The sequence below is a fragment of the Bombina bombina genome, chromosome 2 (assembly GCF_027579735.1).
Source record: "Bombina bombina isolate aBomBom1 chromosome 2, aBomBom1.pri, whole genome shotgun sequence".
Classification (NCBI taxonomy): domain Eukaryota; kingdom Metazoa; phylum Chordata; class Amphibia; order Anura; family Bombinatoridae; genus Bombina; species Bombina bombina.
Genome location: NC_069500.1, coordinates 798,999,600 through 799,071,688, shown reverse-complemented (window position 1 = coordinate 799,071,688; position 72,089 = coordinate 798,999,600). Strand labels below are relative to the sequence as shown.

The 72,089-nt window shown below is 38.7% G+C and overlaps 1 protein-coding gene across 2 annotated transcripts; it reads left to right on the top strand.

The window, feature by feature from the left end:
• The first annotated feature begins 12,304 nt into the window (after nt 1-12,304).
• ELAVL1 (ELAV like RNA binding protein 1) lies at nt 12,305-59,923 on the top strand. 2 transcript variants are annotated; one of them, XM_053702985.1, is made up of 6 exons: nt 12,305-12,422; nt 38,508-38,689; nt 39,316-39,419; nt 50,079-50,232; nt 57,168-57,393; nt 57,901-59,923. In XM_053702985.1, the coding sequence occupies exons 2-6, from the start codon at nt 38,518-38,520 to the stop codon at nt 58,223-58,225; spliced, it is 981 nt and encodes a 326-aa protein (XP_053558960.1). In that variant the 5' UTR covers nt 12,305-12,422; nt 38,508-38,517; the 3' UTR covers nt 58,226-59,923. The 2 variants fall into 2 exon arrangements, with proteins under 2 accessions (XP_053558960.1, XP_053558959.1); XM_053702984.1 differs by having other exon boundaries at nt 38,508-38,695.
• The last annotated feature ends 12,166 nt before the right edge of the window (nt 59,924-72,089 follow it).

The following is a 72,089-nucleotide window of genomic DNA, read 5'->3' as shown; positions in this document are numbered from 1 at the left end:
GTTTGTTTGTTATTAGCAAATAAACCTCGAGCTTGTATTTCTCTGAAGTGCTCATATATGTTATTGTGCAATGGCGTCTTTAGTTTTAAATAGACATTACAAACAAACAATTGTATCAAATGATCTGTAGAGATAGAAGATTGTTTAGACTTTAAAATGTAAATCAATTTCTCTTAGTATTTATATATCCTCAACAGAAGAAATTTCAATGCACATGGTTGAGCCAATCACATAAGGCATCTCTGTGCATCCACCAATCTTCATCTACTGAGCCGATCTCGATATGCTTTTCAAGCAAAGTATGTCAAGATAGGAAGATAAGTAAATACACTATTTAAAGCTCTTAAAGGGACACTGTCCAAACAAATTTAGCATTGGTGATTCAGATTGAGCATGAAATGTTAATCAACTTTATAATTTAATCCGATTATCAAATGTTAACAATTATCTTGTTATCTTTCTTTGCAAATCAATAATGATATTTTATATTACGGACAATTGTTTCCAAAAAACCTGGGTTGTCCTTGACGATTGTTGGATCAATTATTCCAAACAAAACAAGCAAGTTCTGTCCAGAGTACTGAAGCAAATAAATTATCTTTTTAATGCCTTTATTTTAAAGTAATGATAGCAACATCACAAGGAGCATTCATAATACAAGACAATTTTTAAAGTTGCTTAAAATAGAATACTCATTCAGAATGTATAAATCATTAATTTTTTAACTGTCTACCTTTAAGTATATTTTTAGTTCATGTCCCTTTAAAGAAACATTTCACAATAATGCTTAAAATATCATAAACCTAGGCACCTTCCTTTTGCTAAATTAGTCTAACATATGAGTAAAGCAAATTTAGATTAACTTCTAGATTGTTTTACACACTGACTGAAATATATTTATTAAAGGAGGTATTTTTGAGCCTTCAGCTTAGAGGGACATTAAGCTATATGTTATGTATGCATTTTGTATAATATTTGAATATTTGACCAACTTAATATGTTTGTTATTCAATCATTATATTGTAATTATATATATTCTTGGATTAAATACATATCTACATAGGCTATTTTGATGCTGATTGTTGGTTGCATATAGATGCCTTATGTAATTGACTAAGATATGTGCATTGATGTATTTTTTTAAAAGTATATTTAAAGACTGAATGTAATTCTATATTACTTTATAAATATGTTTAAATTCTTTTATGATATTTTTAAAAATCTATACACAATATACTTTGTGAATGTCCCTTTAAGGACCCAAACATTTGGAATGTTGATTTAACATTGACAAAATAAACTAAAGGGGACTTAAAATTATATATAGATATTTGATGTCTAACCCAAGAGGTAAGATTTTTAAAAATACATAATATTACTAACTATAGTTAAATGACTCCACTAGAAAATTACATAGATTAACCTGGCATCCAATAACTAGCTTGTGAAAAATATCAAGTTAAATGACCTACCATTTATACAAGTAAAGTTTTAAATAATTTATCAAAAAAATGTTTAGAGATACCTAAGGAAGATACAAGATCTTAGAAAATTAATTTTACATTCAACAACACTGTCACTTTAATGTAATTGAACCACTTCCCCTTCTTAAAAGTTAAAAAAAAAATTTTTTGACTACATATCCAAAATTAATTTAATATCTACGATTTTCAAAAGAAAAGCATCGAAGGATCTCACTCCCCAATTAATGTTATAAAAGATAGTTTAATGTAATATTCTCGGAATCAGTTGATTTTCTAATATTAATGCATTATTTGATCTTATGCATGTGCTTGTCAAATAGCCAACTACCAGTCATGGGAGTCAAACTTTTTTTTATTGACAGATTATATTGATATTTATTATAATCTGTTCAAAAGAATGTATTTAATAATAAAATGTTTATTATTAACATGTAAAAAAAAAAAAAAAAAAAAAGTTTATTGAAAAAATAAAAATATTCCTGGAAGTCATCAGATGCCAATCTGAAATGACAAATAAAAAAATGGAACAAAGTTAATACACACGTTGTCAAATATTCATAAAATACATTTACAATCATCTTGTGTCTATGCTCTAACTTTGTTCAACATTTTTTTAAAGATATTTATTAAATTGATTTAAAAAAAATACAAAACATACACCATTATATTGTTGAATCAAAATTCTATTTAAATATCCAAATTTCTAATTATACATAATAATGTATATCACATTTCAACAATATATGTATGCTGAACATAAATGTAATATTGCATGTCCATTCAAATACCTCTATATCAACTATAATATGTATTCCTTTTTCTGATTGTGATCCCTAAATATCTAATGATGAAATAAGTATGACTAATGTATGTAAGCTAACAATAATCAACATTCTTCCTGTGATTCTTAACTAGCATGCACCAACCTGGATAATGCATGGTCTTTGAAAGTCAATTCAGGGGTAAACAGTTGATCTTCAATAGGTGTCTTATTCATCAGTTCATTAAATAGAGGACTGGGAAATACCATCTAAAAAAGTTAAATCATCTAAGTGTCTGATTGTGATCCCTAAATATCTACTAAAGAACTAAATATGACTAATGTATGTAAGCTACTAATATTCAACAGTCTTCACTAGCATGCATTGGTACACCAACCTGGACAATGCATGGTCTTTAAAAGTCAATTTAGGGGTAAACAGTTGATCTTCAATAGGTGTCTTATTCATCAGTTCATTAAATAGAGGACTGGGAAATACCATCTAAAAATTAGAAAATCATCTAAGTGTCTCCAATAGGATGTCTCCACAGCCTTATTCTATCAAATAGTTTGCACTTACCATGTGAACATGTCTTTGTATGGTTTTCAAGGTCAGCAGAATTGAAAGATAATGCCAGACATGATCCCATTGGTATACTTCAATTTCAATCTTGGCTTTTTCCCACTGTCAGTCTGGGCAATCTTCACTGTCAGGCTTCTAATTGTTCCCTTTCAGTCTTTAGATTAAGTCATCTCCCTAATGGAAGAAATATTTTAAATAAAATTCATACAAGTGTGTGAATCAGTTCTGTAGCCCTCTCCCACCCCCCATTTCATAATAAATTTCTGTCACTAGCTTACTAAGCGTGTGTATCAACTTGTGTTATTTTCTATCAAGTGTGAAGATGAGTCATATTGAGCAGAACAAACCTCTAATGTGTGACATTGAACCATAGTCATTCTAGAGGATCCCTTTCTGAGTATGTACATTTTAAGTAATGTGTAAACTAAATACTATTTTTGAAAATGTATGCCATATGATGTATTTGTGTACAATTCATGCCAGCAACAGTCCATACATTTCTACTTACCATCTGATGTCCTCTTTAAAAACCATGTGGCAAAGACTCGCTACAGGACCCAATGCCCAGAGCATCACCTATATTAATAAATGAAATTTTTTTTTAACATTTGATGAACAATCCTAACATGTTTGCACAATTCTCTACTTGTCATTTCCCTAGAGTTCACATCTATTGAAAATACTACAGTCTAACTTATATTCTTTACCGTCTAAAGTGGCGGTTGATGACGTCTGCTCTGACATCGAGTCCCTCGTCCTGGAATTCCCCCTCTAGAACAGGATCATCCTCCTCATCTCTGAGGAGGTCTCTGTCCACCGGGACGGCCTGCAGCATCCCAGCCCGCTGTGCAATATTATGCAGGACGCTACAGGCTACAACAATCTTAGCCACCTTCTTTGGGTTGTACTGGAGTGCTCCTCCAGAACGGTCCAGGCACCTGAATCTCATCTTCAGGAGCCCGAACATCCTTTCAACCACCGCCCTGGTTCTCTTATGAGCCCTATTGTAGCGCTCCTCAGACACATCAGTCGGGCTACGCAAGGGGGTAATGAGCCAAGGCCGGCTCATGTACCCAGAATCACCTATAAATTATGAACAGAACATAATTCAAACAGAATCCTTAAAATAGTATATTGTTTTAAAAATAAATTTGGGTACACGATAATCCATATAAAAAATTTTTTCGGAAAAATCCAAAAATCAAGTTCTATATTATTCTGTATCTTCCCATTTCAGCTAAGACATGCTACATATGCGTATTTCTCCTAAACCAAACCTTGTGTAAAATGCTAAATACATGGTTACATTGCATTCTCTATCTGAGCATTTAAGGTAAGACATGCTACATATCTGCATTGAACTAAAAGTACACATTAGCGGAAAGAGACAATGACATGGTTAAATTGCATGAGCTAATATCTTCCCATTTCAGCTAAGACATGCTACATATGCGTATTTCTCCTAAAACAAACCTTGTGTAAAATGCTAAATACATGGTTACATTGCATTCTCTATCTGAGCATTTAAGGTAAGACATGCTACATATCTGCATTGAACTAAAAGTACACTGTCATGAGCGCTTCCGTTCATCGCCGTGTCGCCGCGGCTCCCGGAACTCCTCTGTGTCTCTGACGTCATGTTGCTTAGCAACATGACGCTTTCTCTCACACCCCTCTGATGACGGTTACGCTCTGCCCCTTAAATCTCGGCGGGAGATCTGAATCTGGGCCCGTTTGTTGTTTCCCTGGCTTGTGAGTACCTTATCAGTTTTGTTCTTCTGTGTACCGACTTCTGCCTGCCTGACCAAGCCTCTTGCCTAATCCCTACTTGCTGATATTTGGACATTGACTTCTGCCTGCCTGACCTTGCCTGTAGCTATTACCCTTTTGCTGATACTTTGATGCCGACTTCTGCTTGCCTGACCCTGTCTTTTGCCAATACCTTTTGCTGATATTTGGATGCCGACTTCTGCCTGCCTGACCTTGCTTTGGCCTTTACCTTTAAACCTATTCTTTGTTAAACAACACCTGCTTAAAAGGGACATTTACTTTTACAAGCTGCAAAAGAGAACTTTGCCTTTCTGTTTGTTATACACCTGCTTAAAAGGGACATTTACTTTTACAAGCTGCAAAAGAGAACTTTGCCTTTCTGTTTGTTATACACCTGCTTAAAAGGGACATTTACTTTTACAAGCTGCAAAAGAGAACTTTGCCTTTCTGTTTGTTATACACCTGCTTAAAAGGGACATTTACTTTTACAAGCTGCAAAAGAGAACTTTGCCTTTCTGTTTGTTATACACCTGCTTAAAAGGGACATTTACTTTTACAAGCTGCAAAAGAGAACTTTGCCTTTCTGTTTGTTATACACCTGCTTAAAAGGGACATTTACTTTTACAAGCTGCAAAAGAGAATTTTGCCTTTCTGTTTGTTATATACCTGCTTAAAAGGGACATTTACTTTTACAAGCTGCAAAAGAGAACTTTACCTTTCTGTTTGTTATAAACCTGCTTAAAGGGACATTATACTTTTACAAGCTGCAAAAGAGAACTTTTCCTTTGTTTTACAAGCCTGCTAAAGAGGACCTTTTTCAGAAGCTTCAAGTAAGAGCATTTCCTTTTTGTTCTTTGAACTATTTAAAGGGACGTTTTATCCTTTGTGGCTTTCCTGCATTCTGGAACATTATTCATTTTTGTTATCTTCTAATCTGCTTCCTGAGTGGGTCACGTCCTGGATATTTCTCAGTGTGCTAGCGTGTGCTTTCAATTCACGCTAGCAGTTGGGTTACATCCCGGATTGATTCCTGAGCGGCTGACATACACATTAGCGGAAAGAGACAATGACATGGTTAAATTGCATGAGCTAATATCTTCCCATTTCAGCTAAGACATGCTACATATGCGTATTTCTCCTAAACCAAACCTTGTGTAAAATGCTAAATACATGGTTACATTGCATTCTCTATCTGAGCATTTAAGGTAAGACATGCTACATATCTGCATTGAACTAAAAGTTGACATTAGCGGAAAGAGACAATGACATGGTTAAATTGCATGAGCTAATATCTTCCCATTTCAGCTAAGACATGATACATATGCGTATTTCTCCTAAAACAAACCTTGTGTAAAATGCTAAATACATGGTTACATTGCATTCTCTGAGCATTTAAGGTATGACATGCTACATATCTGCATTTAACTAAAAGTAGACATTAGCGTCGGAAAATAAGAAATGGTTAAATAGCATCCTATAGCTGAACATGACGCTAACATTTTAAAACTACAGTGGCAATTGTCAAACTAATTAACCATGTTGTGCACAAATACTCACCAACGAGATAACCAGGGGGCATTTGTCTTTCCTCAAACTGTCTCCACAGGGACGACAGAGAGGATGCGGGCATCATGACAAGCACCTGCAAAATTTGCACACACATGCATAATCCTCATCCGTGCGTCACAAACATACTGCACGTTGAGGCTATGAAAAAGTTTGCGATTTCTGAAGGGCAAGTCATCAATTGGAGCACGCAGCGCAATGTGGGTACAATCTATGGCTCCCAAGACATTGGGCAATTGAGCAATATCAAAGAATTCCCGCTTCAGGCGCCTCCAATCACCATCATTCTGTGGGAATCCTATGTATTGCTTACTGATACGTACCATGGCGTCCAGAAAGTTATCAAACACCACAGAGAATGTACCTTGAGCCAGGCCATGCATGTACAGTTCTCCGGATTGAAAACTCCCGGAGGCCAGGACGTATAGACAGCTTAGCATCTTACTCATGGCGGGAACAGCAGTCCTTATTCTTATACGTGGCTCCAAATGAGGTTTAAGAAGCTCGTAAAGGCCAATGAGCTGTTCGCGATCGAGCCGATACTTATCAAAAACCTCAAAGTCACTCATGTTTTCCAAGGTGGGTCTCACCCTGTAGACACGAGGACCTCGAACCAGACGACCCCTTCGTCTCGGTCTGAGCCGCCGAGGCTGCCTGATTCGACCAACAGCTAGTTCGCCAATAGCAGCACCAGCAGCGTCTACCATGTCATCGTCATCCATCTTTCAAAACAGCGTAACAAGGTAAGCACTTTATCTGATGTGGATCACAAGTGATGCATTGGCCATGTTGTTTGTGGGATTTATAGTACTATTAGTCCAATGGTAGTGAGTTTGTAATGATTGCTAATTGTATTCACCTGTTTGTATGTGAGCGGCGCGAATGCTTTCACAGTGGGCTTTTTTTTTTTTTTTGGATGAAATGTTGTTTTCACCCAATGAATCTCAATGTGAAAGTGTCAAATATCACACATACAGTGCATGTTTGATTATATGCGTAATCAATATTTCTTAAACGCGATCTTATAGTAACAAGCACACGTCCAGGCTAACATGAATGAAAGTGCATAGTTGTGTATAATGTGCATCGAATGTGATCGATCAATGTTGCTGCAACATTGTTTGTAAACGATAAAGTAACATCTGCCATCTGTAGTATTGTATATATAAGTTATTGTCGAGATGTCAATATTGTACGCGTCCCTTTAAAATCGCAATAATAATTCAGAACTTCCCGGCTGTCATCTGTAGTATTGTATATATAAGTGATTTCCGAGCTGTCAATATTGTATGCGTCCCTTTCAAATCGCAATAAGAATTCCGAACTTCCCGTCTGCCATATGTAGTATTGTATATATAAGTGATTGCTGAGCTGTCAATATTGTATGCGTCCCATAAAAATCGCACTAATGCTGAATAACTTCCGGCTGTCATCTGTAGTATTGTATATATAAGTGATTGCCGAGATGTCAATAGTGTATGCGTCCCTTTCAAATCGCACTAATGCTGAATAACTTCTGGCTGTCATCTGTAGTATTGTGTATATATAAGTGATTGCCGAGCTGTCAATATTGTATGCGTCCCATAAAAATGGCACTAATACTGAATAACTTCCGGCTGTCATCTGTAGTATTGTATATATAAGTGATTGCCGAGCTGTCAATATTGTATGCGTCCCATAAAAATGGCACTAATACTGAAGCACTTCCGGCTGCCATCTGTAGTATTGTATATATATAAGTGATTGCCGAGCTGTAAATATTGTATGCGTCCCATTCAAATGGCACTAATACTGAATAACTTCCGGCTGTCATCTGTAGTATTATATATATAAGTGATTTGCGATCTGACAATATTTCTTAATTGTCCCATTGAAATTTCCATAATAATGCTGTTCCAAACTGTTGTTTACGTATATGTTGTATTGTAGTATTGAGTGTTAAAGTTCCTAAAGGGGCGGTACAGTGGTGAATCTGTGATGTGTATGGTTGAATCTTCTAATGACGTCATGATATTATTAACCTGCCTATGTAGTTCATAAATCCTCATTGTGTTGTTGTATTTGACTACATTGTTATTGTGTGCTGAATAAAATCTAAATGTGTGCTTTGTGGTTGCGTGATGGGTGATGCGTGTTATGTACATATACGTATATATTGTGATTGTGTCCCACATATGCTGACTTCTATATAGCGGTCTGGCATTGTTGTTCCTTCCCATAAAGTGACATCTGTAATCTGGTGTAATGATGTTCTTGTTGTACGTAATTCCTAATGGTTTCTGGTGATGGAATCATGATGTTAAAAGTACAGTAAAATCCATATGTTGTGTTTTGTGATTCCTCTAGAGAATGTAATGTGTTTTTCCCCCATCATTTGAATGCACATGTATGAGTGAATGTTAAAAGTAATATATGTGCATCCATGAGTGATCATGTGTTAAGCCTATGTAGATATGCAGTTGCTGAAAGCATATGAGTTGAATAACTGAAATGCAATAATAAAGGTAAATGAGAGGTGTTTCCCATTGTGTACTGTTTGTGAATCCAGAAATGTTTAATGAATTTTTTTTAAAGTTTAAATGTAATTTTATTTAAATAATAATGTGTTACTAGTGATGTTGATTTGTAGTTGATGTAATCTAAAAGTGTGAAACAATTTAATGGTGTTGTGAATATTCAATAATTAAAATCCATAAATCCACCATAGGGAAATAGTCATTTCTTGATCTATTTATCATAGCTGGGTCTAACGCATAAAATCATGTTTTTTCTAGCGCTGGTATTTGGAGTTTTTCTGTCTACGCTATTTGCGTGCGTTAGGGAAATGAGGGTTTCGCGTGCACGAGCACGTCTTCCCAATAGAAGTCAATGGAGGCTCTAAAAAATTTTTTTTTTTTTTTCTAAGACTGGTTTTCCTCGTAAAGTGAGTGACGTCATGAGCTTGTGTGAAAAAGTAACTAAATCGTGTTCTTTTTGTAATAAATAAATATTTTTTGTATGTCATGTGGTGTATATTGTTTGTATGCATCGATGAGTGTATTTTGTGATGTTATTAGTTAGATGTAGGTATATGAGGGTCTTTTCCCGTGTGTCAATGTAAGTCAATGGGAAAATGGATTTGTGTTGTTTTTTTTCAAACACCCGAGATCTCGCAACTTTAATCCTTTGTATTTTGATGAAAAATTATTAAATATGAAAAATAAACATAGTGTAGTGTTTGTATGACTGTAAGTGTAGTTTGTGTAATATTTTTTATTTGATTCGTGGATGTTTTTTTTGTCGGTATATGTTTACTACTGGGTCTGAGGTGTCGGTAGAAATTTCAGCGTTAGGTGATTTTGGAGTGTCGGTAAATAAACTCTAAATACCGGAGTCCGTAAGAAACCCGCGTTAGGGGCCTCTAACGCTGGTTTTCACGGCTAACGCCGAACTCTAAATCTAGGCCTTATTCTTTATAGTAGTATCTATAACATGCAGTTATATGAAAATTAGTGTATACTGTCCCTTTAATATAAAATCCGAGGACAAATAATGCTCATCAGCACACAAAAAAAACTAACAGCTAAAAAGGAATTTTGCGCACCAAAACTTGACACGTGCATAACCAAGAAAGAACTTGCTCTACATAAGAGTAAACTGGTCAATGTGCGAGTAAACTATAGAAAGACTAAAGGGACGCATGCTAACCCAACAAGCATTAACCTGACATGCTCAACCCTGACGCGTGTAAACCTAGAGGCTGATGCGGAAAATACAAACTGAGTGCACCAAAACAACCAAAGGGCGCAAAACAGCAAGTGATTAGGGAAAAGGATCTGTCCCAGGGCCATATATATAAGCAAACATATATATATATATATATATATATATATATATATATATATATATATATATATATATATATATATATATATATATAAAACTTAAAAAGTGCCCATAACAAAGCTATATGAGTGTCTAGATGTTAATAAAAGATACTTACCAACAGACACTCGTCAACTAGCAAACAAGCAGCAGACAGCCAAACCAATACTTACTTATATATATATATATTTATACCTTTACCTGTATATCTATTCCTATAGATATATAGGTATAGATATGTATTTTACATGAACATTATCAGATATATATGGAAATATATTTAATAATAAAAAGTACATTTTTTTCTATTGGGGTTTGCAATTTAGGACTAATGCAGTCGGGTTAGTGCACATGAAGAATTGCTAACTTCAATGTGTGTTATTGAAATATTTAAAAAATATTAATAAAAATTATTAAACATACTGTAAAAACAGATATTTTCTATGGATTATTTAGAATATTTTAATTTGTTTCATTTTTAATATTTCTTATTAATATTTTACATGTAATATTTCAATAACGCTCATTGAAGTTAGCAATTCATGTGTGTTAACCCGACCGCATTAGTCCTAAATTGCGAACCTGATGCGCGTTACACATAGTTTCAATTCCCATGTTCTTCACATACAAAATAATCTACTTTTTATTATTAAATATATATTTATATATATATATATATATATATATATATATATATATATATATATCTATATCTGATACTGTCTATATAAAATACATATTTATCTATAGGAATAGATATACAGGTATAGGTATTTGTATGGAAACATTAATTAACTATTAACCCTTTCGTGTCAGGGCTAAAGTGCCTACATCGGAACAACTGTTCTGATGTAGACAAATTGAAACCATGCGATCGTGCACACGATCGCGAGATTTCAATTATTGGATCGCGTCTGGGGGGCGTCCCTACAACCCTGGGAACGCCCTCCAGACCACGATCAAATCCTGAAAGCACAGAAGGCTTAAAGGGACAGTATACATTCATTTTCATATAACTCCATGTAATAGACATTACTATAAAGAATAAGATGCACAGATACCGATATAAAAATCCAGTATAAAACTGTTTAAAAACTTACTTAGAAGCTCTCAGTTTAGCTTTTTTGAAAAGGTAGCTGGAAAGCCCACTGCAAGTGGGAAATAAGACACTCCCACCTCCCCCTTCTTTTGCATATGAAAAGACCATTTACACAAACAGGAGCAAGCTAGAGAAGGTAGCTGACGGTATTCAAATAAAACTTTGGGGCTTGGTTAGGAGTCTGAAAATCAGAGCAATGTTATTTAAAAATAAGAAAAACTAAACATTTTTTTTAAAAAACAACTTCATGGGCTATATAAATAGATCATCAACAAAACATTTATGCAAAGAAAAAATGAGTGTATAATGTCCCTTTAAGGACAGCCGTTAGCTATAACATTATATTCCGTCATAACGGCTTTAAAGCCCAGTGTAATTATGACGGAATAGAACGGCATAATGGATCGCGTCTGGGGGGCGTCCCTACAACCCTAGTAACGCCCTCCAGACCGCGATCAAATCCTGAAAGCACAGAAGGCTTAAGGACAGCGGTTAGCTATGACGTTCTATTCCGTCATAACGGCTTTAAAGCCCAGTGTAATTATGACGGAATAGAACGGCATAATGACTTTAAAAGGTTAATAAATCCTGTTCGGTTAGTGTTAGTTAGACTTCTATGGGAAGACGCTAACTCGGTCGCGATATTTGGTTTCAACTCGTAATACGCAAGCACGCATAAAAAGCCTCCATCTAGCAAAGTTTACACTACAGTGGGAGCCCTAAATTGCACTCCACTAATAATCTAGCAACCCATAATATTATTTTCCATAGATAATGGGTACATTACTTATTTATATATATATATATTTATATATATATCAGCTTTCTATCATCTAAACATCTATTTCATTTTCTGACTGTCCTTTTGTCTACAATTTTGTGGTGTTAATATTATACCTGCAAATTTGCCAAATATAAACTAATATTGTGTGTTTAAATGCATAGCGTTTAAATGGCACTTCTATACAAGGACACAGCCATTCTAGTGGCTCACTAGTTCAACTCCTATAGTATTGGCAGCCAGAAATGGCGCTTCTCATCAATACGGTGATAAACATATAGATAGACCAACTACAATCACTTTTTTGACATCAATAACCAATCAAAGCTCGAGAGAGGCGGGGTTTGCTATTCTGGGTCCGCGCCGGCGCCGGAAGATTCGGCCATGTTGGTTTTCATTTTTTTTTTTTTTTTTCCTCGTGTGACGACAGAAGCCGTTTGCTGCGCTGGGAACGTACGGACCGGGCCACGAACCGAGCCGCTCATCCAACTGACCAGTGCAGGGTACTATCAAGGGTAAGCGTCTATCGCTATTGCTAAAGGGATTAGATCGAAATACCGCGTGGCGCTGTAGCCGGTTCAGGCCTCGGGTGTATCCAGTGGCTTTAGTGAAAACTCCTACCGCTTGCGTATACGCTAGAGAGGCCCAGCCGTACAGGAAAGGCCGTTGCTCAACCTGGCCTACATAAAAATAGGTAAAGAGTTTCACAGCGCTTCTTATTTTTCGCGACTATGACTTAAAATGTGTAGTTACCTTGGTTCAATCATTCTGTAGGTTGGGCACTTTATATTCCGACCTCGTGCGCTTTCTTTGTTGCTGTAACGCGTTTCCCGGGTTTTTGTTTATTATTACCGTATCATATGATTGATTCATTATATATTTTTGAACACAGGGCTTTGCATTTTTTACATACAGGTTGTTTTAGGTTAATACAAACATTTACAAGAATGGAGTATCTTGGGTATTGATCGTCCTGATTTGTATGGGAAACTCAGAGCGTCCGTTGTGTGCAAACATTGAAGTCTGTGTTCTCTGTTGGAACAATTAATTCATTATAGTTGGATATTTTATAAGCCGACAGTAGCTAAATGTATGCAAGTAATACAGAATGAAACACAAACTTTTTATTTTGCATTGGGCTATAGACATGTTCTAAAAAACGTTTCTTATATATAGTTAGGATTACTGTAATTTTTTGGGTACTGCAGCTAAAGTTCAAAATTACTCAGCTTTTGTCCCCCCCCCCTGCATTACTAAATTGGAGGGTTTATTAAAGGGACATTCTAGCCCAAAACTTTCTTTCATGCTTTAGAAAGAGCATGCTATTTTAAAGTTTTCTAATTTACTTCTGTTATCTAATTTGCTTCATTCTCATGATATACTTGGTTGAAAAGCATATCTAGATATGTTCAGTATCTGCTGATTGGTGACTGCACATAGATGCCTCTTGTTATTGGCTCGCCCATGTGCATTGCTATTTCTTCAACAAGGGATACCTAAAGAATGAAGCAAATTAGATAATAGAAGTAAATTGAAATGTTGTTTAAAATTGCATTCTCTATCTGAATCATGAAATAAATATTTTGGGTTTCATGACCCTTTAAGGTTTTGAAAGGGACAGTAAAGTAAAAATTAAATTTTCCTTTTTCTGACAGAGCATGCATTTTTTAAACAAGTTTCCGGTTTAATTTGTTTAATTCTTTTTTCTTTGAAGCGCAAGGGCATCAATGCACTACTTAGAGTTAGCTGAGCACATCTGGTGAGCCAATGACAAGAGGGAAATATGTGCAGCCACCACCTGGCTCCCAGCAGTGCACTTTTGCTTCTAAGCCTACCTAGGTATAGTCTTCAGGAAAGTATATGAGGACAACGCAAATGAGTAAAAATGAAACGTGCAGCAAAGTAGAATTTGGACTGTCTATTGTCAATCTTGAGCTTGGTGTTTGACACTAATCTATACTATAATCGTGTTTGTAATGTCGCCAGTTACGCACGCATCCTAAAAAGGAATAGAGACAGCCAACAGAATGTTGGCTGCGCGCGCAGCCAAAATAATTCACCTGGCAGGGTGGTGAAAGAATCCACCGCAAATGGATTCTTTAACCACCCTGCCATTTTCGGAATCCACCGGGATGCAGCATAAGCAAAGTGAAAATCTTAGCTTAGGCCAATAAGATTTCTTACACTCATTCTATTGGCTGTTCACCAGCCAATAAGATTTCACTTGCTCTCATCCTATTGGCTGATGTGAAAATGTCAGCCAATAGGAATGCAAGGTACCCCAATAAATATGGGGTACCTTGCATTTAATCTTCAGTGTGCGATGGACGATCGCATGAAGAACCCCTACGCCGCTGAGGACCACCGCCAGAGGATCGATACATCTGAAAACAGATTGGTAGTTAGTATTAGATTAGGGTGTGTTTTTTATTTTTATAGGGGTATTAGTTTAGGTTTAAACTTTTATTTTGGATACTTTTTTTTTTTTTTTGTAACTTTAGCTTGGGGGGTTGTAGTTTTTAAACATAGACTGCCCTCTGGGCAGGCTTACCTCCTAGTGTATAATACATTTAGTAAATATGTGTTGTGTTTATATATATTTTCCCCCTCTCTCTATTATCTGTTCTGCCAATTAAGTTGAGGTTTTTCAATGTATTTTAAGCTAAACATTGGTTATAGGAGCAGTATATATATATATATATATATATATATATATATATATATATATATATATATATATTGTGTGTGTAATAGAAGACGGCACTCGCTGGACTTAAAGGGACACTGAACCCAATTTTTTTTTCTTTCATGATTCAGATAGAGCATGAAATTTTAAGCAACTTTCTAATTTACTCCTATTATCAATTTTTCTTCGTTCTCTTGCTATCTTATTTTAAAATTATATTATATTAGCGCTGCGGAATCTGTTGGCGCTCTACAAATAACCGATAATAATAATAATAAAAAAGCAGGAATGTAAATCTTAGCACCCAGCCCATTTTTTGGTTCAGCACCATGGATAGCACTTGCTTATTTACCCACCAATAAGCAAGCAAGAAAAATTAATAGGAGTAAATTAAAAAGTTGCTTAAAATTGCATGCTCTATCTGAATCATGAAAGAAAAAAATTGGGTTTAGTGTCCCTTTAAGGCAGTGCTTTCCAAACTGTGTGTCGTGACACATTAGTGTGTCGGCAGCAGTGTGTTGGTGTGTCCCTGCTTCAGCAAATTTTATTTTTAATTTAGAAAAAAAAGTAAAAAAATTTTTTGGGTTTCCGACTTTCCGCCTGCATGCTACGCATATCACATGGTTGACTCGTGATTGATATCTAGTGGGTCACAGATCATCTTAACCTATTGGCGCAGCTCAGTGGGAACTGAAACTATTCGCTTTGGTGGCACATTGGCTCCTGACTGCACGTGTAGTCTCCTCAATCGGCTCGTAACTGCATGTGTAGTAAGTGAGTGGGACAGCAGTGTGTTTGCAGCATGGGCAGTAGCCAGTGCAACTTTCAGAGCTCTGAGGGTGGCAGCTTAAACGCTGAGCTGAAGTCAGAAGTCAGTGGTTTTTTTTGCAGCTAGCTCCCACTAGTGCATTGCTGCTCTTGATATATGGATAGGAAGTGGAAGCTTAAAAATGCTTGATGATAAAATATGAGTGTCTTTATCTAATATTCCACCAAATATTCAGAAACTGTGTTCATCCCATCAACCTCCTACAGCTCATTAAAATAATAAGTAGCTATTGGTGATATAAAACTTTTTTTAATTCTTGCACATACTTACTGTTACTTGTAAATACATTTCGCTATTACAGGTATACCCCGCTCATACAGCGGGTTAGGGACCGGAGCCCCGCTGTAAAGTGAAAACCGCCTAAAAGTGAAACAAGACAGTTTTAGCTTTCTTTCCACTTGCCAGTGTGTTTAAAAACTTGAAAACATGTTTGAACTAGCATATATTAGGGGTGCAATAGGGCTAAGTTTCGTTTAACACTAGCACAGCACAGTATTCAATAAATACTGTACTTGTAAAATAGTGACAATTACTGTAGTAAAATTTGCCAAACTATAGCACTGAGACACAGATTGCACTGTAAAGCTGTAAACAGAGTGAACTACGCATAACAAAATAGTGCCAGTCACTTTTCTCGCAAACTCACAATGATTACAGCACTATTTCATAATGCTTGGAGGATGAACTTCAGCTCCACAAAGCGCTGTATTAGCGAATTGCTGTAAAGTGAAGCGCTGTAAAGTGAGGTATACCTGTATATAATTTATGTATGTGTCCGTATCTCTTAAAACAAGGTAGTTTAACCTCCTTTTTGCTAGTACAGCTGAATTACTGTGTCGCAAAATTATGTAGGTTTAAAAAGTGTGTCACCAACATGAAAAGTTTGGAAAGCTCTGCTTTAAAGATAAGCAATAGAAGCTTTTGTTTACGTGTCGTTTTCGGGGACAGCTCCCCTTCATCAAACCAACAATAAAATGTGACGAGCAAACATTTATACCCTCTAAGACCTCCCCCCAGTGAACAGAAATTGCGCCAAAAACGGTTGTCAAGGCAACCATACACTGTTTACACCAAAATACATACACACACAGATACAAGTTAATTAGTATCAGATACAATGTACCCAATCTATCCCAGAACATCCACATCAATCTAAGTGAACATATAACATTAAAAAGTACAAATTACAAGACAATGGGCTCCATGTACGAAGCAGCGAAAGCTGCTCCGGAGCCTTTGCGGGGCAGGTTCGCATATGCGAGCCTGCTTCCCGCAATGTAAGAAGCAGCGGTCATTAGACCGCTGCTTCCTACACCCTACGCCACCTCTTAGGTGGCGAAGCAAAATCACAGAGAGCTTGCTCGCTCTCGGTGATTGACAGCCCCTTCAGTCGCGCGACTGAAGGGGCGGGCATTACACACTCCACTGAGTGTGTAATGATACATACGGGCAAGCAGATCATTAGATCCGCTGCCCGTGTGTAGCGGAGGCGGGCGGAGAGCTTCGCGAGTTAAGAAGCTGTCCGCCCGCCTCTTAGTACATGGAGCCCAAAGTCAGGGACATAACTTGCTGCAAGCACAAAGAAGAAAGAAATGACATAGCAATGATAAAAGCATAGCAGTAATCTAAATATACATCATGATATAAATATATATACATGGCAATTTGTAATGTGTCCAGAGGAATAGCAGTGCAGCAAATAGGAAATACCACCTGTATTTTATTTGGGCTTTTGTGAGGTCCGTTATGGGTTTGAGTTCCCTATGCTTTCTTAGCGTGGTTGGGGCAATGTCTGCAAAAATTTGTATTGAGTGACCCACAAAATCAATAGTTTGCTGTTGTCTAGCCACTTTAAGGATGAGCTCTTTAATATGAAAATAATGGAGTTTGAGGACAATGTCTCTTGTGGAAGATTGTTGGGGTTTGGTTAAGGCTCTGTGTATTCTATCTATCAGGAACTTGTCCGGTTCTGTGTCAGGAACGAGCTGGTGAAAAAGAGTTAGCATTGTCTCTTGCAAATTTCTAATTCGGAGGTTGGATCTGAGAGATCTATTTTCGAGATCTTCAATTTGTTCCTCAAGTTTCTAAATATATTCTTCGTGTTCTGACAGATTTCTGTATGCGAGGAATTTCTTCAGCAATATCATCTGTTCTTTCTTCAAGTTCTGCTGTGCGACTGCCAATGTCTTTGATATCCTGTCTTAGGTCAGACAGCGCAGATTTCAGTTCCTCTTGGAATAATGTTTTAATCTGGGTAAAAGTTCTTTATTTTGGATGTCTGTAATGGACGGTGTGTGTGTTTCTGATATGCTAGTATCCATACTACTTCACGAAATTGTCGAGCCTTTGTCTAGGTGTTTTTGCTTAAGTTGAGATTTAGAAAGACACTCCTTGACTGTTTGTGTTTTGTTCTTCATCTTTACTCTGTTGACCTAAGTATTTTAAATTGTATAGTGAAACAAAAATTAGCTGTAGTCATGTAGAGAGCTCAGGGGCAGGAATGTAGAGGCGGTGTATCTAGTTATATGACCTTATTCAGCATTATAGCATCACTCCTCATTAGCTGCCGGGAAGTAGCTGTCAGCTCGCCGCCTCCCACGACTCCCTTTTTATTGTTCACCCATTATGAAAGCCATGGAGGGCACTCGTGGTCTAGGAGAAATTTCAAATTCTTCCTGGAGATGATGGGCAGTAACCTTGTCTTGAGACTGTAGCCCCTTTAATAAAACTCCTGAGATGATTCCCAAATCGCAGCCAATCAAGCTGCCTCTTTAGGCCAAGGAGAAATGGTGGTTTCTTATTTGGGTTGAATAAAAAAGGGAACTGTGTGTCTTTTATATTACAACTACATAAACTGCTTGTCTGCTAGGCTGTAACCTTTGTTGCAGTGTGTGTTGCCATACAGATGGCTCAGTTATTTATGTTGTAGCTGAATTGCGCCTAAGGGTGCGGGCCTTATATGTGAATATAAGGCTTCTTTTCCCACCAAGCTCTTAGGCCTTAAAAAACCCCTCCCCTTACTGCTCTGCTGTTGTAGTTCTCCTGCAGTCTTAGGTAAAGATGGTCTTGTAATTGTACGTTGTAGGGCTCCAATATAATTGCTCTTAATCTCTGAAGTGTTAATACCAGTAAGGTATGGTGAGACTAATGTCAGTCAACTCCTCTGCAGTGTTTTGTTTTATTTAAAGGGACACTGGACCCAATTTTTTTCTTTTGTAATTCAGAAAGAGCATGCAATTTTAAGCAACTTTCTAATTTACTCCTATTTTCAATTTTTCTTCGTTCTCTTGCTATCATTATTTGAAAAAGAAGGAATCTAAGCTTTTTTTTTGTTTCAGTACTCTGGACAGCACTTTTTTATTGGTGGATGAATTTATCCACCAATCAGCAAGGACAACCCAGGTTGTTCACCAAAAATGGGCCGGCATCTAAACTTACATTTTTGCATTTCAAATAAAGATACCAAGAGAATGAAGAAAATTTGATAATAGGAGTAAATTAGAAAGTTGCTTAAAATTTCATGCTCAATCTGAATCACGAAAGAAATTTTTTGGTTACAGTGTCCCTTTAAGGCAGGAAGGAGGGAAAGGATTTGCACAATTATACAGTAAAGTCCTCAGGGCAATATAGATGAGAATAAAAATGGGCTCAAGAACAGTTCGTATTTATATGCCCTCACTTAGTGCTCTTCTGATATGTGGGGTTAACAATGACCACTAGGTTTTTATGTTGATGCGTCACAGGGGCCCAATATTGCAGCTTCAATGTGGTCTTTGCTAGGCCAGGCCTATGACAACCCACTCTAGTCTCCACCGCTGTGGCCATGCACCACCTGTCAGCCTCTGATAACTGCAGGCCCCAACTTCCGAACGCTCCTCCGGATGTGCTTATCTAACCAACCGGGGGAAGTTGGCTGTCCGGATCCTATCTGGTTAGGTGCGTGTGTCTCCCGTGCTAGGCCGCAGCCGCGGTCTTTCCTACCGCCTCTCTGGAAGTGTACAGGAGTTGAGTTCCGTAAAGCGCCTTACAAAGTTGTCGGTGCTTTCTCAGGCGTCCTATAGGTCTCCTGACCTTTTATCAAAAACATTTAGCTTTTTTTTTTGAGCCCAGATAATTAGATTTTTGGCTCGTTTATAGAACTTTTAAGAGGAGCTCTGGATTAGTATGACCGCTCTGTTCAGCAGTTAGCTCCGCCCCCCCCAGCATGCAATTTTAAACTACTTTCCAATTTACTTCCATTGACAAAATGCCCATGGTCTTTTTTTTTTTTTTTTTTACACATTGAGTCACCAGCTCCTATTGAGCATGTGCAAGAGTTGATAGAATATAGTTATATGCATTTGTGATTGGCTGATAGCTGTCACATGATACAGGAGGAGTGGATATATGCATAACTTTGAATGAAATTTGTCAGCATAAAATCTACTCATTTGCAGTTTAGACTAAGTGCTATTGCATTTTTTATGCATTTGTTGATCATGCAAATCTGTTTTTACTGGTCTGGGATCCCCTTTGTTCAGAAATGGCAGACATGGCTTTTCCATTGCTTTTTGATAATTAGAAGGCCGCTAATTGCAGCCGTGCACCACACTTTTATTATTCCCAGCAGTGAAGGGGGTTAATCTGGTAGCTTTTAAGGTTAATTTTAGCTTTAGTGTATAGATTACCCTTGGCACTTCCCCCTGATCCCTCTCAAACAGCTCTTTCCTCCCTCACGTCCCACTGCTCACCCCTGTTTTAGACATTTTTTAATCACTTTCTTCAGTGTATGGTTACCCCCTTACCTTCCCTGATCCCTCCCAAAAAGCTCTCTAACTCACCCCCCTCTAAGTAATGAAGCTGTCTGTAAGTACCCAGTTTCTATATATTTTTTTTTTTAGTTTTTATTTAATAAAATTTCTGAAGTGTAGCTTCCTCCCTTACCCCTCTCCACTCAAGGCCTCCCCTACCTCTCTTTCCCCCTTCCTACCGCTCTTAGCATTAATTCAAATTGTATTCTTTATCTGGCTCATGAAAATAAACTTTGGGGTATCCAGGTCCCATTTATTTGGGGCTTGGAAAAAAAAAAAAACCCAGACAGAACTCTCACTTTCTGGTTTTTAATTTAAGCAATTACACTCAATTGCAAAGTGTTTATTAATTGTAAAATAAAGCATTTTTTGTTTTATAATTTATTTCAGCAGTTAAAAACTGCATTGCGAATTCGCTGCAGAGATCAAATGAAACTTTATTTTTCTTTTAAAAAAATATCTCAAATAGATTTTTCTTTGCTCTTGGTCTAACATCACATAATTAAAAGGTCAAAATGTAATAAAAAGGTTCATTGCGCACAAGAACGTCCTACATTCAGAAGTCACAACTTTACAGCACGGGAAAGGCTAGGGGGCGCGGTTGGAAGAATCCCTTAGAGAGTCGTCAAACAATGCACTGCTGCTTTGCCACATTAACACTGTTTATATTTGACTGTTAATAAACTTTGATGAATGAAAGCCCGTTTTTTTTAAAAATACTATTAAAAACAGGGGCACTCAATATCAACCAATACTGGAGGGAAATACAGCTGGTAATTAAGCAAGTAATTAATATTGACCTCCCCCTAGAACCTACCATATTTTTATTTAATGACTTACCCAAAATTAAATGTAAACTCAGACAAAGGCTACTTACTGATTATTTTATTAAATTGTGCTAGGCGACTCATCCCAAGGAAGTGGAAGTCCCTTCGGTTAGAGAATGGCGGACCCTAGTCACTAGTACATTAGCAATGGAAAAATACCAATACACTAACACAAAGAGATTGAATGATTTCCTTGGGATCAATTTTATTTGGGAAGAATATTGTAATCTGATACGGCAGAGCGGACACATTAGCTCATAGGCTGTGAGATACTCAGAATGTATACTTTTATGCAAATTTTTACTTAAACAGTGTTCAGAAGGAGTAAATGGTGTTTAGTTAAGACCTGCATACTATTAAGCAATATGTGGAATAGGAACATTTTTGTTCCTTTCCTTTTTATTAAATAAATATAGATAACTGTAGGGATAATTACTGACACAATTTTGTCCATCTCAATGTTAACTATTCCCTTACTGTGAGACAATAGTATTATTGTAACCTGTTTTGTTTGTTTGATTGTTTAATTTTGTATGCAATTTTACTTTCAATAAAAGAAAATTTTTAAAAACAAAACAAAAAAAAAACAGGGGCACTTTCATTCATCAAAGTTTACAAAGCAGCCGTTTTGATTAAAAACTTTTTTTCTTTTCACAGCCAGAGCAGCTTCCCCCACCTGGATTTCCTCTCTTCACACGTCAGCAATGACTAATCCGGCTTCCTACAATCACGGCTTTCCCCCCAGGGTAGTCATTGCTTGAGGCCATGCCGTGATTGGAGGAAGCCGGATTAGTCATTGATGACGTGTGAAGAGAGAACTTCCAGCAGGGGGAAGCTGCTCTGGCTGTGCAAAGAAGAGAGGTAAGTTTTTAATCAAAACGGCTGCTTTGTAAACTTTGATGAATGAAAGTGCCCCTGTTTTTAATAGTATTTAAAAAAAAAATGGGCTTTCATTCATGAAAGTTTACCTTCATTTTAAAGGGCCATTATAGTAAAAGAAATGAAAAAACAAAACCTACAATGCTCTAAGCTGAACATGCTGTTTTAATACTATTGACCCAGGACTATTGTGTGTTTAATCCTGTAGAAATACTGCTCTGGGCTTGCTGTGCACTGCTGGTCCAGAGTGGAAAAGCAGTCTAATTTATCAGCAATGCTAGTTCTACATATGAGTCACGCTGAGTGGTATTTTTACAGGGTTAAACGCACAGTAGTGCAGGATCGATAGTCTTAAAATTGCATGCTCTTTGGCGAATAACCAAAAAAAGTTATGAGTCTGGGGTAAAATTCTGGTTCTGAGCAGTATTCATGTAAAAATTATTTTTACTATAATGGCTTTTTAACAGAAAGTGGGCTCCTTATATAATCTATCAATACATCAGTGTTGATAGATTATATTTTTATACCTTATAACATGCAAGCCAAGTTTAACTACCCCCACTTTAATATTTAATCTACATGGTAAACCTTTTTGGTTCAGACAAAATCCTAACAAAATATAGTATTACATTTTCATATAACCATCATATATCAATTTGAGCTATATTTATATTGAGATACCTTATGACCACTGTTATTTATCTCCATCTACCTATATGCAATATCATTGACATGTTCTATGCCCACACATATATACACACACCACATCCATTTTTAAGGACTGTGTGAAGATAAGGATCCTCATAATAAATGAGCTACTACAACTATAGGTATAAAATAGATCAACCTTTGGGGGCAATTGAACTCATAATTTATTGTATGTCTTTTATATACTGTTACACAATATAGGTTTTAAATATCTTTATAATTTATCCCTTGGCATAATTTAATTAGAAAAGTTTAGTGATACACTCAATAGGGTGACTAATGGGTTAAATGCTTCATAAAGCCACACTAATACACACCTCCGAATTAGGTTAGCGGATTGGTCCATTGGTGACCAATAATAAGTGGGCACTGCTCTTAAATTATTTCACAGCAGGAGCATTGATCAGCTACGATTACGGCCTCTTGGCCGAAACATGTCAGCATTCAATGCTCACTGCTGAGTGTGTTTTAAACCCATATCTGCTGTAGACCCTCCTGGTCTTTTTTACCATATTATTGGAATTAATAAAGGAATTGTTTTTATCTCATCAGCCAGCGAGAACTTGTTGCAGGACCCTCAAGCGTACGTGCACCTGAGCTAAAATCTGATTGCAAGATATATACAGTGTGTGTGTATATATATATATGTGTGTGTGTGTATATATATATATATATATATATATATATTCAAAAAGTTGATAACCCAGTCACTGTTAAAGGGGCTTATCAGTATTCAAATGTGCGCATGCCTTTAATTTTAAACATAGGCATGATTGTAATGCACCTTTATTAGCAAATGCTTACAGTAAGTTATCACTGTTCCAATGATAGCACTTACTCTGCATGGATGAATGTGGAGCATTGAAATGCTGCAGCTGCTTAGTGAGATAGTGATAGTGTGTATGTCTGTCATCCGTTACCACTAAACATAGTAGAATAGCATAATCCCATAAATACATTAAAAAAATGCAAAAACACTGAATTTTAAATTAGATCTTTCTGACAAATGTTAAGGCTAGTTCTATTTTCCCTCTCACTGCATGATTTGACACCCATAAGCAAATCAAAAAATGCATATATGTATATTCTGTGAATCTTGCACATGCTCAGTAGAAGATGGTTCCTTAGAAAATGTGTATATAAAAAGGTTATGCATGTTTAGATAATGTAAGTTAACTGGAAAGTTTTTTTAAAATTGTGTGCTCTATCTGATTAATGAAATTTTAATTTTGACTTGAGTGTAATGTAAAACACCTGGGCTTGCAGAATGAGTTATCAAAGGTCCCTCTTCCTAGACCCCCCCCCCCTTATGCCTTTTGATGTGTGATGCCACCACCAGGAAATGCTGTTGAAAATGTACTTGTTATCAATGCAAATGGGGGCCATCTGGAGCCTGTACTTTCTTTCCTCGGATCTTGAGTGGCAAGAGACCCTTGTTTGAAAGAGGGGTTTGCCCATTTAAATAGGCTGCTTGTCTCTGAAATACATGTGATTGCCATGCAATTAGCCATCAACTGCAGTAGCAGTTAAAGCAACACCCTCTCAGTAAAAACATTAATAGTTCCTTTTCCTGTAATTTGACCTATAGGGCCACATTCCCCTCATTTGGAAGAGCCGTACTTTCCATGACAAACTGTGATAAACTGTCCCACTTGCCATAAAGAAACATTTATAATAGGACTGATTGCAGCCCCTATGTTCCCTGGCTTTGACATTACCCCCTGGACCAAAGCATCTTTCAATTCGATCTAAGTTGTATTACATTTATAAAAGCTTGAGGAACCTATATGCCTTAATAATTGGACAGAGGTGTGCATGGCCACATCATTGGTTAACATTACTGCTGGTGGACCCGCTTAGTTTAGTGTTACAGCTGCTTTGCCATGTCTCACCGTATGACTTGGGCTCTGTGCTGTTATAAGGTATGGTTACTTGGGATTGCTGTTTGATCATGATAGCAGTGTCATCCTGTGGTGGTGTTTGTGTTACAAGTCTTGTTCTGGTGGAATTTTCCCCCACACCTCTGTAGAGGACTCATCCTGCTGTCCACAGTCCCAGGTTACTGTTGCCAAGAAAATCTGCTCATGCAGTACCTGAGATAACCGGTGATTACCATGAAACCTAAGTAACAGCACATAGTGAGTTGTAATTCCATCTGGAGTGTAGCTTCTTATGGTGTACATGTATTAGAAAAGGTTGTTTTTTTATATTTTATTAGACAATACTCTACTAAACAAATCATAAGTCTAGTGCACAAGCTTGTGAGTTGGTCACTGCTAAAATCATGTTGTAGTCCATAGTGGGATATCTCCTCCTGGTCAGCAGGAGGAGGCAAAGAGCTCCACAGCAGAGCTGCATAAATAGCTCCTCCCTCCCCCCCCAGCCCAGTCATTCTCTTTGCCTGTGTTAGTGATAGGGGTGAGGTGTTAGTTTTGATTCTGCAATCAAGTTTTTTTTTTATTTTTAAATGGTGCCAGAGTGTACTTTTTTTTTTCTACCGGGCAGCTTCTGGATCCTTTTAGTGAACTTTTCCTAAGACCTTTCTTTCTTCACAGGACCTCAGGGGGAGTGGTGGACCTCTTGACACTGAGTATTTTCATGCTGTTCCTCAGCATGGAGGTAAGTGCAGTCTTTTTTTATTTCTGGGGCTTTGAGGCATATTCTCAGAAATGGCTGTACTATACTATTGCACTTTGGGATTATAGGCTCTGATAGGGATCTTCCTAGGCTAGCATGTTGGATGTCATTAGAAAGAGTCAGATGACAACCCACACACTGTAAAAAAAAATTTCCAGGCAGCCCGGCATCATTTTACATTAGCCAGAAGCGCTGGGAGGTGAATTATAGTGCTTATCTTAGAGTACGATAACGGGCATAATTTTATTTGTGGTTGGCTGACGCTGGGGAGATTTACTGTGTAAATGTGAATTACATGGCGTTTGATTGACATTTCCTTTTTCTCGGGTTTGTTGCTTGTTTACGCCCACGATGGGCGGTACTTGATTTTGTGCGCTTAGCTCTCGCAGTTACGCTTCAGTTAAGTTCAGGTGATACGAGTACTTGGAAGCAGTGTACTAGTGCAGCCCCTAGGTCCGCGTGTAACAATCTCCAAGCGGTCCTAGGCTCGCTGTTGGAGGGTAACGGTGGTCACGGAGACAGGTAGGAGCCGCAGCAGAGCTGCTGAGAGGTGACTGTGTTTTTTCAGGGACTGGTGTGTAAGCAGGGCCCATGTAGGGAGTGCGGGGTATATATCTGTCCGCTCCTAATTGATATTTGTTTTTGGCCATTTGTGGGGACTAATGTTTAAACGTTTTAAAGACACAGTACACTATTTTTCGTTACACCGATTTTTTGATTTTTTTTTATTTATCAGTGACTTGACCATGCTTGCCTTTGAAATCTGTCAATACGGAGGACATTGAACACAGTACTTGTCGTTCAACCTAGCCTATGTGTTTCCACCGTTTGCTCTCCTACCATGGGTGATTGCTCGGATCAAACAGGAGAGGGCTTCAGTGATTCTCATCGGTCCTGCGTGACCTCGCAGGACTTGGTATGCCGACCTGGTGAACATGTCATCTCTGCCACCGTGGAAGATTCCATTGAGGCTGAACCTTCTCATTCAGGGACCCTTCCATCATCCGAATCTAATTTCTCTACAGTTGACTGCTTGAGAGATTGAACGCTTGATTTTATCTAAGCGAGGGTTCTCTGACTCGGTCATTGATACCTTGATTCAGGCACGTAAACCTGTTACTAGAAGAATTTACCATAAGATATGGCGTAAATATCTTTATTGGTGCGAATCCAAGGGTTACTCATGGAGTAAAATTAGGATTCCTAGGATTTTGTCCTTTCTCCAAGAAGGATTGGAGAAGGGGTTATCAGCAAGTTCCTTAAAGGGACAGATTTCTGCTTTATCTATTTTGTTACACAAACTGATAAGGTGGTGGTGCGTACCAAACCTGGTTTTCTTCCTAAGGTTGTTTCTAACAAGAATATTAATCAGGAAATTGTTGTTCCTTCCTTGTGTCCTAACCCTTCTTCTAAGAAGGAGCGTCTGTTACATAATTTGGACGAAGTCCGTGCCTTGAAGTTCTACTTGCAGGCAACTAAGGATTTTGATCAAACATCTTCATTATTTGTGGTTTTTGCTGGGAAACGTAGGGGTCAGATAGCTACGGCTACCTCTTTGTTTTTGGTTGAAGAGTATCATTCGTGTTACATATGAGACTGCTGGACAGCAGCCTCCAGAACGAATCACGGCTCATTCTAAGAGGGCTGTGGCTTCCTCATGGGCATTTAAAAATGATGCTTCTGTTGAACAAATTTGCAAGGCTGCAACTTGGTCGTCTCGTCACACTTTTTCCAAATTTTCCAAATTCGATACTTTTGCCTCATTTGAGGCTGTTTTTGGGAGGTTCTACAAGCAGTGGTGCCTTCCATTTAGGTTCCTGTCTTGTCCCTCCCTTTCATCCGTGTCCTATAGCTTTGGTATTGTATCCCATAAGTAAGGATGAAATCCGTGGACTTGTCATGTCTTGTAAAAGAAAAGGAAATTTATGCTTACCTGATAAATTTTTTTTTCTTCTACGATATGACGAGTCTACGGCCCACCCTGTTTTCTAAGACGGGTTTTTCTTTTGTTAAACTTCAGTCACCTGCTCCTTGGCTTTTCCTTTCTCTCCCTAACTTCGGTCAAATGACTGGGTTGGGGGGGGAGGGAGGAGCTATTTATGCAGCTCTGCTGTGGAGCTCATAGCTGCCTCCTGCTTACCAGGAGGCGATATCCCATAAGTAAGGATGAAATCCATGGACTCGTCATATCGTAAAATAAATAAATTTATCAGGTAAGCATACATTTCCTTTTTTGTTCATGTACTCTACCGGTGTGAGTGCAGTGTGTTCGGTGTTACATCTTTTAACTAGAGATGGAGCTTTACTCACTTCAGTGAGGTCTAGACTTTGCTCCCGGCGCCTTTACTGAGAAAACAATGTCGACTGGGAGATTACTTGGGTGACACGAGGGGCGGAGTTGGTAAAAAAAAAAACAGCGCCAATGTTTTCTTTCCTCCCTCGTGTCAGTTATGAGTATAAGCTAGGAGTGGAGGATGGCGCTGTATAGTAATCTCTTCCTTTCTGTCACTTCCGGTTATCGTAAGACACACAGGTATTTCTGTCTAAATGATTGCGCATCAGTCAGCGCTATTATGTGCTCAGTTTTTTTGGTATAGGCAGGCTGCCTGACGCCTCAGTACCATCCTTCAGAACAAGCTGAGATATTGATAGGGTTCTGTAATTCCCTCATACATCTTCAATGTTCGACCTAGGAGAATAAAGATGTTTATTTCTTCTGTTAAGTGTGATCAGTCCACGGGTCATCATTACTTCTGGGATATTACTCCTCCCCAACAGGAAGTGCAAGAGGATTCACCCAGCAGAGCTGCATATAGCTCCTCCCCTCTACGTCACTCCCAGTCATTCTCTTGCACCCAACGACTAGATAGGATGTGTGAGAGGACTATGGTGATTATACTTAGTTTTATATCTTCAATCAAAAGTTTGTTATTTTAAAATAGCACCGGAGTGTGTTATTACCTCTCTGGCAGAGTTTGAAGAAGAATCTACCAGAGTTTTGCTATGATTTTAGCCGGAGTAGTTAAGGTCATATTGCTGTTCTCGGCCATCTGAGGAGTGAGGTAAACTTCAGATCAGAGGACAGCGGGCAGATGAATCTGCATAGAGGTATGTAGCAGTTTTTATTTTCTGACAATGGAATTGATGAGAAAATCCTGCCATACCGATATAATGTCATGTATGTATACTTTACACTTCAGTATTCTGGGGAATGGTACTTCACTAGAATTACACTGTGAGAAATACATAAAGCTGTTTAATAACTAGAGATTATGTTTAACGTTTTTGCTGGATTGTAAAATCGTTTTCATTTGCTGAGGTACTGTGTGAATAAATGTTTGGGCACTATGCATCAAATATTTCAGTCAGCAACTCATTGTATTCCCTGCATGATCCGGTTCATCTCTACAGAGCTCAGGGGTCTTCAAAACTTATTTTGAGGGAGGTAATTTCTCTCAGCAGAGCTGTGAGAATTATAGTTTGACTGAGATAAAAAAGCGTTTATTCTGTAATTTGTTTCCTGCTTTCAGAATTTGTTATCTTTGCTAATGGGATTACACCTTTGCTAAAGTTGTGTTGTTTACAAGGATTGAGGCTATAACTGTTTCAATTTATTAATTTTCCACTTGGCAGTTGCTTAATCTGTTTTTCTGACAGTTTCTGTTCTCCCTCACTGCTGTGTGTGAGGGGGAGGGGCCGTTTTTTGGCGCTTTTACTATGTAGGTTGGATAAATATTTTGCGGTACCGACGAGTACTGAGGTTTTTCCTATACCTAAGAGACTTACTGAAATTGTTACTAAGGAGTGGGATAGACCCGGTGTGCCGTTCTCACCCCCTCCGATATTTAGAAAAATGTTTCCAATAGACGCCACCACAAGGGACTTATGGCAAACGGTCCCTAAGGTGGAGGGAGCAGTTTCTACCTTAGCTAAGCGTACCACTATCCCGGTGGAGGATAGCTGTGCTTTTTCAGATCCAATGGATAAAAAGTTAGAGGGTTACCTTAAGAAAATGTTTGTTCAACAAGGTTTTATATTGCAACCCCTTGCATGCATTGCGCCGATCACGGCTGCAGCGGCATTCTGGATTGAGTCTCTGGAAGAGAACATTGGTTCAGCTACTCTGGACGACATTACGGACAGGCTTAGAGTCCTTAAACTAGCTAATTCATTCATTTCGGAGGCCGTAGTACATCTTACTAAACTTACGGCGAAGAATTCAGGATTCGCCATTCAGGCACGCAGGGCGCTGTGGCTAAAATCCTGGTCAGCTGATGTTACTTCTAAGTCTAAATTGCTTAATATACCTTTCAAAGGGCAGACCTTATTCGGGCCCGGGTTGAAAGAGATTATCGCTGACATTACAGGAGGTAAAGGCCATGCCCTGCCTCAGGACAAAGCCAAAGCCAAGACTAGACAGTCTAATTTTCGTTCCTTTCGTAATTTCAAAGCAGGAGCAGCATCAACTTCCTCTGCACCAAAACAGGAAGGAGCTGTTGCTCACTACAGACAAGGCTGGAAACCTAACCAGTCCTGGAACAAGGGCAAGCAGACTAGGAAACCTGCTGCTGCCCCTAAAACAGCATGAATTGAGGGCCCCCGATCCGGGATCGGATCTAGTGGGGGGCAGACTTTCTCTCTTTGCCCAGGCTTGGGCAAGAGATGTTCAGGATCCCTGGGCGCTAGAGATAATATCTCAGGGATACCTTCTGGACTTCAAATACTCTCCTCCGAGAGAGATTTCATCTGTCAAGATTGTCAACAATCCAGACAAAGAAAGAGGCGTTTCTACGCTGCGTACAAGAGCTCTTGTTAATGGGAGTAATCCATCCAGTTCCACGATCGGAACAGGGGTTTTACTCAAATCTGTTTGTGGTTCCCAAAAAAGAGGGAACTTTCAGACCAATCCTGGACTTAAAGATCCTAAACAAATTCCTAAGAGTTCCATCGTTCAAGATGGAGACTATTCGGACAATTTTACCTATGATCCAAGAGGGTCAATACATGACCACTGTAGATTTAAAAGATGCTTACCTTCACATACCGATTCACAAAGATCATTATCGGTACCTAAGGTTTGCCTTCCTAGACAGGCATTACCAGTTTGTGGCTCTTCCATTCGGATTGGCTACAGCTCCAAGAATCTTCACAAAGGTTCTGGGTGCTCTTCTGGCGGTACTAAGACCGCGGGGAATCTCGGTAGCTCCATACCTAGACGACATTCTGATACAAGCTTCAAGCTTTCAAACTGCCAAGTCTCATACAGAGTTAGTGCTGGCATTTCTAAGGTCACATGGATGGAAGGTGAACGAAAAGAAAAGTTCACTCGTTCCACTCACAAGAGTTCCCTTCCTGGGGACTCTTATAGATTCTGTAGAAATGAAGATTTACCTGACAGAGGACAGGCTAACAAGACTTCAAAGTGCTTGCCGCACCCTTCATTCCATTCAACACCCGTCAGTGGCTCAATGCATGGAGGTAATCGGCTTAATGGTAGCGGCAATGGACATAGTACCCTTTGCACGCTTACACCTCAGACCACTGCAACTGTGCATGCTAAGTCAGTGGAATGGGGATTACTCAGACTTATCCCCTTCTCTGAATCTGGATCAAGAGACAAGAAATTCTCTTCTATGGTGGCTTTCTCGGCCACATCTGTCCAGGGGGATGCCATTCAGCAGACCAGACTGGACAATTGTAACAACAGACGCCAGCCTTCTAGGTTGGGGTGCCGTCTGGAATTCTCTGAAGGCTCAGGGACAATGGAGTCAGGAGGAGAGTCTCCTGCCAATAAACATTCTGGAATTGAGAGCAGTTCTCAATGCCCTCCTGGCTTGGCCCCAGTTGACAACTCGGGGGTTCATCAGGTTTCAGTCGGACAACATCACGACTGTAGCTTACATCAACCATCAGGGAGGAACAAGAAGCTCCCTAGCTATGATGGAAGTATCAAAGATAATTTGCTGGGCAGAGTCTCACTCTTGCCACCTGTCAGCAATCCACATCCCGGGAGTGGAGAACTGGGAGGCGGATTTCTTAAGTCGTCAGACTTTTCATCCGGGGGAGTGGGAACTTCATCCGGAGGTCTTTGCCCAAATACTTCGACGTTGGGGCAAACCAGAGATAGATCTCATGGCGTCTCGACAGAACGCCAAGCTTCCTCGTTACGGGTCCAGATCCAGGGATCCAGGAGCAGTCCTGATAGATGCTCTGACAGCACCTTGGGACTTCAGGATGGCTTACGTGTTTCCACCCTTCCCGTTGCTTCCTCGATTGATTGCCAGAATCAAACAAGAGAGAGCATCAGTGATTCTAATAGCACCTGCGTGGCCACGCAGGACTTGGTATGCAGACCTGGTGGACATGTCATCCTGTCCACCTTGGTCTCTACCTCTGAAACAGGACCTTCTGATACAGGGTCCCTTCAAACATCAAAATCTAACTTCTCTGAAGCTGACTGCTTGGAAATTGAACGCTTGATTTTATCAAGACGTGGATTTTCTGAGTCAGTTATTGATACCTTAATACAGGCTAGGAAACCTGTTACCAGAAAGATTTACCATAAGATATGGCGTAAATACCTATATTGGTGTGAATCCAAAGGTTACTCTTGGAGTAAGGTTAGGATTCCTAGGATATTGTCTTTTCTACAAGAAGGTTTAGAAAAGGGTTTATCTGCTAGTTCATTAAAGGGACAGATCTCAGCTCTGTCCATTCTGTTACACAAACGTCTGTCAGAAGTTCCTGACGTCCAGGCCTTTTGTCAGGCTTTGGCCAGAATTAAGCCTATGTTTAAAACTGTTGCTCCACCATGGAGTTTAAACCTTGTTCTTAATGTTTTACAGGGCGTTCCGTTTGAACCCCTTCATTCCATTGATATAAAGTTGTTATCTTGGAAAGTTCTATTTTTAATGGCTATTTCCTCGGCTCGAAGAGTCTCTGAATTATCAGCCTTACATTGTGATTCTCCTTATTTGATTTTTCATTCGGATAAGGTAGTCCTGCGTACTAAACCTGGGTTCTTACCTAAGGTAGTTACTAACAGGAATATCAATCAAGAGATTGTTGTTCCTTCTTTATGCCCAAATCCTTCTTCAAAGAAGGAACGTCTACTGCACAACCTGGATGTAGTCCGTGCTCTAAAATTTTACTTACAGGCAACTAAGGAATTTCGACAAACGTCTTCTCTGTTTGTCATTTACTCTGGGCAGAGGAGAGGTCAAAAAGCTTCCGCTACCTCTCTTTCTTTTTGGCTTCGTAGCATAATTCGTTTAGCTTATGAGACTGCTGGACAGCAGCCTCCTGAAAGAATTACAGCTCATTCTACTAGAGCTGTGGCTTCCACTTGGGCCTTCAAGAATGAGGCCTCTGTTGAACAGATTTGCAAGGCTGCAACTTGGTCTTCGCTTCATACTTTTTCCAAATTTTACAAATTTGACACTTTTGCTTCATCGGAGGCTATTTTTGGGAGAAAGGTTCTTCAGGCAGTGGTTCCTTCTGTATAAAGAGCCTGCCTATCCCTCCCGTCATCCGTGTACTTTTGCTTTGGTATTGGTATCCCAGAAGTAATGATGACCCGTGGACTGATCACACTTAACAGAAGAAAACATAATTTATGCTTACCTGATAAATTCCTTTCTTCTGTAGTGTGATCAGTCCACGGCCCGCCCTGTTTTTAAGGCAGGTAAATATTTTTTAATTTATACTCCAGTCACCACTTCACCCTTGGCTTTTCCTTTCTCGTTGGTCCTTGGTCGAATGACTGGGAGTGACGTAGAGGGGAGGAGCTATATGCAGCTCTGCTGGGTGAATCCTCTTGCACTTCCTGTTGGGGAGGAGTAATATCCCAGAAGTAATGATGACCCGTGGACTGATCACACTACAGAAGAAAGGAATTTATCAGGTAAGCATAAATTATGTTTTTATTTTTTTAACTTTAAAGAGTCAGTGCCACTTGCTATATGTTGAGTTTTATTAGCAACTGATTACGTTTTTAATTCATTATTCTGTTTTATGTGAGTTCATGAACAGCAATGTTGACATACTAATTTCACAGAAATAAGAAATTAAGGTTAAATTTTAGTCACATGCAGTGCCCTGCGGTTCCTTGCAATTCCCATCTGGAATTGCTGCACAGGACATTACTTCTTTAATGTCATGGCAATGTTTATGAGCAGCAAGGTTGACATACTAATTTACTTGCTTCTGCACACAGAAATAAGAAATTACTTTTAAATTTTAAAGAGACAGTCACATGCAGTGCCCTGCAGTTCCTTGCAATTCCCATCTGGAATTGCTGCACAAGACGTTGCTGCTTTGTCATGGCAATGTCTATAAACAGCTATTTTGGCATGCTAATTTAGCTTGCTTCTGCACACAGAAATAAGAAGTCCATTAAAGTTTAAAGAGACAGTAACTCTTTTTGTGTGTCAATTTTTAATAATAAAAAAAATTCACTTTTTTCTGAAATTACTGCTTCAAAGGCGTTTGCTTTTTAGGGGTCGGTGGAAGCTCACATGCAATGCCCTGCGCTTCCTCACACTCCACCTGGAGTTGCTCCACATCCATGCATTATATGTTTTTACCACGTAGTAGACAACATTTCTAGAGGAATTATTTTCAATCATTTAGGGCGATTGATTCAGTAGTGGCTATTACGAATGGTGTAATCTGTTCTAGTGCGTCCAGTAAGTTATAAGAAATGGAAGAAACCACATTCCCTATATTTAATATGTTTCCCATAGCCGACTCAGGATGGAGTAGTTTCCAGCTTAGCTAACAGAACTACTATACCCTTAGAGGAGAGTTGAGTTTTTCAAGGGTCCTATGGACAAAAAATTAGAAAAGTGATGTACACCAGGGCTTCCAAGGCAACCAGCTGTGCATTTTGCTACCGTCACTAGGGCGACGGCCTATTGGTTTTAATGCGTTGTTTGATGCTACTAAGTCAGAGACTCCCCTGGATAAACTCCAGGATAGGATATAAGCTTTCAAATTGGATAATTCCTTTGTTTTCAAATTTTTCCCTTCAAGTTACCAAACTGGGAGCATAGATTTCATGTTTCTCTGTTCCAGCTCACAGAGCCTTATGGTTAGAACTTTGTTCTACGGATGTATGCCCTAAGTCTAAGCTTTTAGCTATTCCTTACAAGGGGAAGACCTTGTTGGAACCTGGCTTGACGGAAATAATTTCCTTTTGAAATTCAAAAACCAAATAAAACAAATAGCTTGCTGTTGAATTAAAGACAGCATGACGGACATGCCCCCGATCCGGGATCGGATCTTGTAGGGAGCAGACTTTCTGTCTTCGCTCAGGCTTGGGTTTGAGATGTTCAGAATCCCTGGGCAATAGAAAATAGTGTCCCAGGGATTCAAATTAGAGTTAGAGTCTTCCACCCAGAGGCAGGTTTCTGCTTTCAAGATTATCTGCAGATCAGACAAAAGGAGAGGTGTTGTTACACTGCGTAAGAGACATCTCAGTCCTGGGAATGATTGTTCCTGTTCCAATACAGGTACTGGGTCTTTTTTTTTTTTTTCTTTTTTTTTTTTATACCAATCGGTTTGTGGCTCCCAAAAAGAGGGAGGCTGCAGACCACTTTTTAGATGTCAAGAGTCTAAACAGATTTTCTTAGTGTACCATTCTTCCCTTGATCCAAGAGGGTCAATTTATGACAACAGTGGATTTAAAGGAAGCGTACCTTCATGTGCCATTCACAAGTTGGACAAACGCTTCCAGTTCGTGGCTCTTCTTTTCGGTCTTGCCACAGCTCTGATTTTTCGCGAAGGCTCTGGGAGCACTGTTGGCGGTGCTTCGGTTACGGGGCATTGCAGTGGCGTCCTATCTGGACGACATTCTAGTCCAGAGTCAGACACTATCCTTACATCTAACAAGATTTCACACGGACTTGGTGTTATCCTTCCCGTGGTCTTACGGGTGGTAGGGAAAATTTGGAAAAGAGTTCCTTAGTCCCATGCACAAAAGTAATTTTCTTGGGAACCATAATAGATTCCATATAAATGAAGATTTTTCTGACGGAATGTCAGGAAATCAGAGATTATCGATACTTGTTTAGTCATTCAGTCCACTCCTCGGCCTTCAGTGGCTCAGTGCATGGAGTTAATTGGTCTGATGGTGACGGCAATGGACATCATCCCATTTGCTCGGTTCCATCTCAGATCTCTGCAGTTAAGCACGCTCAGGCAATGGATCGGAGATTATACAGATTTGTCTCCTCTAATACTACTGGAGCAGGAGACGAGGGATTCTCTTCAATGGTGGTTGTCCCTGGATCATCTCTCCCAGGGAACCTGCTTTCGCAGACCATCTTGGGTGTTTGTGACAACAGACGCCAGCCTTCTAGGGTGGGGAGCAGTCTGGGGCTCCCTAAGGGCTCAGGGGGTTTGGACTCAGCCAGAGTCTCTTCTTCCTATAAACATTCTGGAGCTTAGTGATTCACCATGTTCTTCTGACCTGGCCTGAGTTAGCCTCTGTCCAGTTTATCAGGTTTCAGTCACTCAAAATGACGTTGGTGGCTTACATCAATCATCAGGGAGGAACGAGGAGTTCCTTTAGCGATGACAGAGGTATCCAAAATTATTCAGTGGGCGGAGGCCCATTCTTGCTGCCTGTTGGCGAGCTACATCCCAGGGGTGGAACATTTGGGAGGCGGATTTCCTGAGCAAGCAGTCCTTTCATCCAGGGGAGTGGGAACTCCTCTGGAAGTGTTCTCCAGCTTTTTCCTCAGTTTGCTTTTCTTCCTTGGGCCATTGCTCGAATCAAGCAGGAGAGGGCTTCGGTGATGCTCATAGCACCAACTTCGCCTTGTAGGATTTAGTATACAGATCTGGTGGACATGTCACCTCTGCCACCTTGGAGACTTCCGTTGAGGAAGGTCCTTCTAATTCAAGGGCCCCTCCTTAATACAAATCTTTTTTATCTGAAACTGACTGCTTGGAGATTGAACACATTATCTAAGCAGGGATTTTATGACTCGGTCATTGTGACCATGATTCAGGCTCGAAAGCCTGTTATTAGTCAAATTTATCATAAGATATGGCCTAAATATCTCTATTGGTGTGAATCCATGGACTAGATAAGATTCATAGAATTTTGTCTTTTCTCCAAGAGGGTTTGGAAGAAGGTTTAACGTCATGTTCCCTAACGGGTATAAACTCTGTGTTTCTCTATTTTGTTACACAAACGTCTGGTAGATGTCCCAGATGTACAATCATTTTGCCAGACCTGTTTTCATAACGGTTACTCCTCCATGGAGTCTGAATTTAGTTTTCAGAGTTCTTCAAGGGACTCCGTTTGAGCCTATTCTTTCCTTTAGATATTGAGTTGTTATCTTGGAAAGTTTTATTTCTTGTTGATATTTCTTCTGCTCAGTGTCAGAGCTCTCTGCATTTCAGTATGAGTCTCCTTATCTTATTTCCATTCAGATAAGGTAGTTTTACGTACTAACTTAGGATTTCTTCCTAAGGTTGTTTCTGACCGGAACATTAATCAGGAGATTGTTGTTCCTTCCTTGTGTCCTAATCCTTCTTTTGCACAATTTGGATGTGGTCCATACTTTAAAGTTTTACCTGCAGGCGACTAAGCACTTTCGTCAGTCTTCTTCTTTGTTTGTGGTTTTCTCAGGAAAACGCAAGGGACAGAAAGCTATGGTTACTTCTTTTTGTCTGAAGCGCATCATACGTTTTGCATATGAGACTGCTGGATAGCAGCCTCCTGAAAGAGTTATGGCTCATTTCACGAGGGCTGTTGCTTCCTCATGGGCATTCAAAAATGAAGCTTCTGTGGAACAGATTTGCAAGGCTGCAACTTGTTCCTCTCTTCACGCTTTTTCGAAGTTTTACAAATTTGACCTTTTTGCCTCGGCTGAGGCTGTTTTTGGGAGAGAGGTTCTTAAAGTAGTGGTGCCTTCCGTTTAGGTTCCCTGTCTTGTCCCTCCTGTATCATCTGTGTACTCTAGCTTGGGTATTGAATCCCATTAGTAATTAAGATGATCCATGGACTCATAGTGTCGAAAAGGAAATTTATGCTTACCTGATAAATGTATTTCTTTTTTGACACGTGTCCACGGCCTGCCTGTTCTTATAGACAGGTTAAGGGTTATTGTAAACTTCAGACACCTCTGCACCTTGGCTTTTCCTTTCTCTTCCTAACTTCGGTCGAATGACTGGAGTGGGAGGGAGGGGAGGAGCTATTTAACAGCTCTGCTTTGTTGCTCTTTGCCTCCTCCTGCTGACCAGGAGGTGAATATCCAATTAGTAAATAAGATCCGTGGACTCATCGTGTCAAAAAAGAAATACATTTATCAAGTAAGCATACATTTTCTTTTTCCTGCAATTCCATTCTTGAATTGTGAGCTTTTTATTTCCTTTTAGAAATGGAAGGGCAGAACACTCTAGTGACCTCTTTATAACTGTCCCCAGTTTTTCCACAGCAGAGAAGTCATCCTAAGTTACAACATGGCAACTCCCATTGTTTTAGAGACACTAAAACTTTACACTTATATTGTCAATATTTAAACAGCTAATAAAACTTTAAAAAATATATCTACGTGTTTATTTTCAGACTAATCTTTTCTTTGAATGCATCATTCTATCTAGCATTTATTTATTGTTTCATGTTCCCTATAAGTGTTTTTAATCCTCCTTGTGTGTAGTTTAAAGGGACAATCAACACCAAAATTGTTTTTGTTTAAAAAGATAGATAATGCCTTTGCTACCCATTCCCCAACTCTGCACAACCAATATTTTTATATTAATATACTTTATAGCTTTTAAACCTCTAAATGTCTGCCTGTTTCTAAGCCACTACAGACAGCCTCTTATCACATGCTTTTTACTAGCTTTTCACAAGAGACTGCTTATCTATGTGGGCATTATAGATAACATTGTGCTCTTTTCTGTGGAGTTGTTGTGGATGACACTGCACTAATTGTCTAAAATGCAAGTCCATATATAATAAATTGCCATGTGATCAGCGGGCTGTCAAAAGACCCTTAGATACAAGGTAATCACAGAGGTTAAAAGTATATTAATATAACCATATTGGTTGTGCAAAAAATCCAACTTTGTAGTGCTATTAAATGTGTGTATGTTTACATTGTGTGCATGACTACCACATTCTGAAAAGTATATGCATATTACTTTTTTCCATATAGCTTTTATTTAGTTTTTGACTATTTTTTTATTATACTATAAACATAATATAACCTTATTTTTCTCAATTGTAGGTAATCTAAAATGTCTAACGGTTATGAAGATCACATGGATGAAGTGTGCAGAGATGACATGGGTAGAACAAACTTGATTGTAAACTACCTTCCTCAGAACATGACACAGGATGAATTGCGCAGCTTATTCAGCAGCATCGGTGAAGTGGAGTCTGCAAAACTTATCCGGGATAAAGTTGCAGGTGAATGTGGGTATACTGTATTCTTAAATGGACAGTAAAGTAATAATTTAAAATTGCATGCTCTTTCTGTTTCCAATAAAATTTCTTTATCAAAATTTGTTTTGTTCTCTAGGTATCCTTTTAAGAGTAAACCTTTGTAGGCTGATAGGAGTTGAGAAGCATGCACGTGTCTTAGACATTCTTTGGCGGCCATGTGTAACATTGTTCTACGCATTTTTACAAACTTGTCTAAAGACATGTGCACGCTTCTGCACACACCTAGGCTTACTCGTATCAAAATTGATATTTGTAGTCAATTGGTTTAAACAAGTTGCAACAGACACCAGTGGCTGAAGTAATGGAGACCAACTACCGGTTATGCCTAAATGATAACATAATCATTTTTATATCTCTAATAACTTAGTAAAAATGTTGATTCAGTATGTGGTGCATGGGTAAAGAGAGAAGTGACATAGAAAAGAAAAAAAAGCAGGTGATTGCTTTGAAAAAGGGTCATGAGCACTAGATAGATTCCCCCTGATTCCTTTTGATAGTGATTGTAATATTTTTGGTGTCTTGATCACTTGTGTTATGCTGAACTGTGCCTTGCATGCCTAAAATAAGGCTTCTTTTTTCCACAATTACAGGTCACAGTTTAGGATATGGCTTTGTGAATTATTTAAATGCAAAAGATGCTGAAAGAGCAATAAATACACTTAATGGACTGAGACTCCAATCAAAGACTATAAAGGTAAAATTATTTGTGAACAAATTATAGGTTTTGCTTGGGAAAGAAATACATTTATTTTTTATTTTACTCTCCGAATAACGATGTGTGTTGTGATATTTGTTATTCTTTTTAAAAGTTGGAAAGGTTACACTAGACACAGACCTATTTCAATGTGCCTCTAAGTGGCCATAATTTGCCTTGCACTGCGTTCCTGATGTCAAACAAAAATGCATCCTCAAGGTTTGGAAAAAACAGGGAGCTGCATCTCCCTAGAATGTTTCTTTTGGCTCTAGCATTTTGAAGTATACCAGGTGTTTTCAAACCTGTCCTCAGGCTTCCTTAACAGGCCAGACTTTCAGGGTATCCGAACTGAAGCACAGGTGAAATAATAATCTGCTGTTCTCACCCAAGGTAATTCTGAAAATATGGCCTCTTAGGGAGGCCTGAGGACAGGTTTGAAAACCCCTGCTTTCTTCTGTTAAGTGTGATCAGTCCACGGGTCATCATTACTTCTGGGATATTACTCCTCCCCAACAGGAAGTGCAAGAGGATTCACCCAGCAGAGCTGCATATAGCTCCTCCCCTCTACGTCACTCCCAGTCATTCTCTTGCACCCAACGACTAGATAGGATGTGTGAGAGGACTATGGTGATTATACTTAGTTTTATATCTTCAATCAAAAGTTTGTTATTTTAAAATAGCACCGGAGTGTGTTATTACCTCTCTGGCAGAGTTTGAAGAAGAATCTACCAGAGTTTTGCTATGATTTTAGCCGGAGTAGTTAAGATCATATTGCTGTTCTCGGCCATCTGAGGAGTGAGGTAAACTTCAGATCAGGGGACAGCGGGCAGATGAATCTGCATAGAGGTATGTAGCAGTTTTTATTTTCTGACAATGGAATTGATGAGAAAATCCTGCCATACCAATATAATGTCATGTATGTATACTTTACACTTCAGTATTCTGGGGAATGGTACTTCACTAGAATTACACTGTAAGAAATTCATAAAGCTGTTTAATAACTAGAGATTATGTTTAACGTTTTTGCTGGAATGTAAAATCGTTTTCATTTGCTGAGGTACTGTGTGAATAAATGTTTGGGCACTATTTTTCCACTTGGCAGTTGCTTAATCTGTTTTTCTGACAGTTTCTGTTCTCCCTCACTGCTGTGTTGTGAGGGGGAGGGGCCGTTTTTTGGCGCTTTTACTATGCATCAAATATTTCAGTCAGCAACTCATTGTATTCCCTGCATGATCCGGTTCATCTCTACAGAGCTCAGGGGTCTTCAAAACTTATTTTGAGGGAGGTAATTTCTCTCAGCAGAGCTGTGAGAATTATAGTTTGACTGAGATAAAAAACGTTTATTCTGTAATTTGTTTCCTGCTTTCAGAATTTGTTATCTTTGCTAATGGGATTAAACCTTTGCTAAAGTTGTGTTGTTTACAAGGATTGAGGCTATAACTGTTTCAATTTATTAATTTTCAACTGTCATAGATCTTCTGTGCTTCTTAAAGGCACAGTACGTTTTAATATTATTCTAATTGAATTGTATTTCCAAGTTGCAAGTTTATTTGCTAGTGTGTTAAACATGTCTGATTCAGAGGATGATACCTGTGTCATTTGTTGCAATGCCAAAGTGGAGCCCAATAGAAATTTATGTACTAACTGTATTGATGCTACTTTAAATAAAAGTCAATCTGTACAAATTGAACAAATTTCACCAAACGAGGGGAGAGTTATGCCGACTAACTCGCCCCACGTGTCAGTACCTACATCTCCCGCTCAGAGGGAGGTGTGTGATATTGTAGCGCCGAGTACATCTGGGCGGCCATTACAAATCACATTACAGGATATGGCTACTGTTATGACTGAGGTTTTGGCTAAATTACCAGAACTAAGAGGTAAGCGTGATCACTCTGGGGTGAGAACAGAGTGCGCTGATAATATTAGGGCCATGTCAGACACTGCGTCACAGGTGGCAGAACATGAGGACGGAGAACTTCATTCTGTGGGTGACGGTTCTGATCCAAACAGACTGGATTCAGATATTTCAAATTTTAAATTTAAACTGGAAAACCTCCGTGTATTACTAGGGGAGGTGTTAGCGGCTCTGAATGATTGTAACACAGTTGCAATACCAGAGAAAATGTGTAGGTTGGATAAATATTTTGCGGTACCGACGAGTACTGAGGTTTTTCCTATACCTAAGAGACTTACTGAAATTGTTACTAAGGAGTGGGATAGACCCGGTGTGCCGTTCTCACCCCCTCCGATATTTAGAAAAATGTTTCCAATAGACGCCACCACAAGGGACTTATGGCAAACGGTCCCTAAGGTGGAGGGAGCAGTTTCTACTTTAGCTAAGCGTACCACTATCCCGGTGGAGGATAGCTGTGCTTTTTCAGATCCAATGGATAAAAAATTAGAGGGTTACCTTAAGAAAATGTTTGTTCAACAAGGTTTTATATTGCAACCCCTTGCATGCATTGCGCCGATCACGGCTGCAGCGGCATTCTGGATTGAGTCTCTGGAAGAGAACATTGGTTCAGCTACTCTGGACGACGTTACGGACAGGCTTAGAGTCCTTAAACTAGCTAATTCATTCATTTCGGAGGCCGTAGTACATCTTACTAAACTTACGGCGAAGAATTCAGGATTCGCCATTCAGGCACGCAGGGCGCTGTGGCTAAAATCCTGGTCAGCTGATGTTACTTCTAAGTCTAAATTGCTTAATATACCTTTCAAAGGGCAGACCTTATTCGGGCCCGGGTTGAAAGAGATTATCGCTGACATTACAGGAGGTAAAGGCCATGCCCTGCCTCAGGACAAAGCCAAAGCCAAGACTAGACAGTCTAATTTTCGTTCCTTTCGTAATTTCAAAGCAGGAGCAGCATCAACTTCCTCTGCACCAAAACAGGAAGGAGCTGTTGCTCGCTACAGACAAGGCTGGAAACCTAACCAGTCCTGGAACAAGGGCAAGCAGACTAGGAAACCTGCTGCTGCCCCTAAAACAGCATGAATTGAGGGCCCCCGATCCGGGATCGGATCTAGTGGGGGGCAGACTTTCTCTCTTCGCCCAGGCTTGGGCAAGAGATGTTCAGGATCCCTGGGCGCTAGAGATAATATCTCAGGGATACCTTCTGGACTTCAAATACTCTCCTCCAAGAGAGAGATTTCATCTGTCAAGATTGTCAACAATCCAGACAAAGAAAGAGGCGTTTCTACGCTGCGTACAAGAGCTCTTGTTAATGGGAGTAATCCATCCAGTTCCACGATCGGAACAGGGACAGGGGTTTTACTCAAATCTGTTTGTGGTTCCCAAAAAAGAGGGAACTTTCAGACCAATCCTGGACTTAAAGATCCTAAACAAATTCCTAAGAGTTCCATCGTTCAAGATGGAGACTATTCGGACAATTTTACCTATGATCCAAGAGGGTCAATACATGACCACGGTAGATTTAAAAGATGCTTACCTTCACATACCGATTCACAAAGATCATTATCGGTACCTAAGGTTTGCCTTCCTAGACAGGCATTACCAGTTTGTGGCTCTTCCATTCGGATTGGCTACAGCTCCAAGAATCTTCACAAAGGTTCTGGGTGCTCTTCTGGCGGTACTAAGACCGCGGGGAATCTCGGTAGCTCCATACCTAGACGACATTCTGATACAAGCTTCAAGCTTTCAAACTGCCAAGTCTCATACAGAGTTAGTGCTGGCATTTCTAAGGTCACATGGATGGAAGGTGAACGAAAAGAAAAGTTCACTCGTTCCACTCACAAGAGTTCCCTTCCTGGGGACTCTTATAGATTCTGTAGAAATGAAGATTTACCTGACAGAGGACAGGCTAACAAGACTTCAAAGTGCTTGCCGCACCCTTCATTCCATTCAACACCCGTCAGTGGCTCAATGCATGGAGGTAATCGGCTTAATGGTAGCGGCAATGGACATAGTTCCCTTTGCACGCTTACACCTCAGACCACTGCAACTGTGCATGCTAAGTCAGTGGAATGGGGATTACTCAGACTTATCCCCTTCTCTGAATCTGGATCAAGAGACCAGAAATTCTCTTCTATGGTGGCTTTCTCGGCCACATCTGTCCAGGGGGATGCCATTCAGCAGACCAGACTGGACAATTGTAACAACAGACGCCAGCCTTCTAGGTTGGGGTGCCGTCTGGAATTCTCTGAAGGCTCAGGGACAATGGAGTCAGGAGGAGAGTCTCCTGCCAATAAACATTCTGGAATTGAGAGCAGTTCTCAATGCCCTCCTGGCTTGGCCCCAGTTGACATCTCGGGTTCATCAGGTTTCAGTCGGACAACATCACGACTGTAGCTTACATCAACCATCAGGGAGGGACAAGAAGCTCCCTAGCTATGATGGAAGTATCAAAGATAATTCGCTGGGCAGAGTCTCACTCTTGCCACCTGTCAGCAATCCACATCCCGGGAGTGGAGAACTGGGAGGCGGATTTCTTAAGTCGTCAGACTTTTCATCCGGGGGAGTGGGAACTTCATCCGGAGATCTTTGCCCAAATACTTCGACGTTGGGGCAAACCAGAGAGAGATCTCATGGCGTCTCGACAGAACGCCAAGCTTCCTCGTTACGGGTCCAGATCCAGGGATCCAGGAGCAGTCCTGATAGATGCTCTGACAGCACCTTGGGACTTCAGGATGGCTTACGTGTTTCCACCCTTCCCGTTGCTTCCTCGATTGATTGCCAGAATCAAACAAGAGAGAGCATCAGTGATTCTAATAGCACCTGCGTGGCCACGCAGGACTTGGTATGCAGACCTGGTGGACATGTCATCCTGTCCACCTTGGTCTCTACCTCTGAAACAGGACCTTCTGATACAGGGTCCCTTCAAACATCAAAATCTAACTTCTCTGAAGCTGACTGCTTGGAAATTGAACGCTTGATTTTATCAAGACGTGGATTTTCTGAGTCAGTTATTGATACCTTAATACAGGCTAGGAAACCTGTTACCAGAAAGATTTACCATAAGATATGGCGTAAATACCTATATTGGTGTGAATCCAAAGGTTACTCTTGGAGTAAGGTTAGGATTCCTAGGATATTGTCTTTTCTACAAGAAGGTTTAGAAAAGGGTTTATCTGCTAGTTCATTAAAGGGACAGATCTCAGCTCTGTCCATTCTGTTACACAAACGTCTGTCAGAAGTTCCTGACGTCCAGGCCTTTTGTCAGGCTTTGGCCAGAATTAAGCCTGTGTTTAAAACTGTTGCTCCACCATGGAGTTTAAACCTTGTTCTTAATGTTTTACAGGGCGTTCCGTTTGAACCCCTTCATTCCATTGATATAAAGTTGTTATCTTGGAAAGTTCTATTTTTAATGGCTATTTCCTCGGCTCGAAGAGTCTCTGAATTATCAGCCTTACATTGTGATTCTCCTTATTTGATTTTTCATTCGGATAAGGTAGTCCTGCGTACTAAACCTGGGTTCTTACCTAAGGTAGTTACTAACAGGAATATCAATCAAGAGATTGTTGTTCCTTTATGCCCAAATCCTTCTTCAAAGAAGGAACGTCTACTGCACAACCTGGATGTAGTCCGTGCTCTAAAATTTTACTTACAGGCAACTAAGGAATTTCGACAAACGTCTTCTCTGTTTGTCATTTACTCTGGGCAGAGGAGAGGTCAAAAAGCTTCCGCTACCTCTCTTTCTTTTTGGCTTCGTAGCATAATTCGTTTAGCTTATGAGACTGCTGGACAGCAGCCTCCTGAAAGAATTACAGCTCATTCTACTAGAGCTGTGGCTTCCACTTGGGCCTTCAAGAATGAGGCCTCTGTTGAACAGATTTGCAAGGCTGCAACTTGGTCTTCGCTTCATACTTTTTCCAAATTTTACAAATTTGACACTTTTGCTTCATCTGAGGCTATTTTTGGGAGAAAGGTTCTTCAGGCAGTGGTTCCTTCTGTATAAAGAGCCTGCCTATCCCTCCCGTCATCCGTGTACTTTTGCTTTGGTATTGGTATCCCAGAAGTAATGATGACCCGTGGACTGATCACACTTAACAGAAGAAAACATAATTTATGCTTACCTGATAAATTCCTTTCTTCTGTAGTGTGATCAGTCCACGGCCCGCCCTGTTTTTAAGGCAGGTAAATATTTTTTAATTTATACTCCAGTCACCACTTCACCCTTGGCTTTTCCTTTCTCGTTGGTCCTTGGTCGAATGACTGGGAGTGACGTAGAGGGGAGGAGCTATATGCAGCTCTGCTGGGTGAATCCTCTTGCATTTCCTGTTGGGGAGGAGTAATATCCCAGAAGTAATGATGACCCGTGGACTGATCACACTACAGAAGAAAGGAATTTATCAGGTAAGCATAAATTATGTTTTATACATACAGAACACTTTTAAATCCTTAAAGGCACACTGTATTAAAGTATAGTATTTGAACTAAAAAAACAAGCTGCAACATTTTTAATAGCCTATATATTACAAAAATGCTAAAGTTGTTAAAAATTAGTCAACTTGTCTGTATTGTCATTTTCCTGTCATGAGCTTTGTAATACTACTGTATTGTTCCTTCCTCATAAAGCTCACTATTTTCCTATGCTCCCTAGGAAGCAGTAATATGTGTGCAGAGCCCTTTCACCCTTTTTCTCCCACTGCACATTTGAAAATAATAAGTTCATACCACAACAACATGATCTGTGGAAGTAGAAATTGGTGCATTATTTGTTGCAAAATGCTTCTGAGACATAAAGCAGTTTGATGCATCTTTCACTTTGTATTTAATATCCGTTTTAAAATGCTGGGTGTGTAGTTTTTCCAACCATTATATGTTGGCTTTTGATGCTTTCCTCAGAGTGGCATAAAGGGTAAATAAGGCTTTGTGTGTAAAAAAAAAAAAAAAAAAAAAAAAAAAAATGGCAGCTGAAAAATTACCATTTAATTTTTTTTTTATTGTAGTAAGTTTTGTCGGTAAAAGGGACTATTACAGCCCCAACATATTATTCTAACCGTTTCCTGTAGAGAGTGTTATGGAAAAAAAGCTGCTTTAGTCTTAAAGGGACAGTATACACTCATTTTCATATAACTGCATGTAATAGACTCTACTATAAAGAATAAGATGCACAGATACTGATATAAAAATCCAGTATAAAACTGTTTAAAAACTTACTTAGAAGCTCTTAGTTTACCTCTGTTAAAAAGGTAGCTGGAAAGTCCATTGCAAGAGGGAATTAAGACCCTCCCCCTTTTGCATATGAAAAGACCCTTTACACAAACAGGAGCAATCCGGCGTAGGTATCTGACGGTATTCACATAAAACTTTGGGGCTTGGTTAGGAGTCTGAAAATCAAAGTAATGTTATTTAAAAAATAAGCAAAACTATACATTTAAAAAAACAAAAACTTTATGGGCTTTATAAATAGATCTACAAAACATTTATGCAAAGAAAAAATTAGTGTATAATGGCCCTTTAATTTTGAAATCGGCACTTTGCACAGTATGCATCCAGAGCCAACCTCTTGGCTTCATGGGCTCTGATTATGTATGGTGTGCACTAGATTGGGCTATACTCGAGCGTGAGGACAAAGTGTTACACTGGGGCTTACTGTCCTGGTTTTATATTTCAGTAAAAATGATTGTCCAGAGCAGATCTAGTCCCATGAAAACTTAAATGGACATAAAACAAACTTTCTTAAATGATTTCGAAGCGCATATAATTTTAAACAACTTTCCAATTTTTTTCTATTATCAAATTAGCTTTCTACTTGTGGTATCTTTTGTTGGAGCAGCAATACACTACTGAGCTAGCTGAAAACAGGTGAGCCAATGTCAAGAGGCATATTTGTGCAGCCAGCTCAAAGTAGTGTAATGCTGCTCCTGAGCCTATCTAGGTACGTGTTCCTTTTTTTTTATTATTTTTTTTAAACCCCTTCCAGTAGTCGGGATGTTTCATGCCCTCCTAACTGCGTTAGGCTTTAGCGCCATTAGTGCGGCATGGAACGTCCTAGCATTTTTGCTGTACTGAAGCTATAGCAGGATCCTAACTGGGATTGCGGGCTGGATGGCTTGCCTAGCATCATAGGCACTCCCCCTTGACCTGATCCCATCATTGAAAATCAGGCAATTGCATGATTTAAATTTTTACTTGTTTAATAGTATGTACCAGCAGGAAAGGGCTAGCAAAGAATGCCAAAAGAACAAATCTCATTAGATTATAGAAGTACATTTAAAAAAAAAATGTTTTTTTTTTTTCTTTAAATTGCATGCTCCTATCTGAATCATGAAAAGTTTAATTTTGACTTTACTGTCTGTTTTTAAAGTCAATTGTGTTCTTTCTTTCATATGAAAGTGCAAAAAATGTTTTAAGTATAGGCTATTTACATGTAATACAACACTATTAGTTGTTTACTTCCTACTAATGCTCGTTGTACCTATTATACCAGGGCTCGACAAACCCAGGAGCCTGGGAGCCACTGGCTCCTAGAATTTTACCCCTGGCTCCTAACTTTTTGGGTTATTATCCATATATCTATATATAAATCAAACTGTCTGGCTCCTAAAAATATGCCTGGCTCCTAAATATTCTTACTGGCTCCTAATTTTTGAACATATTCGTCAACCACTGTATTATACAATGAGCACCCAGAGGCAGAATTTTTTGTCACTTTCTGCGATGAGATTTCTTGGTGAAAAATTTTCTGCAGGTTATTTTTAGATAAAATAAAATGTTTAAATTAGACAGATAATGAGCAAAATGAAATTGTGGCTGGCTCTTTACAAGAACTTCCCCCTTTAGGCAGAAAACAAGGAGGGGGGGAGGGGAAAGAGAGGGAGGTCGACGCTCTTCAAACAGGAGAAGAGGTGGTGGGAGATACATGAACAACAGAGGCACACGGATGTTGACAAGAAATCAGAGAGTGTAACCTCTATCCTGGGTTCACAACCAACTGAGGGTATTGATTCCCTCAGAGTTGTTAACCTATCCTCCTTTCCCCTATCCCTCACACAAATGTCACTGCTAAGTAAAGGCTTGTCATTCTGCCCATCGGCACACCTGGATAAATTTGAATTCATAAAGGATCTCAACTTGTTTGCTAGAAAGTTAGTATTAAAAAAATTATGAATAGAAGAATTTATCCGGGTTTGCCTTTAGACAGGAGTGACAAACTTGCCATGGATGATTTACTGTCACTATTATAGGATCAAAATGAAGATGTTGGAAGAATTCAACACCCTAAGAAATCTAATTTTAGACCAACTTCCAAGTATATGCCCCCACTTTCAACCGCTCCAGAGATTCAAAACTTTGTAAGATGCGTTGAAAGAGAATTTGGGGAACTACAAGTTTGTGAAGTTGTTCAGGATAATTTGTGTACAAGTGAGAGGAAGTCTCTCAAAGAATTACTCAATAGTAAGGGACTCATTTTTAAATCATCTGATAAAGGTGGTAATCTGGTGGTCATGAATGATTATGACTATGTGGCAGAAGTCCAGAGGCAATTGTCCAACACGACTCAATATGAATTAACTGATAGAACTGCATTTGACACATCATGTAATGAACTTTTGTTTATTCTGAATGATGCTCTGAGAGATGGGCTAACAACCACCAAGAAGCATGCATTCATTTTTAAAAAGTTTCCTATTGTGCCTACTTACTGCATTCCCAAGCTGCATAAATGTATGAGTAAACCGCCGGGGCGACCGATTATCTTGGGCATGGGGGGGCCAGTAGATATATAGACTACTTTATGAGACCCTTCCTAAGTTAATTGCCCTCCTCTTTTTTTTTTTTTTTTTTTTAAGTGAAAGGGTCAGAAGGCCACTCTAGTTACTTTTTCTTTCTGGCTCATAAGTTTTTCGAATGGCTTAAGTAGAGGTCGGTCAGCAGCCTCCATACCGGATTACTCTTCATCATACCTGTGCAGTGTCTACTTCCTGGGCCTTCAAGAATGAGGCTTTAGTTGAACAGATTTGCAAGGCTGCTACATGGTCTTCATTACATACTTTAACAAAATTTTACAGATTTTGTTGTTTTTGCCTCATTAGAGGCATCATTTTGGACTAAAGGTTTTTCAAGCTACCAGAGGGGGAGCGAGCTACATTAAGTTCAATAGCGCAATCAGGCGCGCTGCAATAAGACAGCGAACCCGCAAACCACTTTTGAAAATAACTGATCGGAAGAGCTGAGGAGACAAAGTGCAACTTTTTGAGAGCTAAAATCTCTCAAATTTTGTGATTTTTAAAGCTGTTGATGTTACATAATTCTTTATTTTTTTTAAGTTTACTGTCCCTTTTAAGGACTGCCTTCTCTACCGTGCACTCCAGAGCTTGGTAACTTGTGGATTCTCACTGCCATTAGAAAGAAAATTATAATTTATGCTTACCTGATAAATTATTTTCTATCTTGGCAGTGAGTCCACGCACCCTCCCTTAAATAGTGGCGGCAGTTTTACGGAAACGCTTTACCCCTTTTATCTCTTTACTTTACCTTATCCACAGCTTGATCTACTGAGAGGTTAGGGTAAGTGGAAGGAATATTTCAATGCTCTCTCTGATTTCTTTGCCACCTCCTGGTGGCCAGATGAAGTATTTCTCATAGGTTATGAATGGAATTTGTGGACTTTACTGCCAAGATAGAAAAGAATTTATAAGATAAGCATCAATTTATATTTTCATTTTTTCCCCATTTCCAATTCTTTCAAGGTATCCTTTGCCCGTCCAAGTTCTGAAAACATTAAGGATGCTAATCTGTATATCAGTGGACTCCCAAGGACAATGACACAGAAGGACGTAGAAGACATGTTTACAGGTTTTGGCCGTATCATCAATTCACGTGTCCTTGTTGATCAAGCCACAGGTCAGAAAATGTTTTCTCCCCCCTTTTAGACATTTAGGGCCATTAGTGTTAAAAGGACCTCCTCTAATCTGTTAGAGCATCTAATTCTAATACTAGTGATGCTGTTATACTATATGATTAACCTCTTCAGAGGGGTTAATCACATAGTTAAATGCTTGCTTTGGACCTGCAGAGTTTTGCTGGTTCATAGTGGTAATTTCATAGTGGTAACTTCCACTGATCCAATCAGCAGCACTAGTTACACAGCTGGGTTGTTCAGGGGCTAATCGCATAGCATAGTGTCGCTAGTGTTAAAATGACATGCTATAACGAGCATGTCATTTTAACACTATGGTTGCCCTTTAACATGACCTTGCATAACCATTATTTTGTTACTTTGTAATCTAAACTGCCCTCTAGGTGTTTGATATTTTGTGTGCTTTTCTGGTTTTATGGATTTCAGGCATGACATAGTTTCTCTTGTAAGGTGTATCCAGTCCACGGATCATCCATTACTTGTGGGATATTCTCCTTCCCAACAGGAAGTTGCAAGAGGATCACCCACAGCAGAGCTGCTATATAGCTCCTCCCCTAACTGCCATATCCAGTCATTCTCTTGCAACTCTCAACAAGCATGGAGGTAGTAAGAGAGAAGTGGTGTAACATAGCTGTTTTCTTCAATCAAAAGTTTGTTATTTTTAAATGGTACCGGAGTTGTACTATTTTGTCCCAGGCAGAAAATAGAAGAAGAATCTTCCTGTGATTTCTATAATCTTAGCAGGTTGTAACTAAGATCCATTGCTGTTCTCACACGACTGAAGAGAGAGGTAACTTAAGCAGGGGAATGGCGTGCAGGTTATCCTGCTATGAGGTATGTGCAGTTAAAAATTTTTCTAGAAGATGTGAATGCTAGAAAATGCTGCTGATACCAGATTTATGGAAGGTAAGCCTGAATACAGTGATTTAATAGCGACTGGTATCATGCTTACTTTCTGAGGTAATACTCTTATAGATTTACAATATAAAACGTTTGCTGGCATGTTTAAACGTTTTTATATATACTTTGGTGATAAAACTTTATTGGGGCCTAGTTTTTTTCCACATGGCTGGCTTAAATTTGCCTAGAAACAGTTTCCTGAGGCTTTCCACTGTTACTATGAGTGGGAGGGGCCTAATTTAGCGCTTTTTTGCGCAGTAACTTTTACAGACTGAGACATCCAGCATCCTCCAGGAGTCCCCTGAATGCTATAGGACCTCTCTCAAGGGCTCTTAGGCTTTCCAAAATCGTTGGTTGGGGAAGGTAGGCCCACAGCAAGGCTGTGGCAGTTGGTGTGACTGTTAAAAAAACGTTTATAGTTTTTTTGATCCATTTTTTGAACTAAGGGGTTAATCATCCATTTACAAGTGGGTGCAATGCTCTGTTAGCTTATTATACACACTGTAAAAAATTTGTTTGATATACTGCTTTTTTTTCACTGTTTTTCAAATTCTGACAATTTGTTTCTCTTAAAGGCACAGTACCGTTTTTATTTTTTGCTTAACTTGATTTAAAGTGTTTTCCAAGCTTGCTGGTCTCATTGCTAGTCTGTTTAAACATGTCTGACATAGAGGAAACTCCTTGTTCATTATGTTTAGAAGCCATGGTGGAACCCCCTATTAGAATGTGTACCAAATGTACTGATTTCACTTTAAGTAATAAAGATCATATTCTGTCTTTAAAAATTTATCACCAGAGGAATCTGACGAGGGGGAAGTTATGCCGACTAACTCGCCCCACATGTCAGACCCTTTGACTCCCGCTCAAGGGACTCACGCTCTAATGGCGCCAAGTATATCTAGTGCGCCCATAGCGTTTACTTTACAAGACATGGCGGCGGTCATGGATAATACCCTGTCAGCGGTATTATCCAGACTACCTGGGTTTAGAGGAAAGCGAGACAGCTCTGGAGTTAGAAGAAATACAGGGCATACTGCCGCTAAGAGCTATGTCTGATACTCCCTCACAATATACAGAAGCTGAGGAAGGAGAGCTTCTTTCTGTGGGTGATGTTTCTGATTCAGGGAAAAAGATTCAACCTGATTCTGATATGTCATTTAAATTTAAGCTTGAACACCTCCGCGTGTTGCTCAGGGAGGTTTTAGCTGCTCTGAATGACTGTGATACAATTGCAGTGCCAGAAAAATTGTGTAGATTGGACAAATACTATGCAGTGCCGGTGTGCACTGATGTTTTTCCAATACCTAAAAGGTTTACAGAAATTATTACTAAGGAATGGGATAGACCAGGTGTGCCGTTCTCTCCCCCTCCTATTTTTAAGAAAATGTTTCCAATAGATGCCACCACACGGGACTTTTGGCAGACAGTCCCTAAGGTGGAGGGAGCAGTTTCTACTCTAGCTAAGCGTACTACTATCCCTGTCGAGGACAGTTGTGCTTTCTCAGATCCAATGGATAAAAAGTTAGAGGGTTACCTTAAGAAAATGTTTATTCAACAAGTTTATATTCTACAGCCCCTTGCATGCATTGCCCCAGTCACTGCTGCTGCGGCTTTCTGGTTTGAGTCTCTGGAAGAGGCTTTACAGGTAGAGACCCCATTGGATGACATACTTGACAAGCTTAGAGCACTTAAGCTAGCCAATTCTATTGTTTCTGATGCCATTGTTCATTTGACTAAACTAACGGCTAAGAATTCTAGTTTTGCTATGCAGGGCGCTATGGCTTAAATCGTGGTCAGCTGACGTTACTTCAAAGTTTAAGCTGCTTAACATTCCCTTCAAGGGGCAAACCCTATTCGGGCCTGGTTTGAAGGAGATCATTTCTAATATCACTGGAGGAAAAGGTCATGCCCTTCCTCAGGATAGGTCCAAATCAAGGGCCAAACAGACTAATTTTCATGCCTTTCGAAACTTCAAGGCGAGTACGGCATCAACTTCCTCTAATGCAAAACAAGAGGGAACTTTTGCCCAGTCCAAGTCGGTCTGGAGACCTAACCAGACCTGGAACAAAGGTAAGCAGGCCAAAAAGCCTGCTGCTGTCCCTAAGTCAGCATGAAGTATCAGCCCCCTATCCGGTAACGGATATAGTAGGGGGCAGACTTTCGCTCTTCGCCCAGGCTTGGGCAAGAGATGTCCAGGATCCCTGGGCGTTGTAAATTGTATCCCAGGGATATCTTCTGGACTTCAAAGCTTCTCCTCCAAAAGGGAGATTTCACCTTTCACAATTATCTGCAAACCAGATAAAGAGAGAGGCATTCTTACACTGTGTTCAAGACCTCCTAGTTATGGGAGTGATCCATCCTGTTCCACAGGAGGAACAAGGACAGGGATTTTACTCAAATCTGTTTGTGGTTCCCAAAAAAGAGGGAACCTTCAGACCAATTTTGGATCTAAAGATCTTAAACAAATTCCTCAGAGTTCCATCATTCAAGATGGAGACTATTCGTACCATCGTACTTATGATCCAGGAGGGTCAATACATGACTACAGTGGATTTAAAGGATGCTTATCTTCACATTCCGATACACAAAGATCATCATTGGTTTCTCAGGTTTGCCTTCCTGAACAGGCATTACCAGTTTGTAGCTCTTCCCTTTGGGTTAGCTACATCCCCAAGAATCTTTACAAAGGTTCTGGGGTCACTTCTGGCGGTCCTAAGACCGCGGGGCATAGCAGTGGCCACTTATTTAGACGACATTCTGATACAGGCGTCAAATTGCCAAGTCTCATACGGACATAGTTTTGGCATTTCTGAGGTCGCATGGGTGGAAGGTGAACGAGGAAAAGAGTTCTCTATCCCCTCTCACAAGAGTCTCCTTTCTGGGAACTCTAATAGATTCTGTAGAAATGAGGATTTACCTGACTGAGTCCAGGTTATCCAAACTTCTAAATTCCTGCCGTGTTCTTTATTCCACTTCTCGCCCTTCGGTGGCTCAGTGTATGGAAGTAATCTGCTTAATGGTAGCGGCAATGGACATAGTGCCGTTTGCACGTCTACATCTCAGACCGCTGCAACTCTGCATGCTCAGTCAGTGGAATGGGGATTACACAGATTTGTACCCTCTACTAAATCTGGATCAAGAGACCAGGGATTCTCTTTGGTGGCTATCTCGGGTCCATCTGTCCAGAGGAATGACCTTTCGCAGGCCAGATTGGACAATTGTAACGACAGATGCCAGCCTTCTAGGCTGGGGGGCAGTCTGGAATTCTCTGAAGGCTCAGGGATCGTGGACTCAGGAGGAGACACTCCTAATAAACATTCTGGAACTGAGAGCGATATTCAATGCTCTTCAGGCTTGGCCTGAGCTAGCGACAATGAGGTTCATCAGATTTCAGTCGGACAACATCACGACTGTGGCTTACATCAACCATCAAGCGGGAACAAGGAGTTCCCTAGCGATGTTAGAAGTCTCAAAGATAATTCACTGGGCAGAGTTTCACTCTTGCCACCTATCAGCTATCCATATCCCAGGTGTAGAGAACTGGGAGGCGGATTTTCTAAGTCGACAGACTTTTCATCCGGGGGAGTGGGAACTCCCTCCGGAGGTGTTTGCACAATTGATTCATCGTTGGGGCAAACCAGAACTGGATCTCATGGCGTCTCGCCAGAACGCCAAGCTTCCTTGTTACGGATCCAGGTCCAGGGACCCCAAGGCAACGCTGATAGATGCTCTAGCAGCGCCTTCGTCCTTCAACCTGGCTTATGTGTTTCCACCGTTTCCTCTGCTCCCTCGTCTGATTGCCAAAATCGAGCAGGAGAGAGCATCGGTGACCTTGATAGCGCCTGCGTGGCCAGGCAGGACTTGGTATGCAGATCTGGTGGACATGTCATCCGTTCCACCATGGACTCTGCTGCTGAGACAGGACCTTCTACTTCAAGGTCCTTTAAACTATCCAAATCAAATTTCTCTGAGGCTGACTGCCTGGAGATTGAACGCATGATTTTATCAAAGCGTGGTTTCTCAGAGTCAGTCATTGATATCTTAATTCAGGCACAAAAGCCTGTCACCAGGAAAAACTATCATAAGATATGGCGTAAATATCTTTATTGGTGTGAATCCAAGGGCTATTCATGGAGTAAGGTCAGGATTCCCAGGATATTATCTTTTCTCCAAGAAGGATTGGAGAAAGGATTGTCAGCTAGTTCCTTAAAGGGACAGATTTCTGTGCTGTTTATTCTTTTGCACAAGCGTCTGGCGGATGTTCCAGACGTTCAGGCATTTTGTCAGGCTTTAGTTAGAATCAAGCCTGTGTTTAAACCTGTTGCTCCACCTTGGAGTTTAAATTTGGTTCTTAAAGTTCTTCAGGGGGTTCCGTTTGAACCTCTTCATTCCATAGATATCAAGCTTTTATCTTGGAAAGTTCTTTTTTTGGTAGCTATTTCCTCGGCTCGTAGAGTTTCCGAGTTATCTGCCTTACAATGTGATTCTCCTTATCTGATCTTCCATGCAGATAAGGTAGTTCTGCGTACCAAACCTGGGTTTTTACCTAAGGTGGTATCTAATAAGAATATCAATCGGGAGATTGTTGTTCCATCATTGTGTCCTAATCCTTCTTCAAAGAAGGAACGTGTCTTACACAATCTTGACGTGGTTCGTGCTTTAAAGTATTATTTACAAGCTACTAAAGATTTTCGTCAAACATCTGCTTTGTTTGTTGTCTACTCTGGACAGAGGAGAGGCCAAAAGGCTTCGGCATCCTTTCGTTTTGGCTAAGAAGTATAATCCGCTTATTTTATGAGACTGCTGGCCAGCAGCCTCCTGAAAGGATTACAGCTAATTCTACTAGAGCTGTGGCTTCCACATGGGCCTTTAAAAATGAGGCTTCTGTTGAACAGATTTGCAAGGCGGCGACTTGGTCTTCGCTTCATACCTTTTCAAAATTCTATAAATTTGATACTTTTGCTTCTTCGGAGGCTATTTTTGGGGGAGAGGTTTTACAGGCAGTGGTACCTTCTGTTTAAGTACCTGCCTTGTCCCTCCCTTCATCTGTGTACTTTAGCTTTGGTATTGGTATCCCACAAGTAATGGATGATCCGTGGACTGGATACACCTTAAAAGAGAAAACATAATTTATGCTTACCTGATAAATTTATTTCTCTTGTGGTGTATCCAGTCCACGGCCCGCCCTGTCATTTTAAGGCAGGTATTTTTTAATTTTAAACTAGTCACCACTGCACCCTATGGGTTTCTCCTTTCTCTGCTTGTCTTCGGTCGAATGACTGGATATGGCAGTTAAAGGAGAAGCTATATAGCAGCTCTGCTGTGGGTGATCCTCTTGCAACTTCCTGTTGGGAAGGAGAATATCCCACAAGTAATGGATGATCCGTGGACTGGATACACCACAAGAGAAATTTATCAGGTAAGCATAAATTATGTTTTTCACTCTCTGGTCTATTTAAATCTTGTTCATTTTTTCCTGGTCTCGTTTGGAAGAGAAACTCTGACCACTAAAGTTTTTTTTACTTTTAGTAGTAAGTCGGACACTTAACAGTTTATATTAACTAAACTATTTTGAAGATTTATAATAGGAATACTTTAAAAGGACACTAAAGTAAAAAATTAAATTCTTCATGATTCACACAATTTTAAAAACTTCCAATTTATTTATTTGTTCTATTTTCTTGGTATCTTTAGTTGTAAAGTATACCTAGGTATGCACAGGAACAGCAATGCACTACAGGAAGCTAGCTGCTGATTGGTGGCTGCACATATATGGCTCACCAGATGTGTTCCGCTAGCTCATTGTATTGCTGCTCCTTTAGCAAAAGGATACCAAGAGAATGGAGCAAATTTGATAAAGTATATTGGAAAATTGTTTAAAATTGAATGCTCTATCCCAATCATGAAACAGAAATTTTGGTTCTCATGTCCCTTTAACAATTGTGTATTTTACAGATTAAAACCATGGATAAAAATGTCTTACATTTTCTGTTATTTTTAATATATGTGTTTTTCTAAGGTTTGTCCCGTGGTGTTGCGTTTATACGGTTTGATAAGCGATCGGAAGCCGAAGAGGCAATTGCCAGCTTCAATGGGCATAAACCACCAGGTTCATCAGAACCAATCACAGTAAAATTTGCTGCCAATCCTAACCAGAATAAAAACATGGCTCTTCTTTCCCAACTATGCCACTCTCCAGCACGGCGCTTTGGAGGGCCAGTCCATCATCAAGCTCAAAGATTCAGGTGAGTTGACTCCATTCCCCATTCCTATCTTACCAGTCATTCCAATGGCAAGTTTTGTGTTTTCTTCTACCTTTTGATTTGTACTTGATACTTTTACATGCTTGTTTTAACATGCTTTCTGATTTTTATTATGGAACACTTGGTTATTAAAATTTCCATAGACCTGGGAGCTTTGCGTTGTTAAGCTGGCAATTGCCTCTTCGTCATATATATAGATAGATTAGACAAACAGAAGCCAGCAGACTGTAAATACGTCTATACATCTGATACATTGGGGCATGGTTAGGAGTCTGAAAATCAGCACAATGTTATTTAAAAAAATAAATAATAATTTTTAGCAAAACTAAACATTGTTCCAAAAACACTCCCAGATGGGCTATATAAATGGATCATCTAGAATACATTTATGCAGAGAAAAATCTGATGTACAATGGTCCTTTAAAGGGTCACTAGTCTTAAATGTTGAAAGCAAGTGTTGTTCCATTTATGTTTCTATGTATGTTTCAGGTTTTCTCCCATGGGTGTTGATCACATGAGTAGTATATCTGGCGTGAATGTTGCAAGCAGTGCTTCATCTGGCTGGTGTATCTTCATCTACAACCTGGGACAAGATGCTGATGAAGGAATTTTGTGGCAGATGTTTGGTCCCTTTGGAGCAGTCACTAATGTGAAGGTTATCCGTGATTTTAACACCAACAAGTGCAAAGGCTTTGGTTTTGTTACCATGACAAACTATGAAGAAGCTGCAATGGCCATTGCAAGTCTTAATGGCTATCGTCTAGGGGACAAAACCTTACAGGTTTCCTTCAAAACCAACAAGTCACACAAATAACTTGCTCTTAAAATTTTGTATGGAATAGAAAAAATAAGATTGACAAAGTTGTGGGGGGAATCATTTTTTTTTTTTTTTTCTTTTTCCTTTTTTTTTTTTTTTTTTTTAATTTTTTTTTTTTTGTCTGTGACCCATTTTGCACCATTTTTCACAAGTGTATTTTGTCTTAGTCTTCATGAAAAGTGGAAAAAGATTTTTTATACTCTGGGGATGCAACATACATGTTCAAATGTTTGAGAGATCCCACCATAATAGACCAATTTTAAGTTGCTTAAGTTATTTACTTTAAATATGCAAATAAAATTAAAGATGAATAGTTAACATAAGTCTACCCTATAGACGGTGGTAAATGAAAGCATGCTTAAACCTTGAAGACTTCAAAAAGGTTAGCTCTGTGGGATGTTGTGTTCCAGACACTGGAAATAACTTTATTTTAATTACATTTTCCGACATGCATCAAAACTTTTTTCCCACTACCCCCCCCCCCCCCCCCCCCCTCTCCCTTCATACTAAAGAGCTTGTAGGTTTGCTAAGATAATATGTCTGCAGTTTACATTATTAGAGCTAACCACAGACATTTAAACCTTTTAGAAAGGAGATCTTTATTAGCAGCATGTCTGTTATATGTGCAGTCCCATGCTGGGCATCATTTGACTGTCTGCTATATCTTCAGTAGGTGGCATGAGTTTTTTGTTTTTTTGTTTTTTTAAATGGCGGAGTGAGTATTTTAAATTTCTTTTTGGAAATGAAGATTGGCTTTGTGTGGATTTATTAATCTTAAATTCTGAGTGAGAAATACTTTGACCTCATTTTCAAGCCTCCTGGAATGTGAATACAACTGATCTCACTAAAACTGGTAGAGGGCAAAGTTGCCATTCACCCTTCTACTGTATTTAGAAGTCTAGATATTAAGGGACACTTTCACCTGTTGAAAAATATGTTAAGTTCTCGCCAAACACCTTTATTAAACATGTATATAGATTACTGTTATTTAACTAGTATGGGCCTACATTGTAAATAGGTTATGAAAGAGCCATCACCTTGTGCAACATTAAATAACCAATTTGAAAGTTTTTAACTTTTTTTTTTTTTTTACTCCATAAGCCCATTTAATGATAGGGAAGGACCAAAGAGTTCCATAGAAACTCAAAAAATTCCAGAGTTATGTTTCAAACTCTTAAAAACCTGTTCAACATTGCTATAGTTTTTTTGTTTTTTTTTTCCTTTTTTTTTTTTCCCCTTTTTATTCCCGTTTGGATAAAATGCGTATTGTGCAGTATGTTTTGACACTTCATAAACACATTCATTTATATATCCCGCACAAAGAACAATATTGATACAGACAAATCTTATTTTATAAAAACCTTTATAAACATTTGAGCATTTTTTTCCCCCTCTTTTTTTTTTTTTTTTTTTTTTTTTTGGCATCCCATTTTTGTGACTTAGTGGTTTGTTTTTTTCCCCTGTCTTTATTGGGATTTTTGACCATTCTCTTAAGTAGCAGATTTATTTTCAAGTTAAATATTAACATATTTGATTACTATTACTAGTTAAAGTACAATTAACCCCCATCCCAAGTTTTTTACAGACTGCCTTGAACTTTTTAGTTTTGTTCCTCTTAATTTTCTTTTGCTTTTTTGTGTTTTGTTTGTTTTACTTTTGCATTTGACTATTAAATTTGATTTTGTTTTGCTCAAATTTTGTTTTCGTTTATTATTTTGTTCTTTTTTTTTATATACATATGTTTCCACATGCAAGTGACCTACATTATAACAAACTGATTATAAATTGAAGCTATGTAATCCATTATGCCTGTTTGAGACAACCCTTAAAGGAACACGCAACCCACATTTCTTTCTTTCATGAGTCAGAGCATACAATTTTTAGACAACTTTCCACTTTACTTCTATTATAAATTTGGCTTCATCCTCTTAGTATCTTTTCTTGAAGGAGCAGCAATGCACTACTGAGAGCTATTTGAACACATTGGTTGAATCAATGGCAAGAGGCATATGTGCTGCTCATGAGCCTATCTAGCAATGCTCTTCAACAAAGGATATAAAGAGAATTAAGCACATTTGATAATAGAAGTCAATAAAAAAAATTGGGTTTTGTGTCCCTTTAAGTAGAATGTTTAAAATCCTATTTACTGGCTGATAGCTGAAAACCTACCTATTGATGGCCCAGCTTTAGGGGTGATTCCAAAACATCTTTGGCTTACAAATTTGAGGGGGGGGGGGGGATCTATAGTATCATTTAAAATAAAATTGCTTTATCATTTTTCTTTAAGGTGACTTTAAAAGTATATTATGAATTGAATGTTACAAGAAAAAAAAAATCCTCTCCAGAGCTAAGAAGCCATATGGATTTTAAATACCAAATAAATGGTAGACATAGTGTATTCAGTGCAAATACTAGCTTGATATTCATATGCAGCTTTTTTTTAAGTTATCAGTTTAAAGATTGTTGAAGTGTAAAGTGTTAGTCCTCATAAAGCATTAGACATCATGTTGAAACCTAAGTTTCTCTTATCTCCTCTACTAAGGTAGACCTAGGGACTAGACATGCATTTAGATCCTTGTGAAAGTTCAACACACTAAGATCTAACAAAGAATCCAAATGCATATGTCTACTAGGGACTAATATGTATTAGTTACTAGAGTGAGCAAACAATGGTTGTGTTGAGTTTAAAGTAAAGGTAGACTTTGATGAATGAAATCCCGTTTTTTAAAAATACTGTTAAAAACAGGGGCACTTTCATTCATCAAAGTTTACAAAGCAGCCGTTTTGATTAAAAACTTAGCTTTCTTCTCTGCACAGCCAGAGCAGCTTACCCTACCCAGAGATCCTCTCTTCACAAGTCATCAATGACTAATCCAGCTTCTTCCAATCACGGCTTTCCCCCCAGGGTAGTCATTGCCTGAGGCCATGCCGTGATTGGAGGAAGCCGGATTAGTCATTGACGTGTGAAGAGAGGATCTCTGGGTGGGGGAAGCTGCTCTGGCTGTGAAAAAAACAAAGGTAAGTTTTTAATCAAAACGGCTGCCTTCTAAGATTTGATGAATGAAAGTGCCCCTGTTTTTAATAGTATTTTAAAAAATCGGGCTTTCATTCATCAAAGTTTACCTTCACTTTAACTGTTTTAGACTTGTGAAGACTGGAGTCTGCACTTCAAATTTCCATCGGAATTAGGTTGTTTTTTTTTAGCTACAGGAAAATGGGACAGCATAAATAATGAAAGTATACTGCAAAGTGTTTTTTAACCACACATAATTTAACATTTTATATTATCTCGCTGTTTAATGTCCCTTTTAAATTCATGGAATTTTGCTGCAACATTTTTATCTTGCAGTAGCTCAATATGTGAATATCTTTCTTGATAACTTGCCCAAAATCATGTGATAATTTGTAGGGTTTTTTGTTTTTTTTTTACTGGCCAAGACTTTAATTTTGCTCCTGCAGCAAACACCTTAATTGTTCATGAACAGTAAAAAAAATAAAATCGAAAACTTAAAGTGGCAGCTTGCTTGTAGACCAGATATTTTTTTTCTCATGTTTTAAAGTGATTGTAAACCTAGCGTGTTTGAAATGCTAGGATTTACAATTAGAACAAATAAAGGGGACTTTCAGTCAAGAAGTATAAAGTTGCTCAGGCAGAATGCTATTTTGCCGATAGGTGATGGTTCCACCTCTTAGCCAATAGCCGTTCAGGCTATTTGGCTTGGCGCCTGTTGGAACGCACAGCTATTTTTTAAGAGGTGAAAACGTCGCCTAACAGCAAATAGTGTTCTGCCGTGGGCTGCCTGAGCAGCTCAGTGCGGCAAACGCTTCCAACATATAAAGGAGCAAGTATGTTATACGTCATGACTGAAAGTCCACCTTTTATTTGTTCCATTTGTAAATCACAAATGCTAGGATTTACAATCACTTTAAGTATGTATGTGTTTGTTTTTAAATATATACACATCTATCATGCAAGTAAAACATTTTATTTAATGTGCCTTTTTTTTTTTTAAGCCAAGTAAAGTACGTCTGAAGGATGACTCAAATTGAAAAACTTGATAAGATTGCATTCATACAGATTTTTACCCTTAATATGTACCTTTCCTAAATGCAATTTAAGTATTCATATTGGTTGCATGTGCCTCTGTGGTGAAATAACCCCACACGTTATAAGCTAATACATAAGCAGACTCTTGCAGTATTGCTCTTTCCCATCCCATGTTTGCCAGAGAAACCTGTATGGAAAATTGTAAGTGCACAATAATTACAATTTGCAGTAATTTCACATTTAATGCTATTAAATACCCTTGAATTAATGTTGGTCCATATGTGCTTTTAATTTACCGTTTATATCGTTTGTTGTGGGTGTAGTCCAATTTATGAGCCAAATGAACAAATGCCAGTAATAATAATAATAAAAAAAATATAACTAAAACTCTCTGACCATTCTATATTGCCAATGCAAGGATTTTGCATGTTTCATGCTGCTTTATGAAATTTCTGGACACATTCTTTCCCTTTTTCTATATGGTGTACGTTGTTTACTGGACATTGTATTGAAAAAGCGCTCTCCCTTATGTGTTCCCAATGATCCATTTTACCTGCTGGAGTGACTTAAATGGTTTACAAGTACGTTGTTGGCTTTATTTTGTGATTTGAAATAGCTGATTTTACTTGTTCAAACTGAGTATAGGTGTTAGTTTCAATAGTTCATTATTTTCTATAGAAAAGCTATGTAAACAAGCATCAGAAATTAATTTTCCTGTGGGGGTGAAAGCTAAGTTAGTTAGAAAAGTTTAACTACATTTCCTTTGACTACAGCACAAATGAATCACTGAATTCATCACTTGAGTAGTTTTTCAGGTTGGAACTTGGGATAACAAATGGATAGCATCTTTGATTACAGAACTGGCCACACTTCTAAAAATGTTTGGCTATCAGAAGTTTTTCTCAAGCTTTTTCCAGCTTTCTAGTTAAAAGCTAGAGTTTACTAATGTTGTGTGTGCTGCTTACAGTAGTTTCATCCTGCTGTGCAATTTGGTACTGTATATACAGTTCTAGATTTTCATAGCGCTGATTCATGGGGCACTGGTCTGCTGCAACTCTGTGAATCTTTCAGTTGTTACTGCATTCCTCTATAGAAGTGGCAGCATAGGACCAAGAGGTTATTTACACAAGCTTGTAAGCAGTCAGCTCTCTTTCTTAAGATACTGCTATAATGTTAATGGAAAATGGGCTGGACCTCGGATTCCTTTTTATAAATCTAAGCTAACTCCTAACAACCCTTTGTGTGGTGCTGAAGTGGAATTTGCTAATATTCCTAACCACTTCCCACATCTTGTGATCAAAATTTCCTTCTCCATATGCCTTTGCGCTACTCAGGACTTCACTTTGTTAGCTTACCTCTCTGCACTATTCCCAACAATCTCCAACCAGCACTTCAATGTATTCTCATCCACATGGCATTTCCCAGTTCATTCTACAGGTTCAATCTTAAGACTGATTAATAAAATAAATACTAAATAAACAAATACAATATTAAAAGGCATATTAAACAAAAATTTGAGGGAGCATGAAAATCTACCATGGATTTAGTGGATATAGTTTGATGTGTTCCTTTTTAGCCTGTCTATTACTTGTGTAAGCCAGGACTCCTATTATGTAGCTGGAAATGCTCATGGAGTTCCTGGATTTATCTAGAACCATCTTTCATATGTCACTATGAATGAGTTAAGGATTTTTTTTCATTTGTTAAATCCTTTCTACACACACGCGAAGACCCTTTACAACATTGTACTGCAAAACTGGGGGAAGTTTGAAGTTCTGTAGATAGGTTTACTACAGAATAGTCGGAAATCAGTCTTCAAGTCAATATTGTAGTATTATATCAATTGTCAAGAATCCTCTTTCATATGCTGTCACTAAGAATATGGGTATATGAGGGCAACAATCCGGAATTCTAGTGTTTTTCTAAATGCACAAAAAGAGCTTGTTTAAATCTTAAAGTGATATGAAACCCTAATTTTTACTTTGATGATTCAGATAGAGCATGCAATTTTCTAATTTACTCCTAATAATTTTTCTTCGTTCTATTGGTAACAATTTTAAAGGCCGGAATGTAAGCTTGGGAGCCATCCCATTATTTGTTCCACACCAGAGGAGAGCTTGCTGATTGGTGGCTATGTGTACCCAGGGTGAAAATTGGCTTTCATATCTCTTTAAATGTTTAATGTGAAGCATATAACAGCAAGATCTCTAGAACATGAGAACAGCTTGACTTGTGTAGTTAGAAATGTCTGTTGGCTTTTAACAATTTTATAGATGCTTTATACTGCAAACTTTATTCAATGCAGTCAAAATTCAAAAACTCAATACAAATCATTTTTATCGTAATTTTTTTTACCTATAATTTATGTTTTAGATATTTCAACTGAGATCATGTTTTGAAATTTGGGGGGGGGGGTGTAAAATAGTTCTGCTTTGGTAATTTTAAATGTTTGGCCAGTTCTGTCCATGCTGTTAACAGTTATGAGATGAGTATTGTTTCTGGAACGTATTCCCTAATTGGTATGAGCCTTTACTTATTCTTGGATTCTTATGGAATGTTTCAGATTCCTTTCATTTTTCCCTTTAGCATGGGACTCTTAAAGGTCAAACAGATGACAAAACTAGGGTTTAATAAAGATTCAGGTGTAAAGCAAATCCTGCTTATCTGCTTTTGAAAAAAATTTGCCAGCCCTTGCTTTCCACACCGTTGGTGTACAATTTAACATGTGAATGGTATCATTCACAACACAAAATTCCAGCAGTGTATTAAAACAAATCTGCATTCCTTTGTATTACATTTTGATGTCGGAGCCATTTGTCATCAGTTGACCTGAGGTTTTCTTTAGCAGGCTGGACTTTCTTGCGGTCATTCCTAACCTATTTCCTACTCCCTGTTCCTTCTTGTTCCAGCTTGATATCCTTAAAACTTTTACAATGAAAGCTTTCTTTTAGGGCGCTTTTTTAATGTAATAGTTATGTATTATTTTTTTTAAACTCTTGCAGGTCTTGATCCACCTATAACTCTAATTGTCACTGCAACATGATTCTGGAATGCATACATGAGAATAAAGTTAATAGAACAATATTCATAATTTATTTTCTATAACTTTTTGACAACTTCTGAATTTTCTTCTGAAACTTTCAGTTTCTTACATTCCGTGATTTCCAAGAACCCTATAATTAGGCATGGGCATTTGTGAGTTTAACTAAACAAATGCCGAAGATGGTGGGCTTAAGCCGTATTCCGCAATTTTCAGAGCTGGATTTGCACAGATCTTATTTGCATTTTCACAAGAATAAATCTGGCTGTGAAAATTGCAGAATACGGTTTGTGCCTGCCTTCTTCAGCAATTAAGTGCCAAAAATTTCAAATGCACATTCCTACCGATAATGATATTTTATACTTTCCTGCCACTACAGGGAAGCCCTAGGTATGGCACATGCAACAACCATGTGTCTTAGAAAAACAATCTTTTGTCATACAAAGCAGCTGGCCCATACCTACTATACAGGTGGTGTAGTCTTGGTATGTGCATTTGTGTCATTTAGAAGGAAACAAATTCCGAAGATGGAGAGGCCATTGGCGGCGTTCGGCTCTTTTCTTAGCCGGGTTTCTTCTTGTGAAAGTCCACTTTTGCAAGAATAAATCTGGCTCAGAAAATATCTGAAGGATGCTGGCAGTCGACATCTTCAGCATTAATTTCCTTTCGAATGACACACATGCATATGCTGAGTGTAGTCTCTTCGGTGCCGTTATAGTCCTTAAGCAGGTACCTTTCAGGAATGACTGGTATCACATTGTGGTCAACAAATGCCTTTAAAACGTGCCATCAGTTCAGAATTTTTAGATAAGTTTTATTTTACTTAAAGGGACAGGATAGTTTATATTAAACCTTTATGATTCAGATAGGGCATGTGATTTTATTTTTTTTTAAACAGCATTCCAATGTACTTTTATCAGATTTTACTGCAACTCTATGGCCAAAATGTTATCTGTTTTATCTGGATGCTGAAATAAAGAAAAATGTAGTTTTATTATATGGTGCTGAGGACTTTTTGTACTCGGTTTTGACACGGGTGTGAAGTGACCCACCCTTCGTGCACAACAAAACCACTTGAAAAATATGTAAACCTATTTTTTGCTGAGCCCAGTATATAAATTGGGATATATTAAGTGTGAAAAGCAACATTTAAAGATGTGAGAGCTAAGTTGAATGCATTGCCTGAGGCGCCATAGTTAGCATTTGTTTAGCAAACAAGTTCCAAATCCCAAAATTTAACTCATGTCTAGTGTTGATTAGGGCCACCAGATGCTCAGCGTTCTTTTGCTTTTAATATTAACTACTCTCCTCAAATTTACTCACTACAATAACATATTCTAGCATCCTTTGTTTCAACTACTCCTATGTTCAGTCAGGTCAGTTGGCAGTATATATATATATATATATATATATATATATATATATATATATATATATATATATATATATATATATATATATATAATATCACTGGTTTAATCTTGTGACGTTTTGAGGTCTCCCTTTATCAAACATAAAACCTGGTATTATGTTTAATAAAGTGGGAGATCCCGAAACATCACAAGATTAGACCAGGGATTATTATTTTTCTGCAAGTGTGTGGTTTCTATTTGAAATTTTTATGTAATATTTATGTGCCTGCACTCTGGCAAGAATAAAGAAACGTGAGGGCTTGGTTCTGCAATTGAAAAAAAATTAAATATATATATATATATATATATATATATATATATATATATATATATATATTTGGGATACTCACTTTTTTTTACCTTTTTTAATCCCTAGTCCTAGACTTTCTATGCCATTTTAAAAGCGCTAGGGTTAAACGCCTATAGGACAACATGGAACACAGCCTAACTTTTTTGGCATTGTCCTCCCTCCTGCTTTTAGAAAATGGAAAATCTGTCTGGAGGAACTTCTTCTGATCTAAAACACTTGCCCCTGTCCTGAAGGTGTTCGTGTGTGTATATATGTACATACATACACACATTCTCCATCTCCCTTATAGGTAGGGTTATGCTTGTGCAGGCGTCTTGAACACGATTACGTAAGTAGCACAGTCCTAACAGCATACTAAGAGAGAGAGAGAGAGGTATATTTGATGATAAAAATGTTTGCTTTTTATATAAATAAAACTATATCCTATATCAGTCTTCCATGCATTTGAAATAAATTATCCATTTATTCATTGTATATGCTGCTTATATATGCGTTGCAATGCTTGGTAATTACCCTTTTTAACATTGCTGAAATCTTACTGGCATTGGTTCACTGTAGCCTTGCATTGTACAACACCACCTGCAATCTTACTGTTAGGTAGATAAAAAAATACACCAAACTGTTTTTATTAAAATGCTTTTTTATATTTAGCGGTTTGATTTAAAAAAATATACATTATGCTAATTCTGGTGAATAATAGTGGGAGGGGAAATGGAGTTTCATTTTTTTTTTATGAGGGTCCCTTACATTTCTGTTTGCCTTCACTAGAAAAGCTCTAGTTTAGCAAAACATCTATTTAGATTGCATTTAGTAGAAATGGAAGATAATTTTTCTTGTTGACAGTATGCAATCAACTGTTAACTTATCTTGTTTGCCCCCTCAGCTTAGTGTTGAGGGGGCAAACAAGATACGGTTGTAATGAATTTTTAGACCGTAAATTAAATTTAACATCACTTTTTTTTTTTTTGCACCATGATGTCTTACAATACAGGTTTTCAATCCCCTAATGTCTATATTTAACGGATTCCCACCCCCACTATACAGTTGACTACATATTGACTGGAAACGTTTCCTACTTTCTGAATACTGCACAGATCTAAAGCCTTTGATATTTTTGTGTTCATCTTTGATTTGCCAATCTGATTATGAGCTTTATACATTTATCATGTTGGCTATAAATGAGAAGTAGAAAAGTCAAATGGAGGTCTAAGAAATCATGTTTGCATTATTTAAAGGAATATGTAACCAATAATACATTCCATATATTACCAGTAGATAAAATCATTCATACATTTTTTTTATTTTTTTTTCAATTTCCATACCTAGGACTGCACATTTAAAATGCATTACCCTCTGCTGTTAGTAGGCCAAGCTCTGTAAAAGAAAAAAACATCTCTGAATGCACTGTGGGGATAATCGGGTAATATGGGGTGGGATTCTATTAGTTTTTGACTTCTCTGAAGTCTTCATTGGAGTTTTAAAGCGTGCAGGATGGTAAGCACCATAATATATTTCACCATTACCACATAAGAGTTAAGCAAGGAATGAGTTTCGTTTCTGCGGTTTGATTATGGTTAGATTGTTCAAGTGCAAGAATGGGTGCCATTTTTGATCAGTTAGTAGTAATGAAATTTGTTCTTGAATAAAAGATTTTAAATTTCATTATGTAAATGGTTGATAACTTTATATACTTTTAAAACTGTACCTCTATTTAATTGTATCCGATGTAAACTTTATTTATATAAGTTTGTTGGACAGAAGGCTGTATAGATTGTTTCCCATATTGTATATGGTTAAACATTTTGTATATCTGGTGTTTAAGTTATTTTGTTTTATATAAAGAATTATTTTTCAGTAATCATTTCTTCATTTTAATGTTTTTACATGGTTTTATTTGAAATAAAGTATGACACTGCTTTCCAAACATCCTGATGTGTTATGAACTCCACTGTTTAAATTTATATAAAAATTATACATTTTATGTTCATTATGCTCTACTTTTATGATATATATATATATATATATATATATATATATATATATATATATATATATATATATATATAAAATTTAACATCTGACTTATGCATAATAAATAAAAAATAAATGCATAATAAATTCAGAGTGAGAAACAAGTTACCAAAATTACTTTTATTAAAATAAAAAAAACAGGGTTTCTCTCATCTAATTTGTTTACTGATGCAAAGTAAATGTAAACTCATCAAGCTATGCCTTCCAAAGCCTGAAATCATTAACCAGAAATACTTGTCTCTTAGCAAAGCATTTTAAAAAACATAATTTATGTAAGAACTTACCTGATAAATTCATTTCTTTCATATTAGCAAGAGTCCATGAGCTAGTGACGTATGGGATATACATTCCTACCAGGAGGGGCAAAGTTAACCAAACCTCAAAATGCCTATAAATACACCCCTCACCACACCCACAATTCAGTTTAACGAATAGCCAAGAAGTGGGGTGATACGAAAGGAGTGAAAGCATCAAAAATAAGGAATTGGAATAATTGTGCTTTATACAAAAAAATCATAACCACCACAAAAAAAGGGGTGGGCCTCATGGACTCTTGCTAATATGAAAGAAATGAATTTATCAGGTAAGTTCTTTCATGTAATTAGCAAGAGTCCATGAGCTAGTGACGTATGGGATAGCAGATAACCAAGATGTGGAACTTCCACGCAAGAGTCACTAGAGATGGAGGGATAAAATAAAGACAGTCAATTCCGCTGAAAAAATAATCCACAACCCAAATCAAAAAGTTTTAATCTTATAATGAAAAAAACTGAAATTATAAGCAGAAGAATCAAACTGAAACAGCTGCCTGAAGTACTTTTCAACCAATAACTGCTTCAGAAGAAGAAAAAAACATAAAAATGGTAGAATTTAGTAAAAGTATGCAAAGAAGACAAAGTTGCTGCTTTGCAAATCTGATCAACTGAAGCTTCATTCCTAAAAGCCCAGGAAGTAGAAACTGACCTAGTAGAATGAGCCGTTATCCTTTGAGGCAGGGACTTACCCGACTCTACATAAGCATGATGAATCAAAGACTTTAACCAAAATGGCAGAAGCCTTCTGACCTTTCCTGGAACCAGAAAAGATAACAAATAGACTAGAAGTCTTTCTAAAACCTTTAGTAGCTTCAACATATTTCAAAGCTCTTACTACATTCAAAGAATGTAAAGATCTCTCCATAGAATTCTTAGGATTAGGACATAATGAAGGGACCACAATTTCTCTACTAATGTTAGAATTCACAACCTTAGGTAAAAATTTAAATGAAGTCCGCAACACCGCCTTATCCTGATGAAAAATCAGAAAAGGAGATTCACAAGAAAGAGCAGATAACTAGCAGAAGAGATGGCCAAAAGGAACAACACTTTCCAAGAAAGTAATTTAATATCCAGAGAATGCATAGGTTCAAACGGAGGAGCCTGTAAAGCCCTCAGAACCAAATTAAGACTCCAAGGAGGAGAGATTGACTTGACAGGCTTGATACGAGCCAAAGCCTGTACAAAACAATGAATATCAGGATGATTAGCAATCTTTCTGTGAAAAAGAGCAGAGATCTGACCTTTCAAAGAGCTTGCAGACAAACCCTTATCCAAACCACCCTGAAGAAACTGTAAAATCCTAGGAATTCTAAAAGAATGCCAAGAGAATTTATGAGAACAACACCAAGAAATGTAAGTCTTCCAGACTCTGTAATAAATCTTTCTAGACAGAGACTTACGAGCCTGTATCATAGTATTAATCACAGAGTCAGAGAAACCTCTATGACTAAGAATCAAGCGTTCAATCTCCATACCTTTAAAGTTAATGATTTGAGATCCTGATGGAAAAACGGGCCCTGAGATAGGTCTGGCCTTAACGGAAGTGTCCAAGGTTGGCAACTTGCCATCCGAACGAGATCCGCATATCAAAACCTGTGAGGCCATGCTGGAGCCACCAGCAATACAAACGAACGTTCCATTAGAATTTTGTAAATCACTTTTGGAAGAACTAGAGGCGGAAAGATATAAGCAGGTTGATAATTCCAAGGAAGCGACACCGCGTCCACTGCTTCCGCCTGAGGGTCCCTGGATCTGGACAGATACCTGGGAAGTTTCTTGTTTAGATGAGAGGCCATCAGATCTATTTCTGGAAGTCCCCAGATTTGAACAATCTGAAGAAATACCTCTGGGGGTGAAGAGACCATTCGCCCGGATGTAACGTCTTGCGACTGAGATAATCTGCTTCCCAATTGTCTACACCTTGGATGTGAACCGCAGAGATTAGACAGGAGCTGGAGTCCGCCCATACAAGTATCCGAGATGCTTCTTTCATAGCCTGAGGACTGAGAGTCCCGCCTTGATGATTGACATACGCCACGGTTGGGACATTGTCTGTCTGAAAACAAATAAACGATTCTCTCTTCAGAAGAGGCCAGAACTGAAGAGCTCTGAAAATCGCACGGAGTTCCAAAATGTTGATTGGTAATTTCACCTCCTGAAATTCCCAAACCCCCTGCGCTGTCAGAGATCCCCATACAGCTCCCCAACCTGAAAGACTCGCATCTGTTGAGATCACAGTCCAGGTTGGACGAACAAAAGAGGCCCCTTGAATTAGACGATGGTGATTCAACCACCAAGTCAGAGAAGATCGAACATTGGGATTTAAGGATGTTAATTGTGATATCTTTGTATAATCCCTGCACCACTGGTTCAGCATACAAAGCTGGAGAGGTCTCGTGAAAGCGAGCAAAGGGGATCGCGTCCGATGCAGCAGTCATGAGACCTAGAATTTCCATGCACAAAGCTACCGAAGGGAATGATTGAGACTGAAGGTTTTGACAAGCTGAAACCAACTTCCGACGTCTCTTTTCTGTTAGAGACAAAGTCATGGACACTGAATCCATTTGAAAACCCAAAAAGGTTACCTTTGTCTGAGGAATCAAGGAACACTTTGGTAAATTGATCCTGCAACCATGTCTTTGAAGAAACAACACAAGTTGATTTGTATCAGATTCTGCAGAATGTAAAGACTGAGCAAGTACC

What these genes read in the sequence shown, in the direction of transcription:
- ELAVL1 (XM_053702984.1), top strand. Translation starts at nt 38,518, where the DNA reads ATGTCTAACGGTTATGAAGATCACATGGATGAAGTGTGCAGAGATGAC. An exon ending in GGATAAAGTTGCAGGTGAAT is followed by an intron (nt 38,696 to 39,315) that starts GTGGGTATACTG and finishes CCACAATTACAG; the next exon opens with GTCACAGTTTAGGATATGGC. An exon ending in CCTTGTTGATCAAGCCACAG is followed by an intron (nt 50,233 to 57,167) that starts GTCAGAAAATGT and finishes TGTTTTTCTAAG; the next exon opens with GTTTGTCCCGTGGTGTTGCG.